The sequence below is a fragment of the Cupressus sempervirens genome, chromosome 7 (assembly GCF_028749045.1).
Source record: "Cupressus sempervirens isolate cs-2001-9-10 chromosome 7, ASM2874904v1, whole genome shotgun sequence".
NCBI lineage: Eukaryota > Viridiplantae > Streptophyta > Pinopsida > Cupressales > Cupressaceae > Cupressus > Cupressus sempervirens.
The window spans coordinates 769,161,137-769,233,225 of NC_143124.1; the positions used below are offsets into that span (position 1 = coordinate 769,161,137).

Consider the following 72,089-nt stretch of genomic DNA (forward strand, 5'->3'; position numbering starts at 1 on the left):
ATTTTTTGTCATTTGATCTCGATTTCTCCTCCTTTTCAAAGAACCTCTAAGGTTTCAAACCTTACACGTGCATGGTAAAAATTTATTGACAATTAGTCATAGAAAGATAAAATGTCTCACACTAGGCATAGTGTAAAGAAAAGTGAATCTCAGTAATTTGGCCAAGCATGGGTATTTGTTGGTTTACAACTTTTTTGTACTAGGTTTCTTTGAAAGGCATGATAGAGCTCCATGTCTGAGTGTTTGTAGAAGAGACAACCTTGAATATTTGTAACATGATAATGCGCAAAATAAACATTGCAGGGGCCATGGAAGGGAGAAGCACAAGCTCAACATCTGATGAAGCACAAAAACGATAGACAAATAGCAATCAATATGATCTTGGGAAAAAGGTTTCACACTCCACAACTTATATACTATTGGGCATAGAGGCAATCGTGGGAAAAACCCTTATCACTAGGCTATGGAACATAATAATCAACACAATTATATTTATTAATGGGACCTCCCCTATTTTTCAAAATTCATCTCGACCGTTGCAAGTCCTAAGGCAAAATCAACAAAGTATGGTCCATGCTTTCATTCCATTCACTTGAAGACAAACAATGTACAAATGTTCTCAATCATGACACCACATTGATAAAATATGCCAAGCTGCCACTTTGCACTTATGGATGTTTGGTAAACTGCAATGTGTTGCCAACTTGTAGTGGTTGTGGAATTGATCACTTGCCATCGGTGGTCTCACTATAGTCATAATAGGGGAACAACCCTTGATTGTTCTTAGGTGTGTTGACTCCTTCCCGTGTCCTATTTGTTTCCCATGACATCAATTGCCCCCAATACTGCATCAGGGAACACATATAAATTGTTAAGAGTAGGGGTCTACATAGGGCAATCAAGAATATATTTACAACCTTATCAGTTCATTAAACTGCTATGGTTTTATAGCTAGCCCTCTTAAACTTTCTATGCAAATAAAAGGAGCATAGTACAACCTATTTTGAAGATACGATGATGCACGATTGGGATGAATTACATGCTCGTACATGTCCATGTTAGTGTTTCAACCATTGATCTTTTATCTGAGGTTCTCCTTCTCATATAAGGAAATGCCTACGATGTAAATATTTTTTTTTTGATCACTTGATGTTCAATGATCTCTCAACACCAAAAAACCAAATCAACTTTAAGCTATTATAAGCAAGAGCTCCGATGGAGCTTGAGTCCTTGACCTATGTCAAAAAAGAAAGAAAAGTAAATTTGTACAATAGTTCAATCATAATTATTACTAAATAGGATAAAGTACAACAAAGATTAAATAAAAATAAAATTAAGCTTAGAATATATTAAATGGAAAAATAAAATAGAATCAAATTTATTTAAAAGTATATATTTTAATATATAAATAAATTATTTTATATATAATTAAAAAATATAAAATTAATTACATATTTTGTAGGAATACGAACATTTTGATAAAATAAATAATTTTCTAATATATATTATTTAACTATATAAATATTTCCATGTATATTCAAATACGATATTAAGACATTAAAATTTAATATATTTCTATTATATATTTTCCTTTAGGAATACAATTACATGTCACTCATTATGTTTTATTGAAAGCCATAAATGGCAAAGATGTTGGCTAAATTGCTCTTTAATTTGTGTGAGAGAAAATAGTTTTCTCAAATATATTATTGGTCGTGGAGGTTATACTGTGCAAGAGTAATCATTTTTGGGCAGACAATTGACCCCAATATAAGTATTGTTTGAAATCTACCATCAAATATTAGCCACAAATTAATGCATAACAAAGAGCCCCTAAATAGTTATCTAGCATTAAGACGCCCAAGGTAAAACATTTTTTGTTCAACTTCCATTTTTGTAAGAATTAAGGAAATTATAAGGTGTGTGGAATTTGTTAAATAATTTTCATCTAGTTATACGTGGAGCGGCGATGGAGATTCATTCATGATGTGGTATTTCAAAGAGGAACATGACAACAATAGTGCATGTTTTAGAACAATTTGAACAAGGCAATCAATCAGTGATCTTGTCCACAACATGCCCGAAACAAGATATAATGCAACATTGTATGACAACACTCCTAATGCGTGCAAACACCAAAATAATTAATATAAGTGTGACGTTAAATGGGCCAGTGGAAGTTACACTGAAATGATTAAAACTCTACATCGATAAACTAACAACCAAACAAAGTGCAACTACATTTAAAACAATAAAAAGAAAACCTAGAGAGAGGTCATTTGAAGAATTTAAATAAGCCTTGCTAAAGAAGCTTCATGTTTCCCACTATAAAAAGATGCCACAATAGAAGCCATGGTGGCTTTCAAATAGTGTATTGACTGAAACTCCATGGATGATCTCATCGGCCACAAATAGTGGTGATTGCCAATGGAAGTCACCTCCTTCATTCACATCTTTGCTTGTTTGCTTGTTAGGGTGTTTAGTTCATTAGAGAGGAGTTTAGGGAAAAGGGGTAGTGAGATCAATATGTGCAACATAATTAATATGAAGATAATGCTCCCAATTATTTGAGGAGAACAATGAAAATTGATTCCACCACAATCCCAATGTTGCCAAGTAGCTCTAGTTTTTTTTGCCATTCCCTCCATTTAAGATTATTCTTGTCCTCCTCCAATGCAGAGGAAAGGCTTCGCCTAATCAATGCGACAAATGCACCAAACACAACACAAAATATGTTATCACAGATCCAAATAACCAAGTCTACGGTTATTCTGTACATGCTCTAATATCCTTGTTTTGGCTGCCTCGCTTTATGCCAGCCTTGCTCGAGCTTCCATGGCGTTGCCGCTCTCTTCCTCTGCCACTCAGACTTTTTTAGATTCTATAAATTTGACCAAAGTTTCTAGAACATAATTTTGGATAATTTTTTGTTTCAATAAATCTGTTTTACCCATAAAGAAAATTCAAATCAGCCATCTGAAATAAAGAATTAATGAATACAAATTAATTTAAAAATAATTGTTTTTTCAACTATTCACCACTCCTTATGGACTAAAAACCTTACCAACTTATGGACTGAAAATTTTAACAACTAAAGAATTCTAATACCCCAAGGTAGCTGATCCGCTAACGGACACTTCCGTAAGTAGACCCCAAATAATAAATAGTCCGTATTCTTTTCCGTTGTTGGAATTCAAAGTAATTATGGAGAGGATAGTGGAGTCCCTGGAGAAAGCATACCAGTCCCTAGTTGCATCCGCCTCCTACGTCTTCGAATCCAACAAGCTCTCCGAGGGTGGGAAAACTGCTGCCACAGACGCCGCCCTGGAGACTTTCAAGCAGCAGTGGGAACTGTTTAAGGTCGCTTGCGACCAAGCAGAAGAATTCATAGAATCGGTGAGGCAGAGGATCGGCTCAGAGTGCCTTGTCGATGAGGCCACAGGAACCCTCGCTCATACTAACGTCGGCATTCCGCCTATCAGCGCCGTGCGCCTGGAAGCCATGAGCAAGGCCGTTCGTTTGCTCGTTATCGAGCTCCAGCAGCATGGCTCCGCTTCCCCAAATTCTGGCTCTTTCTCCTCTCACAATCTCCCGCCCCAGGGCTCCGCTTTCGATGCTCGATTTGGGGACGACGCCTCTCACTAAATCACTTTAACATTTTTCTCTGCTGTAAATAAGGTACGGGATGAAGATTATTTTGATGGGTAATTGATTTCTGGAAAAAATGGATTTTTCCTTTATTATGAACTGTCGGAATACTTAAAATTCTCTAGATTAGTTTTAGTTAACTAATGCTAAGTGCATACGCTGCGTAGGAATGAAAGCTTTCGGATCTATTATTTTTATTTGAAACGGAATTCAATAAATCTTGTATGAGTTTGGGGTTAGGGGCTCGAGGGTTTAGAAATTAGGGCATCGCCCTATAATTTAACTCGGACAAGGGCTTTACCATATGTCATGTCTTGAGTTATCGCCTGTTTTACTGCAGTAGGAATTTTGAATACGCGTTGTTCTTTTAGGATATTCTTCTTTAACAGTTGCATTGCAACCCCATCAATATGCTCCGAATACAAGAACATTTTTGCCCTTTTGACGACTAATAACTTGAACACCAGGACTTAGTTTCTTCATATCAAACGCACCTGACATTTACACTCTGCCTTGCCCTTTTGAGATATTATATAGTCATGGAGCAATAATCTGCTCTGCTTATAAGATTTGTTAAAGTTTGGTTCTTTTTGTTTTGTTTGCCAAACGCCCTTTTTTAACTCTCTCGCAATGCAATACTTACAACATTTGGGGAGATTTTTTTTCCAGATATCGTAGTTGGAAATGCTCTTCTAGAGATGCATCTCAACTGTAGAATCATTGACAACGCACTCGAGTTGTTTGATATAATTTCTCACATGTTGAAGCAATGAAATGAAATGATTGCAGAATGCTCACAAAATGGAATTTTCAACGAAGTATATGTATTTTTATCATTAGGTAAATTTGCTAGCATCCAGGCTTGTCCCCACACCCAGATAATATGGATCCAGTGTTTTACCTGCTTTCAACTCTGGGTCATGTTTCCTGGGGATTGGAAAGCTTGTTGTATTGTGAAATCTTAAACCCCATCCTCATACCATTTGGCTCAAGTAAATGCTTTTTAAAATATTGTTGCGTTTGGAATTTTTGCCCTCTACAAATAAGGAATCTCATCTCCTGCAGTATACAAATGGTCCAAACCCTCGAGCTAAGCACCCTGGCAGAAACCCAGACTCTGTATGTTCAATGGTCCTGTGGTTTGCAGCTTGGCGGCAAGAAAAATGACCCCAAAGTTTAACCAGCAGTCAATACCCTTAACAGCAAGCCGATTGGAAATTTTAATGAAATGTAATTTCAGCTTTTGTTTCTGATAGCTTGTTCCTTGCTTTTGGCTTAGTGGATTCAATGCTATACAATTGACTTGCAAATAGATTCTTGGCATTGTATTCTATGACATTTCTTTTGCAAAATTCAGGAAAAAGAAATTGAAAGTTTTATTAGTATTCACAAATGCTAAAAATCATTAGATGTTGGTATAATAATCTTTTGCATTGTACATATTGTTCATAATGATAATTCTAAATGCGTAGTAGGAATGAAAGAGTTCATGAGTTTATCTCAGAAGTTGTAAATGTTTTTCCACAAATTTTGGAACCTTCTGTTGATATCAACAATAAATTTGGCGTCCTGGTAGACTGTAATGCTCATCTTACATAGAATTCTTTTGTGGATAATAACAACCCGCGGTTAGTTTATTATCTTGGATTTTTAGTTTTTATTAGATTTTTGACAATAGAAGTCTGCTTTGTGAGCGAAATGATAATGATTATCTTCAACAATGGCGATAAGGCATTAAAATTTTGTGATTAGGAGTCATTGTTAGAATGGGATAACTTTGGTTTTGATTGATTAATTAGAATGTGTCTGCTTATGAGCAAGATAGTTTTTCTTTGTGCAATTGTAAATGTTTTCTTCTGTTTGTAGGAAATTTTGATGGACTTAATTTGAAATGCAGCTACAATCTTCAACGCTGATCTTTAGCATAGTAGTCACACATAGCTGCAATCTCTCAATATGTTAAAGATAAATTCTAATCACATAGATTCTCATAAAAAATGTTATCTCAGCATAACATATGGAATCACTCAACATGAAAAACCTGGAAAAATCACTACCAGCTTTTATCACAGATTCTCTCAATGTGATGCTGTCATGAAATCTCTTAACATGACAAGCCTGCAAGGCTCTTACACCACAGACTCTCTCAGTGTGATGCTGTCATGGAATCTCTCAACATGACAAGCCTGTAAGGCTGACAACTAGCTTACATCACAGACTGTCTCAACATGATGCTGTCATGGAAGATCTCAACATGACCTCCAATTCCCATCTCAGAATCTCTCAACATGATGACATCATGGACTCTCTCTACACGATGTTCACTATGATTAAGTGAAAGAGTTACCATAGCTGTACTTACAACTTTATGAATAAGAGCTCGTAATGAATAAGCGAGAAAATCATGGCCAAGACTCGTTACCTCAAGATTTGTACAACACAATCAACTTGTGACAACATTTGTAAAAATGACAGGGATTCCATAAAGACTCCCTCTCAATAGGAATAACTTTGATCATTACAAGAAAATAGCTGATTTAACTTCCCTCTAAAGCTGAATTTGTCTTTCTCATTTAACAACATCAATTCAGTCCCATGATTACAAGTCCCTATGTTATAGTCAGCATATAATCTCTCATCATCTTGATGCATACTACAACCAAGAGAGATTAATAAAATCAATCTATCATAAAAGATATATAGAGATAAATACTGAAAGAGATTACCATTCAGCCATTTCAAACTTATCTGATAGTTACTTTAGTGCAGTACTCATTACCTGTCACAAAGACTTGCCCACCAAGAGATAATACAATCACAATAAATTAACTCCTGTCAGAAAGTCCATATATGGCCATAAACTCTTGTGCTATACTCATCACCTTGCCTGCAGTGAAATTTGTTTCTAAATAACTAGAGAAACACCGTGGTCTTGCGAACTCCATCACAAGAATAATGAAAGTACAATGAACTTTGCTGAGAATTGGTGTCTTTTCTTATTGTTTTTATAAATGCTAATTTCTTTTTCTTCCATTGGCTCTTCATAATAATCACTTTGAACAAGTCAACTTCATATTTAGTTGCGGAACTTAAATGATGGCAGAGACCTTCTGCTCTCCTTCCTAGGCACAAATGAAGGCCAATTATTTGACTGCTCAAATTCAAACCACTGATTCTCCTTGCCCTTTACAATAGAGGGAGGACTTGTGAAGCTCCTAGAAGATGTCTCGGTGTAATTAGTCAAGGAACTGAAGATGTTGTTTGATCACTTCATATCTAATGTAGCATGGAGGATTTCCATACGCATGGCACACTATGCATCTTTCCTGCTGCGTGGATAGTAATTGTCCTTGCTTAGAGACCTATCCTTAGCCTTCACATATACTCAACACCAGTTACGTCATACTTGTGTAAAGCAAAAATTATAGTGAGCTCAAAAAAATAGTTCCCTTATACAAATACAGAGGATAACAAAAACCTTCGTGAATTGATGTTGATGAAGTAACACACTGAAATTGATACTTGCAATACTAATTGCAAGGTTAATGCAACGGTGAAAACAAAAGAGAATCACCACATATAATAAATGTTGAATGCCAAAAACTCGTTAAAATAAAATTGACGCTGTAGAAAAGGAGGAAGGTAAACACAAACAAGCAGATGCTTGATAAAAAAATAGTGCCATTTCACAACCTAAGATGGAGTTCCAATGACAATACAACTATGTACTAAAGTCACAGGAAAGAATGCAAAGAAAACACGAACCAATAAGGGAGCATAACTAATTTAATCTAGAGCAATATACTTTGAATGCATGAGTACAACTATGTGCATATACAAAGATGTCATGGTATGATAAAAAAAGTGTTGGAGTTTATATCTGCGATAGAAATATTTATCTCTAGGCGTTAATTTTGTTATGATCACCTTCAACTGAAAATGACATTTGTGATAAATTATAATATTAAATAAAGACATGTGTCATTCAACATGCATTAAGGCATGGAAATACAAAGAGGTGTAATTGTAATAAAGAGTCACCTTAAGATGGAATTTGAAGAGTCTCTCTTTAAGTTATATATCTCATCAAGTGATACGCATTTTACACTTGAATTTTATTATCAATAAAGTGATATTTTCTTGTGTGGTTAGGTTTTTCCCTTCATTTTAGAAAGGGTTTTCCTAGGATATTTTGTGCATCTCTTGCATCTTTTCTGGTTATTTGTTATTGCTATTTATCTTAATTTTTTGGGATCTAAATCCAACATGGTATTAGAGCCTAGTTGATAACTTCGACAAACACTAAATTCTTTTATAATTCAGTTGTTTGAGATTTCGTCAAAAACTTTGCAATCAAGCTCTGATACCACTGTAATTACCCCAATTGGTTATAACTTCGACAAATATCAAATGTTTTTATAATTCATTTGTTTGACATTTCGTCAAAAACTTTGCAATCAAGCTCTAATACCACTGTAATAATCCCAATTGGTTATAACTTCGACAAATACCAAATGCTTTTATAATTTAGTTGTTTGACATTTTGTCAAATACCTTGCAATCAAGCTCTATCCCTTGCCAAGTCGGACCTCAACTTGCTGATTTATAGCTCACGGAATAGTGTTAAACACTTCCAATACAATCTCTATGCTTGCTATTTGTGAGTTTCAGACTGATTATGCTTGCTTCAAATGATATGAAAGAGAATCTAAAAGGCTGTAATTGATTACTACCATATCTAAGCAAAAAACTAAATGCTTATGGAATTCTCTTTTGGCTTTTCAAAAACATATTTATAGATGAATTCTAATTGGAAAATGCGTGCTTACAGCCAATTGGTATTTTGTCAAACACTTGGCATGCATACTATTATGTTAATCATGAAAGATATAAATATGCTTATTACATCCAATATATACGGACCTACAACTTATCACTTCTTTAGTGAGATATTTTTTTAATTCAATGCCTAACTTAATATTCCAAGGCTCTTGACTTTGCAACCCCAAAATTTTGAGTACAAATGACATTCTAAATCTGATATAAAATGTGCATCTACAACTACCTTATGACAGCCACCTTTACAATGCCAAATGACCAATTTAAATGATGCAAATTGAAGGTAGAACTTGATATACGAATCGCCCAACGAAGGACATGAAATTGCAATCATAATCAAGCCAAGTTTGTAGCGCGGGTACTATAGCGTGGGTACTGTTCATGAGATTGTTCATGGCACTATTCACGACACTGTAGCATCCAACAATAAATGTATTCTCCAATTTAAGCACAAATGAAACGATTGAAGAATTTCTTCCAATTTGCAACCCTTCAGAGGATATTTCACCACCTCAGTTATGCTAATCTATGAGAGTTTTCGTTCCCAAAGACCAAGTAGATAATATGCAGAAACTTTTGGCTTTACAAAACTCATCAAATGCAAATGACAATAATCAAAGGATAAGAAAAAATCGTCTCATGTTAATTTGTTCTTTCCTTGTGGGAGCTTACTTACCGTTCTCCCCAATGTGGGATAAAAGATATTCTTATATTTGCACTTTATTATAATATGATAATATGAAATTATGCCCCCATCATAAAGTGCCAATCCTTAATAAAACCCTCTAGCCACCATATTAGCTTATGAAGGTCACAATAATAGGCTAATCTTTGAAACTTTGATGCTTCTAAAAAAATGGGGATATTGTAGTCCTCCCTCTCTAAGATTGCTTGTCCCCAAGCAATTCCTGAAACAAAATGAACATCACAGTCCACCTGGATCCCAAGGGTAGAATTGTGTACTATCCCTGCAGTGTACAAGAAACTCCTGTAGCACCAACTCCCAAACAATTAACATCACCATCAGAATCGTCTGAAAACTGACCCTGGGCGTTGATGAAGGCAATAACTCACCGAAACTCAACCCAATTGAAATACCAACTTTGTCCACATCCGAGTCCCATACTTACACCCAACTGCACTATGGAGACAATAACAACTATAGGTACCTGATACACTACCACCAACTCCAAACTCTGCCAAACTGTCTTGGGTGTGTAGATACTGCAAGGGGTGTAACTTGCAGTTATCAATCCCATATGCGAAAGATGGTGCTAACCCATCCCATAATGGATGGTATGAAATTGTAGCCAACCCACACCGACGTGAAACCAAGTCCTCTACCTGTGGGTCAAAAGAAAAGTGATGAGCACTCCTTAGAGTGTTATGTCGATAAAAACTCCCAATCTCTGTCAAGGGCTCATCATCAAGCTAGGAATCAGCAGACGGTTCCAATATCTGACTCCAAACCATTGAATGGGCGGAACCCTGGTCAATCCTCACAACAAATCCAACCACGATATCCCTATGGGGAAGCATAGTAGACAAAGTCTCTACAATCTTTCCCATCAACATCTGTATAACACGAGAGCCTTAAACGAAAGTACCCTCATATACTCTGTATGAATCCTCCAACACATTTGAACTCTCCAATAGATACTCCATGAAGGATTCTATATAGCATAAATTATATGTGGAAGCATCAACCTGCTCCCCTACAACCTATAATTGATCCCTCTGAAAATGTGGCACTGGTAATTGTTTCATGCTTTTAGCTGTATGAAATGAAGAAATAGATTTAATTCCAGTAGAAGGAAGCAAATCAACATGAGAGCTTGACTGTAATGATACTCTTACCTCATCGATACCAACTACACCCATATCTTGGACAAATGTATTTGCCACATCATCATGTGCCTCATTTCCAACCATGGAAGCAAACCTACCACCAACCTCAATATGTAACTGAATAGGGTTTAGGCCTGGTGTTGATTGTACTCACAACTCCACGGTAACCTCATCCAACTATGATTGTGACTCCTAAAGAGCCTATGCAGTATATTGAAGAGAGTCCAAAATCATCTCAAGCTCTTGAATGAGCTCAACTACCTCCTCTTTCCCCACCAACGTCTCATAACAAGTGCTATCCCACTCCAAAAGGTAATTCTTGTTAGTAATGAATTGAGAGTAACTATGCTTTGAGAGGCTGTCAACTATGCTTCAAGTTCCTGATAGCTTCTCGAAGCGCATCAACGAGCTCATCTGACACAGAAGCACCTCAACTAGATGTAGCTAGCATCTGACAAATAGCATCATAATGATGAAGAGATGAAGAAATGTCACTATTACTCACCTTCAGCTGATAAGTCATACGATGCCTTTGTAACCCCAGAATCCTATGCAAGCACTATGTATCACTAACTGCATTGTGATAGGAAATTGAATCAGAACTGCCCACCACAAGATTGCTCATACGTGTGCGATCATCTTCACACAACTTTGCATCCGAGATACAATTACTATGTACCTCAATCAACTCCTCATCCGAAGAAATGGAAGGCCTTGCAATATCAATCTCCCAGCATGTCTTAGCTTCCACTTCAATAGTAAGATCCACTAAACAACAATCCTGGGACTCATCCAAAACCTCCTCGGAGTCATCCCCCAATATTTGACAAGAGGTATCATACCTGGTGCAACTTACAACAATTTTCAACAAATCATAAAAGTTGTCCATACTATCTACATCCCCACCATCTGAGTCCTGGGACTCATCCAAAACCTCCTTGGAGTCATTCCCCAATATCTGACAAGAGGTATCATACCTGGTGCAACTTACAACAATTTTCAACAAATCATAAGAGTTGTCCATACTATCTGCATCCCCACCATCTGACACAACCTCAACTGCTATCACTTGACTCTGCACACATGACTTTATGCCAGACTGTGAATCAATAGTACTAGAGCATGAACAAACATCTACCGACTCTGCTCACCAACATCATTGCTGGGTGACTCCATACATGCATTGGTCCCACTTGAGGAAGCAATTGCCTCCTGTACTAAAGTAATACTATGACAACTCACATACAAATCTCCAATAATAATCCCCTCCTCGAGAGAGCCTGAGGTATCATTTGTAACAACTGCATTGATTGTCTGTGCACTAACTACAACATCTCTGGGAGCCTCAACTTGCTGAAGCTTAGTGCCACTATCCTCAGCTGCCACTAACACAACCACATGTCCTTGTGAAATAAGTCCATCGTCAACACTGCAAATAGGACTGATAGATGTGGTACTAAATACAGGTACATCTGCATCATAGACACTCGTTGGGGAAAACTAAAGCTTCCTTCCCTATAATCTCGATATTGGCCTTCTAAGGGTAGAAACCATATAACTTGCTACCCTCTCCACTGTCTCTGGATCCAACAAGCTCTTTGCCAACCTTTGTTGATGAAGCTTAAGTTTCTCCATACTTTCGCACAAACCATTCATTTTTTTTGGTAACTTCCTGATTACTCCATTGGCTTCTAGAACTACTAGTCCTTCTATGTCTGTTCATGGCAAAAATGCTAGAGTGCTGGTCACTCCAAAGGCAACAACAAATCTGAAAATAAAATAACTTTCCTCCCCCACAAGATGGTTTGTTCATGGGAAAAAAATGCTAGAGTGCTGGTCACTTGAAAGGCAACAACAAATCTGAAAATAAAATAACTTTCCTCCCCCACAGGATGGCAAGAAACCACTTTGTTACCACTTTGTTACCACTGTAATAACCCCAACTAGTTATAACTTCGACAAACACCAAATTCTTTTATAATTCAGTTGTTTGACATTTTGTCAAAAACTTTGCAATCAAGCTTTGATACCACTGTAATAACCCCCCCCCCCCCCAACTGGTTATAACTTCAACAAACACTAAATCCTTTTATAATTTAGTTGTTTGACATTTCATCAAACACTTTGCAATCAAACTCTGATACCGCTGAAATATCCTTTGACAATTCGGACCTCAACTTGCTGATTTACATGTCAAGGAATATTGTCAAACATTTTCAATACAATCTCTATGCTTGCTGTTTTTGAGTTTCAGACTGATTATGCTTGCTTTAAATGATATCAAAGGGAATCTAAAACCCTGTAATTGATTACTACTATATCTAAGCAAAGAACTAAATGCATATGCAATTCTCTTTTGGCTTTTCAAAAGCATATATGTGAATTCTAAATGAAAATTGTGTGCTTACAGCCAAATGATATTTTGTCAAGCACTTGGCATGCATACTATTATGTCAATCATGAAAGATATAAATATGCACATTACATCCAATATATATGGACCTGCAACTTATCATTCCTCTAGTGAGATATTTTCTAATTCAATACTTAACATAATATTCCAAGGCTATTGGCTTTGCAACCCCAAAAAACCTGAATACAAATGACATAATAAATTTGATATAAAATGTGCATCTACAGCTACCTTATGACAGCCACCTTTACAATGCCAAATGACCAATTTAAATGATGCAAATTGAATGTAAACCTGAAATACAAATTGCCCAATGAAGGAGATGAAATTGCAATCATAATTAAGCCAAGTACTGTAGCAAGGGTACTATCCACGACACTGTTCATGACACTGTTGCAACCAACAATAAATGTAGTCTCCAATTTAAGCATAAATGAAAGGATTGAAAAATCCCTTCCAATTTGCAACCCTTTAGAGGATATTTCACTACCTCAGTTATGCTAATTTATGAGAGTTTTCCTTCCCAAAGACCAAGTAGATAATATGCTTAAATCCTTGGCTCCACAAAACTCATCAATTGCAAATGACAATAGTTGGATGATAAGAAAAGAACCTCTCATGTTAATTTGTTCTTTCCTTATGGGAGCTAACTTACTTTTCTCCTCAATGTGGGATAAAAGATATTTTTATATTTGCACTTTATTATAATATGATAATATGAAATTATGCCCCATCATAAATCCCAATCCTTAATAAAACCCTCTAATCAACATATAAGCCTACAAGGGTCACAATAATAAGCTAATCTCTAAAACTTTGATGCTAAAACCATCTTTTCCAACGCAAACCTCCACATGGCTAAAATGACAACAGTAATGCTTCATATTTTTAATGACATCGTGTCTCCATAAATTTTAGCTCCGCCTGTCTCCCTTCGGTATTGTCAAGATCGATGGATTAGTTCTTGTGTCCTCTTTTAATCGAATGACATTGTCGTTATTCCTTTAGCGCTTCCTTTCCAACTCATACTCAATATATTGTTTGGGTTTTCATCATTGTGAGGACCATTTTTTTTTTTGGCGCGTTCTTTGTGTGATGATCAGGTGATCGTGTTGTGCTGTGATTTATTACATGAAACTCTAAATCTTCGTGCAGAATAGGAGTTTTATTCCATACTATTCGAGATTCAGGTTGTGAAAGTTCCATGAGTTTATAATCGACTCTAACTATTTGGCATAGGTTAGTAAGGACTATAATATGGAGGTGTAGGTGCAGTTTCATAGATCTAATCAGAGATGTGGATGCATTGTTTGTTATTGAATCTAATCTGTGTCTGTAGCAACAAAATGAGAAGTTGTAAACAATGGTATTACCGAAAACAAGAAATTTATGGCTTAGCCCTTTTAGGAGGGCTAATTGTAGTCATAAAGGATAATTCTAAGATAGTCCAACTACATGCCGCGTCAACAAGATGTAAGTTGCAGATATTTAATTCTGCAAGAGTTCTTTTGGCCTCTAATTTGTAGGATCGATTTGAGGAGATTGATTGACTTGGGATGGAATGATGAGGAAACTTTGATTTGCGCCGTGCAAGATGGGTCCTTCTATCAACATAACATTCACAGGGAGCTTCAACAACCCCAAATAAGCATGGACAAGGAGTGTTGGGAGTAGAATGTTATGTGCTATTTGGGGAAATGGAGTGGTTTGTCTTATAGATGCAAATCGATTTTTTTGTATTCTTGATTTGAAGAGTCCAAAGGCAATCAAGCGTGCAAATTTTAATCTTGAGGTGCCTCCACTGTCTATGACAGTAATTGAGCCTTAGTATGTGATGTATGGATTCTTCTTGCTATGAATGATTAGGTGCAAGATGCAGAGATAAGTATTGTATAAAATTGTAGAAATAAGTATTGCATGGTTATTTTTTTTAGTGTGCAATTTGGTTTGGTCTCTCTGATAGGATGATCTTATGAGGTACTTTCTCTTTTGCTTACTGGGGATGCAACAAGAAGAAATGAGGATATTGCCTTAATGATTCACATTTGTGCTCAAATTGAGTTTTTTGATTGAGAGGGAGAAGTTCAAACTTAGAGGGAGGTTACTGTTGTATATGAGAAATATGTTAGCAAGTAATACTAATCTATTCAAAAACAAAAGCATTAACTAAGCATAAAAACCATAACATATATGAGAGACAAAGTGAAACCCTCAAATGAGAATATGAGCCATAGAATGGCTCTCCCAATGAGGATGGTCACTTGATTTAGGGATGAGTCTAAGTAAAGGATTGGTATGTATGCTCAAACTTGCTCTATGCTTCAATGATGGGGATGAGTAAATGGCAAATTGGTAGCTTTGTGAGCTCTCAATTTGGCATTATAAGGGTATGGTTGATGGCTTTTGGTTTTCAAACTAGCATTATAACTTTGGCTTAAAGGATTGTGATGAAATGGCTTGGGAGGGGATTCAATTTATAGGCCAAGGGGTAGAGGGATGGATGGTTTAGATGCAAGGAGAGATGAAAGCTTAAGGAGGGCTAGGATGCACTCAAAGGAGAGCACATGGATTGTGCTTGTTTAGCACCAATGGGAAGGTGACACTTGTCACAAGGAGGATGAGTGTGAGAGGATAGGATAAGGGGTTGGTTAAAGGCATGATGAGGGAGATTGAGTATGGAAAAGGGATGTAAGAGTCATGAGTGGGCTTGTAAGAGTCTTTTATGGTTTGTAAGAGCACTCATGGCTTGGTGGTTGGGATATTTTGGAGAGGGGACCTTGATTTGGTTTAGGAAAGTCTTAAACTTGTTTAGGGAATGTGACAACATTAGGGGGTGGATTAGGCTTGGGTTTAGGATTAGATTAAGGATGTTAGAGATGTGCAAGTGGATGGCATTAATGAGGTTGGGTGAGTTAGTGGCTAAGCTAGGTTAGTATGGGTGGATGGGGTGGATTAGGCTAAATGGAGGATTAGGGATAGGTTAGGGGTTTTTAGATTTGAGGATTTTATTTATCAAATAGATTTATTTAATAAATGGGGATTTTGGAATTAGATAGGAGAATAGGATTTAATTGATAAATGATAGGTTATTTGATTTATCAATTAGGACTATAGATGATTAATTAAATTAATCAGCTAGGGAATTGCAAAGGATTAATTAAATAAGAATTTAATTAATGATGCCTTTAGAGATGGCTAAATTAGATTACCAAAGAGGTGTAATCAAATTTAGGTGTCTACAACTATTAGAAACAATAGTCTACCAAGATAATGGGGGGGGGGGGGGGGGTGAATCAGTTCTCCAATAATTAAAACATTTATCAACCTTAAACAATCATATCCATTCAACCAAAGTAAATAGTAATCATAATAAGATGCACATAGACAATTGCAACATATATGTTAACTAGGGAAACCCTTGATCAGAGGGAAAACCTCGGTGGGAATGATGCCCACAAGATGATGTACTAATATAAATATTCCTTATTAGAGGATGGGCCCTTTTAGGAGTCTATTACAACATTTAGTACATATGAGTCCCTGTTAGGAGACTTTGAATCCTTGTTAGAAGATTCCAACCTTGTTAGGAGTTGTAGAAGACAGAAGGACCCACTGTTCAAACAACTTCTAGGACAAGATCGCCGAACTCATTGTCCAACTGATCTCTCAACTATTCCTTGCAAAATAATTGTGTGTACTGTACTTTGACTTCTTTCCTTTGTCTTGTCAATCGGACCAATCACTGTCAAATCTTGTAGACCATGTCACAAACCTCGGATCTAAATATCAAACTTTAGATCACATAATAAGACCTCGGCAATGAAGTTTCTTTTACTTCCACTTAGCTCTGCTTAACTTTGCATTCCTCTCTTCAATCATTCACACTCTACCATACATACTCTATACATACTAATTACATGATAAAGGATAATGTCCTTCCTTTATATCGAATCTATTAAACAATTCCTTGAGTCGGCTGTTACACCTTCTCAATTAATTATTATAGGACCGCATCAAGAACACGTTACACTTAGTGATAACATTAATCTTTCACCTTGCAACTTGAATAACTTTCCGTACATGTAACATATGACGAGTGAGCTTGTCCATGTCATCACCAACATGTCTTCTTCACATCTTTAACTTTGGCTTATCGGAATAATAACTCTGCTAAGAGATATAACAAGTTTACCAGAACATGCCTCTATAAACTCTATTTAGAACAATCTTCACCTAAACTTGCATAACTTCTTTCAAACTTAATATCTCATGCTTCTGAGGTTAGCTACGTATACTAGACACATAGTTTAATCTCCCTTTAACCTCGCTACTGAAAGTACTCAACGATCTGTCCGTACCATCTTGATCTTTAACGATGTTCTTTTGTTAGATACCATAGAAAATTGCTATGTTGACATCAATGACAAACACGGTCATGAATGTAATAACATAACATCATGATAATGATCTAATCATGTTTTTACAATACTTCTCCATAGGAATATCATCAACATTCATGCTTCTAATAGTTACATCATTATCATTTGAGTCAATTGAATTCATCCTTATTGAGAGGGAATCCTTGTTTAGAGGTTTTTAAAATTAATCTTATGCATGCTATTAATGAGTTTTGATTAAGTAAAAACATGTTTTAAAGGACCCGAAACCTTTTACGAAGTATCAAAAAGTCTTAAGAGTAAAACAAAAGAACTAGCAGCATAGAAGTCTAAAACGAAACACAAAAGGTCTAACAACAAAGTTCACAAACTAATAGGCCTCATAGAGATCAGAGACAAACATATAAGCAGGAGGCCAACCAAAAACGAAGCTGAAAAAAAATTGCAATAGGACAGCAAAAAACCAACACTCGAACAACTAGATAGTCTTCAGCAGGTTAGTAGCTTGATTTGCTAGGATGTGCATGTTCTTCGCAGTAGCCTTCATTTCCTCCATCTTGTTTGCATCCCCGCCCTTCTTGGAATGAGCCCTTGTGCGCTTACTCAATCCCTGACTCTCGATCACAATAGCGGAATCATGCCCTTTATCCTCCTCGAACTTTTTTAGAGCATTGCTGAAATTATCTGCCACTATCTTTAAGATGTTGCTATTATGATCAGCCATCTTCTTAATCATCTTTTCAATATTACCCATTTTGGCCTCCAGGCTGTCCATCCTCTTCTGAGTATCACTAATAGCCTTCTCCAAAACAATGTTTTTATCTTCAAACATTGGGACCTTTTTCATTAGATTTTTTACCTCTTCAGCATTACCTATTACTTCAGATAGCAGATCAATATGTTGACCCAAAGTGTGTTCCCCTTTGGCTATCTTGCTGATCTGCTCAATTTCCTTAAAAATAATCTGCATTTGTTTTCTTAGGTTACCAACTTCCTTTAGAATGGTCCCAGGATTACCCATAAGCCCTTTTTAAAAACCCATCTCCCCCTCATCCTTGTTATGACCAGGGGGTTGTTCCTTCCCACCATAATCCTCTTTGTCCAGAGCCATATTCTTGGAAAAATTCTCAACCCCCTCCTCTTGAGCCATCATCGTTTTTCTTTTCCTTTCCATTCTGTGAATAAGAAATTCATCATTTGAGGGAACCAAAACCCTATCCTTGTTCTGGCTCCTATTACTTGAACCCTTTCCTCCACTTCCTTTCTTCTGAGAGCCTCTCTTTAGTCCCTCATCTATGTTACTATCTCGGTCAGAATCACTCCCCTTAGCTTTCTTATTCTTCTTCTGAGAGCTCCATCCAATACCCCCTTTAAAGCTCATATTCCCCCCCCCCCCCCCTTCCACTTCATCCTTAGTGTACATATCATAGCTTTTCTCCAAGACACTGCCCTCTATATCATACTCAACTACCTTGAAACTATGCTTGGGTTTGTACACCTTTTTGGACTCTAATAAATTCTTAATGAGTTCCTTTACATGTGAATAGTTATTAATATTGGGACTCTTGATAGAAACGAGTGTTAGTTGTGATTGTATTTCTTGCTTATTACGAGTTCTTATTCATTTGATTAGAGTTATAAGGTCAACTTGATAACTCTTTTAATGTGGGAGTGAACATGTTGAGAGAGTCCATGATGACATTACGTTGAGATATTCCTTGATGCAAGTTGGAAGTGATGTTGTGAGAGTCCATGATTGTGTCATGTTGAGAGAATCCGTGATAAAATGCTGGTTGTAAACCTTACTAACTTGTCATGTTGAGCGATTCTATGATAGCATCACTTTGAGCAAGTCCGTGATGAAAGCTGATTGTGATTTTTGCAGGTGTGTCATGTTGAAAGATTTCATGAGAACATCATGTTGAGCGAGTCTGTGATGAAAGATTGAATGTGTTTTTTACAACTTTTTTTATGTTGAGTGATTCCATGATTATAAACAATTAGCATATTTTTTTCTTAGTGTCATGAGAGAATTTGGTTGTATTTCTTGCAGGATTTTCATGTTGAATGATTCCATGAAATTTTAGAGGATCTGTTTGATTAGATTTTATCATTGACATTTTGGTTGCAGCTTTGTGTAACTATTCAGCTTAAGATTTCTCTCTCGCTAAGAGGGAGTGTTGGAGTTTATAGCTGCGATAGAAATCTTTATCTTTAGGCATTAATTCCATTATGGTCATCTTCAGCTGAAAAGGACATTTATAATAGTAGATAAAGACGTGTCATTCAACATGCATTAAGGCATGAAAATACAAAGAGGTGTAATTGTAATAAAGAGTCACTTATTGCGAAATTGGAGAGACCTTCAGTCGCAATGTGAAAAGTCTCTCTGTAAGTTATATATCTTGCATCAAGGGATAGGCATTGTACGCTTGAATTTTATTATGAATAAAGTGATCTTTCTTGTGTGGTTGGGTTTTTCCCTTCATTCTGACAGGGTTTTCCCAAGATATTTTTGTGTCTCTTGTATCTTTTCTAGTTATTTGTTATTGCTGTTTGTATTACCTTTACCCATACTTAACACCGGTTACTTCATATCTGTTTAAAGCAAAACTAACAGTGAGCTCAAAAAAATAGTTCCCTTATACAAATACGGATGATAACGAAAACCTTTGTGAACTGATGTTGATGAAGTAACACACCGAAATTGACACTCACAATCCTAATTGCAAGGGTAATGGAATGGTGAAAACAAAAGAGAACCACCACATATGATAAATGTCAAATGCCAAAAACTCGATAATATGAAACTGACATTGTAGAAAAGGAGGAAGGTAAATGCAAACATGCAGATGCTGGATCAAAAAATAGTGCGATGTCACAACCTGGGATGGAGTTTGAATGACAATACAACCATGTACTAAAGTCACGAGAAAGAATGCGAAGAAACCATGAACCAATAAAGGAGCATAACTAATATAATCTAGAGCAATATACTCTGAATGCATGAGTACAACTGAATGCATATACAAAGATGTCAGGGCATGATTAAAAACTATCATAACAGACAAAAGAAAATCAAGTTGGAACATTAATGCCAGATAGATATGCAATCCACGATGAAAATAGAAAAGAAGTGGAGAAAATGAAAGATAAATAAATTCTGATGTTACGACCAAAGAAAACACATCTTGCAACTTTTATAGATGGCATAAAAAAAAATGTTTTTGTTTGTGAGAAATCTGAATCTTGACTTGACCAGCTCAGATTATATTGTGAACCTTGTATCAGTGGCCGAAGCAACGGTTAATACTCAATCGCCTGTGCATACCTACTCGCACATCGCACACATTGAAGGGCATATCCACTCTTGGCTCAGCAATCACATTTGTTATCACTATTATTTTTTCTTAATTTTAGACTTCCTATCTCTTCCACAACCCACAATTGAAGTTTTGGACCCCTATCTCCCTAATTGTCATAAGGTAGATCTGCACACTCCTAACTCGGGTTTCTACAAGTATCATGATAGATATGACATTCTTCTATGTTTCTCAGCTTGAATTTGCAGTCTTTGTTACACTTACTACAAAGTGTAAATTCATCGTGGTGACAATTGTTTATTGTGACCCTTTTGGATGCCTTTGCCATTCCTCGATACCTTAGTGTAAAATTTGAGGAACATTGTTTTTGACAGAGGAACTTTCTCATCATTAATTATAATCAAGGTTGCACGGGTACGTGGGTACGGGAACGGGTACGGGTACGCATACGCATATTTTTCAAAATAGGGGACGAGGGTACGTGTGTATGCCTATTTTTTCTATATAATTAATATTTTATAGAAAATATAAAAATCAAAATATATGTCATGAGTCATGACATTGAGCATTCAAAACAAGAAATTTGAAATATATATATATATGCTATTGCTGAATGTTTAATGTTTAAAGTATTTTTCATAATAGGGGACGGAGGTACTTGGATATGTCAAACTTATTTAAAAATTATACCTTTATATTTATAAAACATCTGAAATTATGAGTCATGACAATGGTTTTTCAAAACAAGAACAGTGATAAAGTTTGCAAATGTAATGTATTGTTTTCAGTTTCAGATTTGCTATATGTTTGAAATAATAATACATGATAAATGCGTAGATGCATAACAAAGAAGGCAGACTTTAAACATGAACAAGAGGATCCTAAATCATATAACAATGACACATTGCAAATGATAAACTTATGACTTGAACAGTGATAAAGTTTATTGTTAATGAGTATCAAAGTTTCAAACTGATTTGGTATTGAATTACATTTGATAAACAACAAGCTAATACAAAAAAAAAAAAAAAATCAGAATCTTAATCAAGGTCCTTAGCTATGATGCTCTCCACCGAGTACCCGGTACGTGGGATATGGGTACCCAGTACTTAGGTACGTGGGTACTCGGTGGGTACGAGTACCAGGGGTGTGGGTACGAGTACCCATGCAACCTTGATTATAATCCATAAATTGTCTTTCCACTTACTTGCATTTTCATGCCCAGCATGCCTTTCAAATACAAATGGATTCAATTCACCTATGTCACAACCAGGTGCACATTCACAGAGCACCTTAAAATCTCCTTTCTGATAAATTTTTAACCTGCCAACTGTATTTCTGTACTTAATGCATGTGCACCCACATCTCATCTCAATAAACCCATTTCCTTTCTGGAATTCTAAACCTTGTCCAGATCTTTATCCTTGAGAAACTCAAACTCTATACCAATCCCATTTCCATAGTCCTCCATTACAATAGATTCTTCATGCTTCCTATCTTCAACTTCACACCATTGCCATTTTCCTTGCCTTTCTTTAATATCATGTTAAGATTCACCCATAAATAAAGATAAACAACAATAAGGGAGAGCTAAATAGGTACAAGAGACACACAAGATTATCTTAGAAAAAACCCTTCAAGTGGAAAACCCAGCCACACGACCAAAAACATCACTCTTATTAATCAAGAAAAGGTTCAAGTACAACGCTTTTTGCTTTGTGTGTAATACACACACAAGGCAATCATACAAATATATAGAGTTTGAGAGACTCTTTACATCACGACCAAGTCTTGTCTCTATGCTTGACGCATGACACATGTCACTATATTTATTATTCCCTTAATTATTATCACAAATGTCTTCTTCAGCTGAAGATGACCATAACTGTTATAACGATCATATTTCTAAAAATCAGAGATAAATATCTATATCGCAGCTACAATCTTCTACAACTGAGACCCTCTCTAGATTTGCTGAGTGTTAATGACCAAGAGTACTGGAATGTTTTAGGGGTAGTGCTCTTTTGATAGAGAGATTGATATAAAGCTAAAACCGTGATTTTGAAGAAAATCACCAAACCCTTCACAGATGAGCACTACCCCTCAGAATGAAAGTATATAAAGCATCTTTTTGGGAAAAAAAAACAATAAAAACCCTAAAACAGAAAACCTTACATAAATTTTTGTGGAAAATATTATAAAATTTAGAAAACAAAACCCCACAGAAGCAAACAATTAAAAAACCCAGCAAAAAATGAAACAATCGGACACGATTTTTGAGGTAAAAAATCGATTAAAATACATCACTAGTTTTTATGGCGAAAAATTAGAAAATTTGACAAATAATTTCTATATAAAATTATGCACTAGGCACAGATTTTGTGGTGATCAATCTTGAGACAAACATCTGCAGGTTGTTCAAAGACTTAGAAACTCTAGGATGTAGATAATTAGAGCTCATGAAAAAAACAGAGATCACAACCTGTAATGCAGAAACAAGACAGGAACCCTAGCAGAAAAAATGCCAAGGAATTATTTCATAACCCTTGAACTAAGGCACCAACAAGAACACAAATCATGCGTAACAAAAGAACTAGATCATGTGGATGAAAGAGGCCCTTGTTGCAGAAGAAGGGAAATATGCCCAACATTAAAAACACGCAGAGAACAATACTTGCGGGTTTGAAAAACACACTCGTGGACATTAGCAAAGGTGCAAAACCCAATCAAAATAATGTAAGCTCACCAAAATAATGAAGTTGCTGCAAAACCCTTTTCTATTGATGACATGCTGAACACAGTCACGGGGTGCATGTGAACACGGAGACAAAAACCCTTTTCAGTTTGCAAAAAAAACAAGCGCTGAATCTGAAAATGTTGGCAGAAGAACAGATTTTTTTCATGTTCAGGTATAGTCTTGTTCATACTTGGGCCAAGAAAACCATGCAAAAATGAAGACAAAAATTTAACCATGCAATTAGCCCGTCTTAAACCAGCTGCTGTATGTAGTGACAGTTAACATCCACATGCTTGGTTCGTTCATGGAAGATTGGATTTCGAGCTAACTTGATAACACCTTGGTTATCAACAAACAGACTTGTCTGGCCTGCTTGTAACATTGCATATTCCCAAACATCTAACGAAGCCAAACAACTTCACAATCGGCGTTGACTGTCCCTTTGTATTCAGCCTATGTAGAGGAGAGAGAAACTGCTTGCTGCTTCTTATTGGTCCATGTGATGACACCGAAAACCAAACCGAACACATATCTAGAAGTTGACTTTTTTTATTATTAACAAAACTTGCCCAGTCTGAATTTGTGAACCCACTGAGTTTAGGATTAGAACCCTGAGGGTAAAGAAGTCCATAATTAGTAGTTACCCTTAACATAACGAAGCACATGTTTTGTTGCCATCCAATGATCAACCTTAGTAGCTGTCATAAAATGTGAGATGTAGCTGACTTCGAAGCTGATATCAGGTCTAATAGCAGAAGGGTAAATGAGGTTGCCTGCTAGTTGCCTGCATGTAATATCATCAATTGGAGGAGAATCAAACTTGGCTGATAATTTCATACCTATCTCTGTGGGTGTAGATGTAGGCTTGCAATCCTACACACAAAATTTGTCTAACAAAGCGTTGGCATATTTGGATTGATAAATGAATATACCAATAGATTGCTGCGAAACCTCAACACATGCAATAATGCATGAGCCCAAGGTCAATCATATCAAAAGACTGGCATAAGCTTTGTTTGATTCCCGGAATCGAAGACATTGATCAAATCATCCACATGAATGACCAGAAGGATGATGTCACTATCAATAGTCTTGATGTACAATTTCAATATGAAGAAACTCCTCTTGAAGCTTTCATCATTGAGGTACTTATTAATTTCATGTACCATGCCCTAAGGGCTTGCTTCAAACCACAAAGAGCTTTCACCAGTCTAAGAACTTGGTGTTCTTTTCTAGCAACCTTGAAACTAGGAGGTTGCATCATGTAGACCTCTTCTTGTAGGTCACCATTCAAGAAAGCACTCTTGACGTCCATTTGATGGACCTTCTAGCCAAATTGTGCTGCTATGGATTGTTCTCATCTTTGTAGTAGGAGCACAGGTCTCCTCATAATCAGTGCCTTCATTGAGAAAAGTCCTTTGCAACTAAATGAGCTTTTGTATCCATTTGCAACCAATGGGTTTCTTCCCTTTTGGAAGATCAGAAAGGACCTAGGTGTTATTCTTTAGTAGGCTTTGGTGTTCATGGCTTTGGAATTCCTTTAGCTTTGGAATATGTTTGAGGTTGAAACACACTATGAATGTTGGCCATAAGAGAAAAGTTAATTGACTCTGCAGATTTGCTCTTTTTCCACACAATTCGCCCATCAATAAGCCATCATCTCGAAGATCAACAAGTGTCTTAGCCCACCATGTAGGCCAGAGAGGAGAATGACGAACATTATTTCAGGAGATGCCCTATGATTAGGTTCCTCATTAGAAGAATCGAGATGAACTCAAGTGAAGCATCTGCATATCTAGGTGATCCTGTAGGAGAAACCAAAGCTGTCTGTACATGAATCACTAGTATAATTGGAGCCCTCTCATTAGGTGGGCCTAATGGAAGTCGAACTCCCAAATCATGAGCCTTATAGGTTGGTCTATTGTACCAGCAACATGAGAAACAAGCAAGAATGGTCCTTGTTGCTTATCAAAGGCTACATCACGATTGTACAAGAGACAAGATGTATTAGTATCGATCAAGTGGTAGGCTTTGTGAAGACTATTGTATCTAACAAGCATGAGTTTTTGACTCTTGGCATCCAACTTGGTGCATGACGCATTAGGGATCCAAACAAAAGCAAGAGAGCCAAAAGCCTTCAAGTAACTGATTCCAAGCTTGTGACTTGATTAGGCCTCTTCTAGAGTCTTATCTTTGATTGCCACTGTGGGTGATCAGGTCAAAAGATAAACTGCTGTGTTAATTGCTTTTGCCCAATACTTCTTCAGAACATGCTTGTGTTTGAGCATGGATTGAGCCATCTTGGTGATTGTTTTGTTCTGATATTAAACTATACTATTTTGTTGTGGTGTATGGGGTGTGGTTAACTAGTACTTGAGGCCATGAGTATCCAAGAAGCTAGAGAATTCATAAGAATAAAATTCCCCCTCATCGTTTGATCTAAGAGCAATAATAAATTTCCTAGACTCTTTTTCAACTAAAGGTTTACTTCTGAAATGCAGTAAATGCTTCTGATTTCTTTTTCAGAAAATATACCCCCATTTTTTTATTGAAATCACCAACAAACAACAGAAAATACCTGGACCCAAAAACAGGAGTGGCCATAGGGCCACAGATATTGACACGAACAAGTGAAGTACGTGAGAAACTTGCCATGAATTGCCACTGGTGAAAGGTGTGCGATGTTGCTTCCCAGCTTGGCATGCATCACAAACTCAGAGCTATTGAGTCTGAATGTTTGTCAATCCAAGTACAAGCTCTTCCTGAGCAAGATCAGAGAGAGTGCACATTTAAGTGCCCATATCGCTGATGCCATAGTGTGTTGACGGAAGACCACCGAGCAGCCATAGCTAAGTCTTGAGAATCACTAGAATCAATAAGTTTGGAAAGACCATGATCCTCAAGACCCACTACAACAATAGACTGAGTCGCCTTATCATTGTTGTTGCACTGATGTGAACTGAAGGTGACATACAACTGTGGAGAGTGTCGCAACAACTGATTGATTGACAGTAGATTTATTTCCATCCTTGGAATGTAGTACACATTGAGGAAAATGAGATTCCTTCCAACATACTGAATCTGAATGTTGCCTTTGCTAACAATGGTGTACTCTTCTCTGCCACCAAAAGTAACAAAATTCTAATAAGGTTGGTACTTAGTGAACTAGTCTCTGCGGCGGGTGAAATGACGAGAGGCACCAGAATCAATATACCAGGCAGACGGCTTTACATGATCTTTAGGTCTTTTAGCCATGAAGGTGTAAAAGGCAAATTTTGTCTTCTCAGTGTGCTTTGCATTGTTCACTTTGGGTCGCAAACCAAATTGCTTAGATTGGACGACTAAGCATTTTCGACATTCAACCTTCATGCAACAAAACTTGTGGCAATAGTTTCGTTGAATGTTCTTTTTCCTAGAACCTTTTGAACCTAGAGCAGAGGACTTCTACTGAGAAGATTGCTGTGAATGAGAATTGCCTTTATCCTTTTTGAAAGGAGTTAGCAACAAAGGCTTGCTTTGTGGAGGTGGATTCAAAACTTCTATTGAATTGTCGTTTCCACCGATCTTGCTAAAGCATAAGTGTATAAAGATCGGTGAACTTCAGATCAACACCGTTAGAAGTGATGTTGAGAGTTTTGATAAAATGCTTAGAGAACTTGGGTAAACTCTTGAGGGTTATGTCCTTCCTCTATCTTGCGTCTAATGGCAAGCAACTAATCACGGATTTTCCTGAATCCTATTGAAGTGTTCTTGGAGCGATTTCCACTCGTCCATGATAATAGAAAAACAAAGCCTTCTTAAGAAAGAAGGCTTTTCTTTTGTCTAAAGTCTCATGAGTGTCTTGAGATGCTCCCATATCTCAGCAGCTGTCTTGCCGAATGGAATTTGAGGAAGCTGATCGTCAACTACTGATAATTTGAGATGTATCACTGCTTCTCAATTATTTTGATCAGTACCAATTGTAGTTGGACGTTGTGCGACTCCTAGAACAATTTGATTAGTATTTGGATATTCAAAGATTGTTAACATCTGTTGTTTCCATGTGCCATAATTCTGACCATTGAATTTTGAATTTGCCTAGAGTAGAACATTTGTAAAATATGACAGTGCGTTTTTTAGTGGAAAATGTGAAAATCTGTGAAAACACGTACTTCGAGGCAAACTTTTAGAACACACAAAAATGAAGAGGTGTCCAGAAGAGAGCTCAAAAAACCCAGAAAGAATATGTTGTCAGGTTCTAGATTTGCTAGCTCAAAAATCGAGGCACCCAAAAAAATTAAACAACCCAAGGTTTTGAACAGAAACGTCCTGGGCTGAAAAAATGCTTGAAATCAATGGCGGATTTGCAGAAAAATCACAGTTGTAGGGTGTGGATCTAATACTATGGGTTTGAGAAATCCTAGACACCTTCTATAGAACATGAAAAAGTGAAAAACAACCATTTTTTTGCGAAAAATGGGGAAAAAAAAGTTTGCATGAGCAGATCCTAGCTGCAAAAAATGGCCACCCAGAAGTCACATTTTTTTTCAAAAGAAATAGGTGCAAGTTATAGATAAATTTTAGGCAAGAAATGACTTCTACAATACCCACAATGAGATTGGGAAAAAACGCAGTACCCACGTGTTGGAAATGTAGGGAAGGCTAGTGTCTAAGAGGGGGGGTGAATCAAGAACCAATAAAACTTTTACTTCAATTCACCAATCAATCCTTCATAAACTACTTTGAACTAATTGCATGCATGAAAGATTGGAAGTAATAAAACATTCATAACACTCGACACAATATTTGGTAACCTAGAAACTTTCCAAATAGAAGGTAAAATTGGGGTGGGGATGATACCCACAAGCTTTAGTACTATAGTATAAAGTTGACCTATTAAGGCTTACAAATGATCACTTCTGGTGATCTGCCCTATTAGGAGCAATAAGGACGGTTAGGTCCACATTGTAAAAGGATTTGTACAACATAGTGAAGTATGTACTCGGTTAGGAGATTTTGCGTAAGACTGTTAAGTCCACCTTGTTAGAGGATTTGACTGATGCACCTGTAGCTGATCTCTGCTCTGCAACTTGGTTTGTTGAATGAGATTCCTTTGATTTAGAATCACTTAATTTGATGGATGAGACTTTGCTTTTCGTTATATTGCTTGTAGCCTTCAAACTCACATGTTCTTCATATTTCATACATGTCATTCATACTTGGATATGACAAGATATCTCATGTTTATACCAATCCAAATAATTACCTTTTGAAGTCAAGCACAATATTATATTAAACAATCTTCACCTAGTCGGCTCAATGCTGAGAATTGGGCTCAAAAGTCTACTTGGGTGATATATTGATACTCAACAACACAGTGAACCTGGCAGTCTTTGGCTTGACATTGGTGTTTGGTCCACATTGATCACTCAGTAGGTGTGAACTCAGTTAACACTGATGACTCGACAAACATTGAAGAGCTTGGTTACTATTGCAGCTCGGTCAACACTACTATCTGCTCTGCTTGGTTAACATTGCTAGTTGCTGTGCTTATTTAACACTTCATGCTCGGTTGACACTGTCTGCAAGGTTTACTTGGTGGTGCTTGGTGACAATGTAACCAACCAAATGACGTAAGTGTTTTGGCATCGATTAACAATTGGTCTGGCCATAAGGTCAACACCATGACTAGAGTAAAACCGATACCCAACCAAAAACCATCTTCAGGTTTTTCAAATCACAGCACCAAAAAGGATGTACAGGAAAAAAAATTGTTATTCACAAATCCTAGAAAAACTCCATTCGAAATATATAGAAAAGAATGAATGACGTTTCCTTAGGAAACATTCGTAAAGAATAGAAACATTCTATTCTAGACCCAAGAGACTAAATATTAGAAACATTCTAATATTTATAGGAGATTACAATAGATAACCATTTAATAAATAATAATAATAATAGAAACTATCTATTTTTCATAATAAAAGCCATGCAAAAATAAAGATGAAAATCTAGACAGTTGTGGCTTTGAGGAATTCACAAACTCTTTTCACCACGATTTTCAAATGCCAAACTCTAGGCAAGTCTTTAAAAACACAATTTCTGCAAGCAAACAACACCCACAAACCCTCAGTAGACCCTAGTTTGGGTCAGGAACAGATTACGAAACTAGAAAAGAAAAAATCTTGAATCTCAGAAATGGTGCTTCAAAAATAAATGGCAACTAGGAGCCCTTCAAATGTTTACTAACTATTTCTAACAAAAACCTTAAATTTTTTTTCCATAATCCTGGGCCCTCCCATTCCGCTCTGATACCATGTTCTAATTTCGATGTAATCTAAATTATTAAACTTAGAAGACCAAGGCTGCTTAGATAAAGATCACAAGATTGAAGCGCTTAAAATAGCGACAACTTAAACTAAGATGACCATTAATAAAGTAACTAAGAAGTAATGAGGGTAACAAACTAAAAATTGGGCTAAAAATAGGTAAATATTCTAATAGCCCTTAAACCAAAAATAAAAGGTAGCATACAAGTTAAAAGGGAAGATGAGAGTTTTCAAAAGATTAAGCAAATTGTCTTCATATTTTAAAAGGTTATCAAGTTTATTACTTGTAATTCTCTGGGAAGGGTTTAAGTACTATTTCTAGACCTTGAACAGTTGGAATAAACATAAAAAATTACTAGTGTGGAGATGAAATTAAAATGCGAAGCATCAAATTGTAGAAGCTGATTCCAAAAGCTGGGATGGTCAAATACCACATGGAGTTTTGTTTCCTTTCTGTTTTTTGAAGATGGCCTTGAAATCTGAAGGGCTGAACAATCGCAATGTGAAACTTCTGTACCATTTGCTTGGTAATGCTCGATTTTCATCCGTGCTAATTTTATATCTCTTAAGCTTGGCTTATCCCTGATTAGGGTTAACTGGAGCTTCATCCCGTCATACATGTTTTTGTTCATTCTTTGAATGTGAAGTTGACCCATTTCTCTGAAGAATAACTTTGCACTTGTCACAAGGAAATTAACATTGAAACTGCTTCTGGGATTGAGCAGGCATTGGGTGTATCTGCATTTGCTGCAGTGTAAGGAACCATTTCACGTGCCTTTGTAGAGCTTTGCTTCTTGGGTTTAGCTCTTTCACAGCCTGTCCTGATGTGAGAGGAGAGGGTAAGGGGTTCTGAAATTGAATTAGTTCTTTCTTAATTGCAGTTTAACTGATCTTATCTATTCCTTATAATTGGAACTTAAAAGTTTACTAGCTTTTGCCATGGTCATAGAGAAATTCAAAAGAGAAAGGGGAGGGCTGGCCATCTTTTTTCAAAAAAATACCACTCTTTTAAGCCAGAGTACCGAGTAAAGAAGCAAATTTGATGCATAGGAAACCTCTTAAAGTCCTTTAGTTTTCTTATCTGTTTTTTGTACACGTTATATATGTTAGAATTATTAAAAAATACAACCTAAAAACTTGATATCATCAATTTATTATCTCCAAGAAATATTGTGCTTTTTGTTTAGAAATTTAATCTCTATTTGTGATGGGTCATGTGACTAGTTATTTACTAAATTATTAACAATAGGAACTGCAGCAAAGTTTCATAGGGTTTTTATGAAGGCAAGGTAAATTTATATAAGGTGATTGTAATTACTAATTACCACAATGTAATAACCATTTGACTTTTAATATCTGGAAGGGAACATTTCTTATATCGAATCATGCTTGATTTTAATTTCTTTACAACTGTATATATATTGGAAACTATAATATCTCCTTTAAAGATAACAATTATATTTGTTGATAAATTGACTTGAAACAAGGTCTGCTGAAGATCAATCAATCAAGCACAACAGTGATTCCTGTGCCAGAACAATAAATTGTTGGTTTCCATCATTAAGTTCCTGCAATGAGGGATTTCATCCTCAGCTTAAACGAATTGCATGTCAATGTTGACATTAAGTCAAGTTTGTTATTAGTGACAACACTTGTTCGAATTTTGTATGGTTACCGAGCAATCTACAGTGTTTGCCATGTAATTTAGTAGTCATCGATCTTTATAGTTTCTACCGAGCATTCCAGTGGTTATTGAGTAAATTCAAGCATTGTGAAGTTTTACAGTTCTTATCGAGCAGTTCAGTGGTTACCAAGCTTCGTAGTTTCTATCAAGCTATCAGTTCATGTGAAGCGAAGTTAGTGTTAACCGAGTGCAGTGATGGTAAACAAGTAACTCAGTTTCTACCAAGTTGCACAGTATCTACCGAGTCACCAGTGTAGATCGAGTTCGAGACTACTTTGAGATGATTAGTATGGACCGAGCCTTCACTTCGACCGAATGCATGACGATGTCGAGTAATGATAGTGGATGCCATGTATCAAAACTTCACCAAGTCAGTCTTCAGAACCCGAGTGTCTTCATTTGAGCCGACTTTGTAATATTGGTGTGAACTTGTATATTGGCCGATTTTGTAATTTTGTAAATTGGATTGATATATATATATATGTAAGGTATTGTATCATATCCATATATGTAGATGTGTGTACGTATATGTGAATTGAGACAATATGAATGTAATGTAAGCATGCAAATGTGAATCAACAGTAGACAAAGTATATTGTGAGGCCATATCAAGGAGCAATAGAGTCATATCTATCACATGAAGGTGATCAATACTTCAAAGAATCTCTATCAGCAAATCAGCTGTAAGTCAAAGATCCACTGTTTCATCCTAACAGGGGAATCAACTTCAAAATCCTCTAACAAGGTAGACTTAATAATCTTTTGTCAAATCTCTTTACCGAGTGCATACTTAGTTGTATGTTTGTAAAACCTCTAACAAGGTGGACCTAGCAGTCCTAATTGATCTTAACAGGCCAACTTTATGCTGCAGTATTGAAGTTTTGTGGGTATCATCCCTACCCCAGTCTTACTTTCTATTTGGAAGGTTTTTGGGTCACCAAATTATTGTGTCATGTGCCATGAATGTTTTTATTTTCAGTTTCTGATGCATGCAGTTAGATTTGATTTCATGAAGTAAATGATTACTGGATTATCGCAATTAAGATCTTAATAGGATGAAGTTTTATGGTTACTGATTCACCCTCTCCCTTCTAGTAACCTGGCATAGTCTTGAATATTTCCAACAGTCAATGCTCAAAAGGAGTGATAATCACACAGTAAATGATGTATTATTTGTATGGTGGTCACCTCTCCTTGTTCGGGGTCTCTTATATTTCCTTTTCCTTTAGTAGTCACAATTCTTCACCTGTCCTTGGTTTTAGAGTAAACTTTATTATCTCATATTATATTGAATGTTCTATTTTTTGATATTTGAATTATCTATCATTGACCCATTCCATAAAAGGGATATTGCATGTAATTATGTACATATCAAGCAAGGATTGTTTTGCGTTATTGCAGTAATTCTAGTGCGTGATAGCCTTTACCAAATTTTTAAATAACTGGCATGCATGCTACAAAAAATTTATCAAGAACATATCACATAAAAGGGATATTGCATGTAACTATGTACATATCAAGCAAGGATTGTTTTGCGTTATTGCAGTAATTCTAGTGCGTGATAGCCTTTACCAAATTTTTAAATAACTGGCATGCATGCAACAAAAAATTTATCAAGAACATATCACATTGACAAAATAAACAACACTACATTTTTAGATGATGGCCTGCTACCTCACCGAGAACTCACAACAACATGCGATAATGTTAAAACAATTTGTCATGCCTCTGCGATGAGTAAGATGTCAATGCCCAATGAAATTGTCTTATTCTCAATTTACAATTTTCTATACTAAGCAGAAGATTAGAAAAGACTGAGCAATCAAACAGCAATTAAATAAGGGTGCCAATGAGTGGAAACAATCACTTCAAGGACAGCATTGATAGACACAACAATATATGAGACAGCGATTATATTTTAGGAGCAATTATTCTTTTTCTTCTTCTATAAAGCAAGTCTAACAGTCAAAGTATTAAGCACCACAGTAACAAGTATCAGATGATGTCGCAAGTTACAGGTTTATATTGGATCTGGGTCTGATCAGATCATCTATTTTAAACATCAGGCCACCAAAAATAAAAAAATATCAGAATTATGCTGACTACTAAATCTACTCAGCCATCCAGGCTGTCCATGCCAAGTGCTCTTCAGCCTAGCTGAAGTGTAGATCATCTTCTCTTATGATATTATGTGGTTTATTAAGGAACACCACCAAAGGTACTGCAGGGGGTCTGGGCATAACAATGATGGAAATAACTGGCCTCCTACCGGCTCTTATTTCTGCACTATTCTGGATGACCATGGTTACATTTACTAAATTGTTGTTAGATATCATTCTATTGATGAGGTCGCTTGCTGACATTCTGTCCATAATTCTTTTGCCAATTCTTCTGGGAATAGAAGCAATCGGGACTATCTGATTAATAGGGGCTGGTAGAGGTGCATGGTTGGTTTCTCTTACAGCAGTGCCAAGAGGGGCTGAAGGATCTTCAATCCTCTTTTTCCTTCTAATCTGTTTGAGCATCTCCTTCAACTTCAAGTTGCATTCTGCATCAGTATTCCAGTTTTCCTTGGACTGAATTTCAAAGGGGATACCTTCCTTGTTGAAAATCTCAGAACATTCTTTGATGACTTTATGGAACTGATGAGCTTTGATCCTGAAACACAGAGACCTGCATGCAAATATAATTCATCATGAGTCTCTTAAGAGACTCAGTAAGCACCCTTTGTCTACCTTTGAATATATCCTCATTTCTAACAATCCACAATGCCAAACCAAAAAGGAGGAGAAGGTGGCCCAAAGGATGTTAAACTGTTTAGATAGGTAAGGGGCGACACCAGAGATAATATGGAAAAGGGACAAGTGATCATCTAAGGTGATACCAAACCGGTTCCAAACCCCCTTGGCAAAGTGACACTTAGCAAAGATATGGGAAACAGATTCTGTTAATTGGCAAACAGAGCACAAGAAGGGGCTACCATCTACTTTAACAATAGGGAGCCTGTGCAACAAGGCTTGCCACACAAAGCATTGGATCTTAGGTTCAATCGGCCTTTGCCACAATGCGTGGAGGCATTTATCCCAGAAGGCTCGATCCAAGTTAACCTTCCACTTTGAGTTAAAGTGGGAAAAAATGGAGGAGTCTGAGAGGTGGTGTAAATATATTTGGCTTTAGTATGGGCTAAGGGGGAACCATCTTGCCAGTGCAGCAGAGGCAACCTATCAACATTGTCTCCACAGGAAAAAGGTAAATTATACTGCAGCCAAGCTTCCTTAAGAATAAGGGAGGTCCTCTTTTGTGTAAGGGGAATACTGAACTTGATTGCCAGATCCTCCCAGGGAATCAAACATCCATTGATAACAAGGTCACTAAACTTGGAAATGCCCAGTCTATTCCAGAACTTAGCTGATCATCCTTGCAAGAGGGCTAGAGGTTTACCCAAAGTAATGAGAATCGTAATTGGGAAGGCCGAATCTGATCGTGAATTGGCCATGAATCAGAATCGAATCAGCCACGAATTGGCAAATTTAGAAGACCCTTGAAATTTAGTAACTAATTTCATAAACCCTTTATCGCTGATTCGATTCACCGATTCACAAAAAATCGTTTGGCTTGAATCGAATTGCCCAATTGCCATGATTCTCGGAACTATGGTCTATAATAGTTGATTGGGTCATTCTGTATCACAGTATCCTTTTCAGTATTTGTTGAATGCTTATAGCCGTTGAGTTGAGTAAATTTGATCCACCCAGATTTGATTAATGAGGGCACTCTTGAGGATATCATACACCTTGCTGTAAAGAGGAACAACTCTACCAATTGTCCCCACATACTATTTCAAGTCAATGCATATGTAGACGTGTATAGGGGTGTTAATTGTCTCCCATGTTGATAAATGATGGGTTTAATATCTTCATGGCAGAGTGGTGGGATGGGGTTTCCTCCCACAATTTGGAGCCATTTTGTGGGCCAAGCTTATTATCTATAAACACATATCTTCCCAATAAAAGGATTCCCAGGATCTTGTAATCTTGTGATTAAAACAAGGCATATCGATGATGTCATATACCTCACATTTGACTAAATCCATTGGTGACCTCAACCTATTTCATTTGTTCCCTGGGTCCCTCTTGTGTAATGAATTTTCTTCTACCTGGTCCAGTCACTTTGATATGAGTTGCAAGGGTTCTTGCAACTCAAGTGACCTCAACCTATTTCATTTGTTCCCTGGGTCCCTCTTATGTAATGGATTTTCTCCTACCTGGTCCAATCACTGTGATCTGAGTTGCAAGGGTTCTTGCAACTTAAGTATATTCACCAATACATTAAATTAGGATGTGAATTTAATCTGTATGGATTGCAGGAATTACTTCCTTTTGAAAGGGGACTGAAAATAATGCTGATGTCTTGGGGATTGTGATTGAACTAGCTCAATCAAAGTGTTAGTTAACCTATTATTTAATTTATCTGACAAATTTGCTGCTTAATTAATTGTACATTGTATGGTACAAATATAAGAGAGTGGATTGAGATGTTGAATGATGGACTAATCTCATTCTTTCTTTGTCTTTTCAGTTTTGCTCTTCTTGCCTGCAAATGTACATTGTAACTTGGCAAATATAAAGTTCGAAATCAAAAGAAGTAATAAATTCAGGGTTTTATGTTGTTTTAGGCGGCCTTTTTGGGCTGGAAGCCATGTGGATCCCATGTTGCTGTTAAGTTGTTCTTATCTATAAAGGGACTTTATTTTTCATGTTTGAATGACAACTTGTTAGGGATGGAGTGGCATTCAGGACAGTCGGGCACCTGGGACAGCAGTCAGTCCCCACGGCATTCTCATGGAGGATGCCCCTTTTATTTGGCAGATTTTTGTGACTGGACAAGGTGCAGCAGGATAGGAATGGACATATTGTCCTCTTATTGGAGCTATCCCTTTTGGGATGAGCCTAAATTCCTGGGAGTGCATTTCAAGGAACACTTCAAAGATGCGATTGCATATTGATATTGCCCTGTTTGTCATATGGACAATTGCAATCAATGAAGTTGTTCCTTAAAATGGAATTCTTCAATTAAGTCTACAATTGTCATGCCATGCAACTTTAGACTAAATTATTAATCATAAATTTCATCTAGAAATTATCTAAAGACATAAAAAATGGCACTGGGTAATCTCCAGACAAAATGCACCAAAGACAAAAAAAAGTCAAACATGATTCTTTTTCAGATTCACGAAAACACAGCTAAATTTTGTCGTTTTCGATCACAAAATATACAGATCATGAAGATCAAATGCTGAAAATTTCAAAAAAATTCACTGTGATTTTTATTTTTTGAAATTTAGTCAATGGTGCAATTTATAGGGAGTATAGCCGCGTCCAAAAAAGCCCATCTAAATGTTGAAAAAAACTTATAAATACTTTAATGATAGTATAATTTAATTAAGTTGAAACTTCTTTAAATAATGTAGAAAATTAGCATAAATTTAAAACTATTTTTATGAACGTGTCAAATAATATGTTGATCAAAATGATTTATTGTGTCTTCGGCTCTGGCAGATGTATGTAATGATTTGCAAATGCTTTTTATTGAGCAACTGTAAGTACAATTACAATGAAATCATCAATTATGGAGTAGGTTACTGAGTTGTGCACCCTTTGTTTGCCGGCACGTGCAATTTGTCCAGCACTTCATGTTGTAAATTATGGTGAAACCCTTGGGAAATATTTTGTTTCCATTTTATAGCTTATGTTGGACAAGTTCTTGCTGCAATTTTTAGTGATTTTGTGACTTAAAATTGTCTGAAGTCAATAAGAATGTGGCAGAGTTTTTGCGCAATTTATTTACCCAACATTCTGCTTAGTGAGTACTCACAGAGATCTTCAACCAGGCTCTTTATATTCGTATCTTGATAAGAAAAATGTGTCCATTCATTTTGCCGAAAACCAGTTTATACACATTAGACAGGAGCCGGGTAAATTTAATGCTCTCAGCGGGGCTGTGCAAACAAATGTGACGTAATCTTGGTGGCAACAAAAAAGACTTCAAAGTTTAGCCAGTAGTCCATGCCCTTAACAGCGAGGTAATTGGAAATTGTAATGAAATTAAACCTTTTGTTTCTGGTAGATTATTCTGTGTTCATATGTATTCTATATGGTATACAAATGGGTGCCAGAGCATTCATACTCGTCTCTATGTCAGGGGTTAAAAAAATTGAGGTTTTATTAATATTTGTGAATACTAAGTCATTAGAGCTTTGGTGTAATAATCTAAAGTGCATTATATGTTAAAGTGTTTATCTCAAAACTTCTGAACTTTTTTTCCACAAATAATGGAATCTTTTGTTGATTTTAATAATAAATTTTAGATCCCGGTGATCTGTAATGCAGATCTGACCTACAGTATGATTGTGGTCCATAAATAACTATCCTAATAATGGCAACCAACAGTTCATTTGTTTATTTGTTCTGGATTGTAATTTGTTAATTTTTGACAAAGTCTATTTTCTTGAGCCAAGTGATGTATGATTATATGCGATAATCACATTCAGGCTTAAGTGTGGTGTGTTAAGTAGTTTTGATTTATTAACAGGAATTTCAGATTCTTTTTAAAGCGAGACGGTCTTACATAGTGCAGTTGTAAATGTTTTCTTTGGTTTGTAGAAAATTTTGGTGGACTAAAATTTGAAACGTGGATTTACTGGTGGATTATATTTTTCCTGTTCTAGAATAGTTTATCTACAGAGTTTTGAATCCATGGATAATTTGTTTTTTATGCAGAATGTATCAAAACAGGAATTAATATTTCTTGATGCTTGCAAATGATGAAATAAAAGTAGCTACTGTAGAGTTGTGCTTCAGTGCAAAGATTATCATTGATCAAGTTGACATCCCCTGTTCAAAACCTGACAGCCATGGCCATGTAATGTTGGCTTGGCAGATAGAGGACATTCGCTGGCCTTCACCAAATCATCAATCTGATGACATTATCGTGAAGCGACCAGCTTCTTAGATTTGAAGGAATACTCTAACCATGGGAAATATCAAATAATGTAAATATAGCTAATATTACTGTTTGATGGCATTTGAGGTGGCATCCATCTTTTCATTATCTTTTTTTATTTTCAAAAAAATCTGTATAGTGATGTTTCTGACAGTTCCTAGTCATTAATTTATTTTAAGCTAGAAACATCATGAGAAACAAGGAAGAAATGGTGTGGTTCTTGAGAAATAATGGCTGCCATTCTTAAGAAATGGCTTTGAATCACCCCTAAAAATTGTGGCCAGTATAAAATGCTATGTTTTTTCCAATGTTCCATTTCTGATGTGGTTTTTCATTAGACAGTTTTTCCAATGAAGGAATACTCTAACCATGGGAAATATCAAATAATGTAATATAGCTAATATTACTGTTTGATGGCATTTGAGGTGGCATCCATCTTTTCATTATCTTTTTTTATTTTCAAAAAAATCTGTATAGCTATGTTTCCGACAGTTCCTTGTCATTAATTTATTTTAAGCTAGAAACAGCATGAGAAACAAGAAGAAATGGTGTGGTTCTTGAGAAATAATGGCTGCCATTCTTAAGAAATGGCTTTGAATCACCCCTAAAAATTGTGGCCAGTATAAAATGCTATGTTTTTTCCAATGTTCCATTTCTGATGTGGTTTTTCATTAGACAGTTTTTACTCATCCTGTTTCCGGTTATGATGCTTACTGTGTTTGGTATGATGTATGACGAGTGGCTTGGATCCCATTGTAATCTTATGGTGTCATTATAGTGTGACGGGGATGGATTACCCTGAGGGATTGGTCCGAGTTATAATCTAGTAATGGTCTTTGTAATATCTACTTGTTTATGAAAAGATATTTACTTTGCTGAATGTTTCATTTCTCCAACCTGAAATATTCCCACTCACATTGTTTAGAAAGGGTTTTGTATTCCTTTTAGATAGGTTTAATAATTAGATGGTCCCTAACACAATGTATCGTACAAGGATAAAAAATTTCTGTTAAAAGGAAGAGTATGCAAAAAGATAAAGCAATTAAAATATTGAACTACAGCTGTTAAATTGTCCTCAATCTTTTGCAAGGTCATTTAAAAATTTTTCTACATCAAAAAAAGTTCAAGCGACTCCAAAAGCTGTGATGATCAAATATTCACTTGGAAAATTTCTTCTTCTTTTTGTAAGATAAACCCTGAAATCTGAACGGCTGAGCAGATCTCAATGTCAAACTTCTTTGCCATTAGCTGGGTAATATCATCCATATAATATTCTACATGTGAACCTGGCTTGGCTTATCACTCATTTGGGCTTCATCCTGTTATTCATACTTTTGGTCGTTCTTTGAATGCCAAAGTTGATCCATTTCTCCGAAGCATAACCACGCACATTAATCCCTTTTTACCACTATATACTTGAATTATGTTATATACACAATAATGGTCTTCTTAATAGCATCAATATTAATGTCTCAATGACTATTAGATAGTTTATACGGTTAAATTTATGGTTCCAGCAAGCTGCATCAACTAATGTAATAAGCGGTGAGTAGTGACTGATGTATCTACCTGAGTTCCCAACAGCATTAGTTTCACTGCTCAATATTGTTGGTTTTAGCAAAGCCCAATGAAATGAATAATCAATTGATGGTCAAGACACCCTCGGCTCCCTTAAATCAAGAAATTATGAGAAGCCTTTGCTATAAGAAAATCCAAACAATGCACTTGTCATCAAATACCAAAAATAAACTAAAATTGAATAAAAAAACTAAAATTGAAGTTTACCTGATGTAGGAGCATCTTGCATGGGAAAATTATTGGAAAAAAAAAAAAAAATTGTGGAGGAGAGAGAAAGTGACGAAAATTAGAGGAGAAATAATAAAAAAATAAAAAGGGGAAAAAGGAGAAAAGAAAGGAAAGAGGATTTTTATTTTCGAGGTGCATAGGTGGCATAATAGAAAAAATATAAATGGTTGTCATTTCATTTATCAAGATGTGTGGGTAGAATTCTAGAAAGTTATGAATATTGTAGAAAGTTGTGGAAGTTGTAGAAGGTTGTGGAAGAATTTTAGAAGCTTGTGGATAAGTCATGCATGGGGTGGTAAGTGCCTATTTAAGCAAGGCATATGAGCATTTCTAATCAAGCTCAAGGAGTAGCTTGAGAAGTGGAAGCTCAAGGAGTAGAAGCTTGAGAAGGAGAAGCGTTGGAAGGAAAGTTGGAAGGTGTGAAGGCTTTAAGGTGTGAAAGAGGAGGAAGTGAAGAGTGAGTGTTCCTAAGTCTGTGGACAGAGTGCCGAATGTGAGGCAGTTTACAGCAGGATTGTGATGGACTTGAGTGTGTAGACGGAGCACCGAATGTGAGGCAGTTTACACTTGGATCTTGGATTAGGTTGGAAAAGAGCTAGTGACTATGGTTTAGAAACAAGGAGGTTGCTTGGTGGCTTGCGAGCACAAGTTGACACCTTGGAGGTTTCTACCAGAGTGTGGATCTGGACTAGCTTAGGCTTGGATTGGATCTTGAGAGATCTTGGAGAAATGTTATTGTAATTGCTATTGGATTTTCAAGTTTAATAAAATTGCTTGGGAAGTATTTTGTTATCTCTTTGTCTTCATATTGTTGCATTTTTGGTTGTGAGTTGGTAGGGTGGTGTGGCCCTTCGTCAGTGGTATCAGAGCGTACCGTCATTAGTGGTATCAGAGTGGACCTCTATCATTACGTTAAAATAATCTACATATTTATTTGAACATTTTTTTCCTCTACCTTCTTGGTGGGTTCTGAAGACCCTATTTTGAACTCATGAAACTCCATTTATCATCTACATCATGTAAATATTCAAAATCCTTGACATCTATGTATATAATAGCCATAGAAGCATAGAAGATATTGAACCACAATGCATCCTTATTACGAGTTTTGGGAGATATCTTTTTCCCAAATATTTGAGATAGTAATCCCTTTGTTGTTTGAATGATTCACTCTCCTCGTGTTGTGTTCATACTCTGGAATTTCTTCTAGATGTCTGGTGGACTTCCATTTATGACAGCAGTTAGCATTTCATATACTTGGCCAGCTCAAGTCATGGACAACTATTTGTTTCTTATGTAGCAGCAGTTGCTTGAAATCTATGAAGAGTCGTCTGACTTGGTGTCACTTGAACGGTAACAACAGACTCTTCATTGTCTACCTCTTCATGAGCTCTAGGTGATTCTGCCTCCTATTTTGATATTTCGGCATCATTTCTGGATGTTACGTTTTTTTAAGAGAGATGATTGTACCTAGTGGATAGTTATTATTGAGTTGCAGAGTTTTTTTTATATGCTATGCTTTTATAATATCAAAGATCAGTCGTGAACTATATGTAATGAGTTATTTTTGCATCTTGCATGTAGAGTCAGCTTTGTGAGCATTGTTAAAATCAGACTTACATTATTCTTCTATAAATAGTGATATTTTTTGTGCCTAGGTTTTTCCCCACGACAATCCATTCTATTAGGTTCTGTATCTTTCTTTGTGCTTTATACTACTATTTTTGATAAAAAGTTAACATGGGATCAGAGCCAAGTTAGAGATCCAGGATAAGTTGAACACTAGTTCTTTGTACATTTTTTAAAGGTGATTATTAGTTTTATTGTTTCAGGATAAGTTGAACACTAGTTCTTTGTACATTTTTTAAAGGCGATTATTAGTTTTATTGTTTTTGCATTCCATACGTAGGGTAAGCTTTGTGAGCTTGTATTCTTCTTCTATAAATAGTGATACATTTTATGTTTGGGTTTTTCTCTTAAGTTGAAGGGTTTTCCAATGGTAATCTTGCTTCTTGTGTTCTTGCTATCCATGTTTGTGATGTATACTTTCATTTTTGAAATAAAAACAAGATTGTATCAAAGCAAAGTTAGAGATCGAGGATAGATCCAAATAAGACATGTAAGTTCTGCCTTCACATTTTTAGGAGGTGTTTATTATTTTTCATATGCCATGTCATTTCATAGCTCTCTCAGCTGTAACGCTGTGCCCTCGGCTGTGAGCCTTTGTGCTCGTGGCTAAGCTTTCCCTCTGTGCCCATGACCTCTTGTGGCTGTGAGCTCGTGAGCCAAATGTGTTCAAAATGGTTGATGTGTTTTAATAGCCATCAAGGGGATAATGTTGTGTATTTTGCTCGACTTGATCCAACGAAGTAGTAGAGTGAGTGGACCCTGTCGCCCGAGATTGTGATCTACGCTCTAAAGGGTTCGTGGTTCTATGCTAACAACATGGACATAGCCTTGAGAATGAGAAACAAAAGCTAACAGCAACAGTGGCTAGGACATCATGACTAATAATGGAGTGACTACGGATCTGCAGGAACCAAAGCCAAACACGTGCAGGAACCAGAGGATTGCGGCTAGGGCATCACCTAGGACTATTTCTAGGAAACGAGGTACTCAAATGTAAGGTTACTTGTAAACTATTTGACAAAATGTCAGACCTTTGCTCGTCCACTATGAACCCCCAACCCGACCCAATCCCATTCCAGCAAATACTTGACCACATGATAAAAGTTGAGACCGATAATGCAAGCCTAAAGGACATTGTTGTTGTGGCATCCTCGCTCTCCCTTAAGCTCTGTAATCAATTGAAAGAGGCTGAATCTGAGAATCAAACTCTTCGTGATATTGTGCAGTCCCTACGCGAGACAGTTAATGATTTGAAACAATATGTTGACAACTCTCTCATAGGTGTACAGATGGATTTGAAGGAGTAACTTGACTGTTGCCTACAACAGGAATTGGTCAACGACCTCGAAAAAGTTCAAGACACAATGCAACGCACAACACAACTGATGGATATCCATGACTTGAAGATGAAGCAAGAGGAACTCGATAAAAAAACAATGCTCCCTAGAGACCAAAACAGAACATCAACTGAAATCATGGCCATCTATTTGCAACAATTCGTCCTCCCCTCCTCTTTTTGCTACTCTCTTTAGCGTAGAGAAGTTGGTCCAGACTAAGTTAGCAGATGAAAGGGTTAGGCGTGCCCATGAGCTAAACTTGAGGGTCCGTGGTCTCCCTCTTCCTTGCCCTGAGCCTTTTGCAATAGACTACTCCTTCCTTAAAGACCAATTGGATATAACTGACATCTCACTTGATTTTGCTTGGGTTGGGCATGACCATACCCTCTTTATTCGGTTCCTTTCACTTGCAATCGCCTTTGGGCTCTTGGGGCAAAGAGGAAACTGTTCTCTCCCTATCAAGATACCAGATTGTAGGTGGTAGAAACTAAGGAGGCTCGGGCTCTTGTTGTAGCTGCCAGAGAAGAGGGTAAATGGCAATGATAAAAAACCTCAATGTTGTGATTCAAGACACTTTCCCTCTTGGTTGGGTGTCAAGATTGAAGTAGGTCCTAAAGGCTACATACATTTCCTAGCGATGCTTAGTGCTCAACCTTAGAAAGGCCTCCTAGCTCAGTGACCATACTTTACAGATCTTGTTTCCTTGGAGCCAAACCTCAGATTAGCTCATCAGCTCATCATTGACTTCTTTCCTTCCATGTCCACTTATAGGGGCATGAAATGATAGCATGCACTCTATTCTAGACACACCAGATCAGTTAGACCTCGACATGGGCCTCTCAGATGGTGACACTCTACCACCATTGCTACATACAGACAATGACGATGTCAAGCCCTGACCCTTGTTTGCCCTAGGCCTTATCCTTTTGCGTGAGGTTTCTTTGTACCTAGAAAGGACTAATCTCTCCATCTCTCTCTCCCCCCCCCCCCCCCCTATTTTTTTGCCCAGATGCCTTTTGGCATTCCTGCTAGTGTTTTATTCTCTGTACTGTTGTATCTTTTAGTCCTGTAGGCCCTAGTTGCTCTCTTATTGGACATCATCATTATCTTATCTATGAGTTTTATGGATTGGTTGCTTTAGGATCATCAGAGAGGTTGTGGTGATTCATGCATACTTAGGGGTCAAAGGACATGGTTTTTGTGCATACTAATATCAGAAATATATTTTAGGTGGAGGCAGTAATCATGAAAGGTGAGGCAATTGTAGTACAAAAGTAGTAGGCAACAAATAGTTGTAAGTGGTATGTGTTAATGGTGGAAACCAACCATTGGGTTAATTGAATCCCTTATTGATCACATAGTGATTGGGGCCTTTCTCTTAGGTAGGTCGATTTCTTCCTATTGTTTGGGCCGACCACAAAGGTAGGGAATCAAGTCACTGTGAACAATTAGGAAAGGTTGGGATAAACAACCATGGCTAGGGAATCAATCAATCTAGAGTGAAAAGTAGTTGTGAGGACTCTCGCTGTTTTGAGTGTATTGTTGTGTGTCGTGGGATAGCTCTTAATGCTGGAGATCAAACTTCTTTTGTAAGCGATTTGCGTGGCTCTCTTGTTTGCAAGCGCTATTCTTATAATATGTGGGATCAAGTATTCCTGGTCAACAATAGCATTTGAGGCATGACCTATTTGTGCATGATAACAAAGGATCTATTATTTTAGATAGGTCGCTTTTCATTGGATTTTTTGAGGATAATTTTGAGAAATCCGTGTAAAGTTACCACTGAGGGCGTTTAAAGGACTACATTAGCATTCTCAAATAATTATTGAGAAAAAAAGATGTACCCTTCAATCCTGTATAGTTAAGTGGTTTTATTAGTTAATGATATATATACATATATTCTTATATGAATGATGTAGTATCTCTTCTACGATTTTATCCAAGTGTAGATTTAGTTATAATTTTATTATTTAATTTAGATTGTATAGTCATAAATGTAGTTAACTATAACTACGAGATTGATCTCTCTTGTATAATGAGAACTATAAAACTATTTTATTAAATTGTTAGATTATAAACGTTAGAGTAGTTTTTATTTTGTTGGTATTGTAAGTGAAATTTTGTGTTTTGTTTTATTGTATATGATTTGGATATTTGTATGATTTCCAAGTCAGTCTGGTTGGAGTCTCCTATAATCATTGTTTAATGTACTTTGAACTATGTATTGATGTGAAGATTGTAGTATCAAATTGGGAGCTACTGAACTCTTTCTACACACACACACACGTACGCACACACACACGTACACGCACATGCGCACGTACACGCACATGCGCACGTGCACGCGCTCGTGCGCACGCACACACACACACATACCACACACGCGCACGCACACTCACACGTACACACACGCACACATGCGCACACACGTGCACGCGCACACGCACACACACACACACACACGCACAGACACATGCACACACACATGCGCGCACGCACACGCACACGCACACACACACATAGGACGCGCGTGCACGCGCGCGCGTGCACGCACGCACACGCGCACACGCACACGCACACGCACACGCACGCACGCACGCACACACACACACACACGCACGCACGTGCGCACACACACACACGCACACGCTCACACGCACGTGCACAGGCGCACGTGCACGCGCACGCACACGCACACACATACATGCACACGCGCACGCGCGCACTCGCACATGCACACGCACATGCACACACGCACGCACGCGCACACACAAACGCGCACGCACACACACACACACAGGCACACACAGGCACGCACATGCACACACACACGCACACGGGCTTGCATCTAGATGGGATTGCAATCTGTGTTTTTTCTTTGCTTTGGGAAACCTGTTTTGGGTGGGCAAATACTTTGCGATAGCTCTTCATATCATGTTAGAGATTTATTGGCATTTGAATCTATTCATAACCATTTGATATGCGTGGAGTCAGAAGAAGGGATTTGAAACAAAGGCCATAAAGGTGACCACTCAAATGGGTAGCATGTTGGAGATTGTCGTGAATCTTAGGCTTGAGAATAGTATTAAGGGGGAACTTAATGTGCTGAAGGAGAAATTCTTTAGGCTCAAGAAGATTTAGAGGGAGGTTGAGTAGAGGGAGAGTTTCAAGTCTTTGTAGAGGATCAACAAGCTTCTGAAGTAATGTGACTTCCAAAGCTCCTTGTTTGGTCAAACATTAGTGTCAAGTATAATGTATTCTGATAAGTAAAGCTGTGAGGATGTTGCATGTGTTGAGGAAGTCTCAACATTAGTTGCTCTTTGGTGCATAGTTCTATGAGATGGAGAAATATGAGGTGAAACCCTTAAGAGATGTTTCTCTTTGATGCATACTTTTCCTAGATAGAGAAAAACGAGGCACAAGCCTTGACAAATGCTTCTCTTTAATGCATATTTCTATTTTTAAGAGATTGGAGAAATTTATCGACTTGATTGATGTATTTCAAGGTTACCCCTGGGGCATGGAGGACAACAAAGAGTAAATATGCTATTTGTAGCTACCCGATTTCATTGGTCAAATTGGGAGAGAGAATATTGTGACAACAATCTCTGTTGTTCTCACTTGATCAATCTTGGTTTTGAAGTGACCTAAATGATTTGTATGAGGTGAAAGCCCTTGAGATATTTTTCTCTTTAATGCATATTTCAATAAGATGGAGAAATACGAGGTGAAATCCCTTGAGAGTTGTTACCTCTTTGCACACATGGGAGTAAACATGTTGGATGCCATGTTGTCATACTCCATGACATCAAAATGAGTGATCCTGTGATGCACTTGTGTATATGCTTCTCTTCACAAATGGGAGTAGCCATGTGGTATATCGCGTTGAGAGATTCCATGATGATATCATGTTGAGTGATTCTGTGTTGAGAGCTTGTATAAATATTTCTTTGCACATGTGGGAGTAGCTATGGTGGACACCATGTTGAGGGACTCCACGAGTTATCATGTTGGGATATTTCGTGATAAAAATCTTTTCCACAAAAGGGTGATCATCGTGAGTGTCGTGTTGAGAGATTCCATGACATGGACTTCTTGAAAGTTATCTCCATAATTAAGAGGAAGCATTGGGGATTTAGTTTACAAAAAAATGAGATAGTCATCTTTGTGTTTTACTGATTTATTCACTTTCTTGGAGTTGTGTTTCTATTTTGTTGAAGTCGTTTCTTTTAGATAGCCAAGGAATTCTCATAAATAATAATAGTTATTGTTTCATATATTGGGCCAATTCAAGTCATGAACAACTATTTGTTTCTTGTGTAATGACAATCACTTGAAGTCTATGAAGAATCATGTGCCTTTGCATCACTTGAAAGTTAACAACAAACTCTTCATTGTTAATGAAGAACTCTTCATCGTCTAGACAATGATGACTTTGCCTCTTCATGAGTTCTATCTTGTTTCTTCTTTTATTTGGATAGTTCAACATCATTGTTGGACATTAAGTTTTCCCTTTGTCATCGTCCATAAAATGATGACTTTGCCTCTTCATGAGTTCTATGTTGTTTCTTCTTTTATTTGGATAGTTGTACGCCCCAAGAGGGAAGCCAAAAGAAATTAACTTAAAGTTTCACTAAGTTTGGCAAACATTTTTTTAGAGATAACATCAACAGATAACATAGCGGAAGCAATAACTCACATAAATACAACCATAATAAACAGATTACATCTTTTGAGGGTCCCATGACGTTGAATCACATATATAAGTTTTATTAATACTAAATTTGATACACAACAAATCCACATCAAAGAATTATTACAAAGACAATTACAATCCAATAATATATAATGGCATAAGATGCCACTTGGCAAAATCAGAATGCATGATCATCCACTGTACAAGTCACAAGGTATGAAAAACTAAAAGAATATACATCATAAATAAATACACAATCTCATTAGATCTCTGATAGTCAAGTACAATATAATAGAATATAACCATCCAACAAAAATACAAGATCAAAAAGAAAGGTACAACTGCACAAGCACATCCAACAATGACATCCAGCTATTGAGTCACAATGGTACAAGTAAAAAACACTACCACCCGACCTTGTAGAACCTAAATGTCACACTCCCACCGTGTTGAGGAGATAGTCTCAAGTCCCATACAAATATCAATCCACAAGTCATAACCAAAGAAAACCTGATAGCAATCTATTTCAAAGGTACCAAGACACAAGTATCATCTAATCGCAAAGGCAACAAAGACACTTAGGAAATCTACTATGAAAGTGGGCGTCATTGCATGAGCCAGCTCTAAGGTTGCCCTGGTAGCCTCTTTGGACTCCGTCCCCTGGTGTCTCTATGCGGCACCAATATCCTTTTGTACAGACAAGAAATACTAATGAAACAAGGTCGCAACCAAACATCCTCTACACTCCCATCCTAGCTTGTACTAGTGCTCGAGGCATGGGTGATGAAAACATTGACTCTTATTAATTCATTTTAATGTCATTTCATTCATTTTAATCCCCATTTAATGAAATGTTATCACTTATTAAAACAACTTACAATGGGTTACCCCAGTAGCCACTTAGGGCTCCGATCTCCATTGCAAGTGACTTTCCAATGTACACATAGATTACCTACCCTAGGCTCATATAAAGTACAACTCATAAAATCACAATTTTCACCTCAATCCTTTACAAGCAACTGGAAAACACCTATAGATTAAAACATAACAATCACCTCAATCCTTTACAAGCAATTGGAAAGCACTGATAAACAATCACAATAATCACCTCAGTCCTATGCAAGCAACTAGAAAACACCAAAAGACAACCAATCGAAACTCAGAGGTTACAATAAGAAAGTCACAATAATCACCTCAGTTCTATACAAGCAACTGGAAAGCATCAAAATATAATTGATCGAAGACTCAAAGGTTACTATAGGAAAATCATACCATTCACATCAGTTCTATACAAGCAACTAGAAATCATTAACAAACAACTGATCAAACTCATCATATAGTGACACATCAACATGGTCGGGTATAAAAGTTCATATACATAACATCATCATAGAACAAAAGTCCTAAGCCTTTGGTAAACGTCCAACACTAATCAATAGTCTAAGTCAACCCCAAACCCAACACAAAATGAAACAACATTGTAGAGTGGTCTCATAAATTTTGTTCGATTTTGAAAACAACCGATTTTCATTTAAGCAACCAAGGTTCAACTTTTCATAATTAAAAAATGTATCCTTAAAAGTTTATAATGATCATTTAATTAAATCGATATTTAAAAACTAAAATCTATTTCCAAACCTTGAAATTTATTAACTAAACATGTTTTGAATAAATATTTTAAAAAATTAAATAAATATTATTAATTATTAAAATAATAACTATCAATAAATAATCTTTATTTATTAATAATCTTAATTATTATAATTAATAATACAATATTAACTATTTAATTTTATAATATCCTTTAATTTAATTAATTTAATTTTAATCGATTAATTTATTTTGATTAAAAATAAACTATATTTTATTTTTTTATTAAATTAAAATTTAATAAAATAAACTTAAAAAAAATCAAAACTACACATACTACAGTGGTTTAAGGCCTGCCTGTCGAAAGTCTACTGTGGCAGCTTGCTACTGTAGTAGCAAGACTGCCGTGCAACCCCATTAAAGGCTCCCAAAAAGAAAAGGGGAGGTGGTGGCTCCACCTCCCATTTTTATTATTTTAAAATTAAAAAAAAATCATTTTCAATGCCCCCATTAAAAAGTGATTTCTCATTCCATTTTTAAAATTTTAAATTTTTATAATTATCACAGTAATTTTAAATATTTGTGGTATATATATATATATATATATATCACAATAATTTAAAATTACTATGGTAATTAAATATATGATTATATATATATATATATATATATATATATATATCACAATAATTAAATTACTATGGTAACTGAATTTGATTATATATATATATATATATATATATAAAACTATGGTAATTAAATATATGATAATTTTTCAATATAGACCTTGTATAACAACTCAGATTAAACAATCAAAACGTATACAACAAATTTGGTTATCTTTTCCAAACTCACATCTCGATTTTAACAATCCAAATACGAAACCCCAAATTCATCAAATAAGAATTTCAATCTCTAATTTGTTTACATATGTTTTTGAAACGAAAAATAATAAATTCACAAATAAGGGTTACAACCCAAATAAATTCTGCAAACAATTTCATTCAGAGATGAAAAAGACAAAGAATTCAAAGAACGAAAACTACTGCGCAAAACCCACAAGATTTTACTTGGAAATGGTGCTAAACAACTGAATGCACAAAATTCGCAAGCAATTCCCTTTTTTCTTCGAACCCCTCTTCTTGGAACTTGGCTCCTCCAAACTTGTGTATGGAGAAATGAGCTCTAATTTCTTAATAAAGAGCTTTCTCGAATTAGGGCTTCGGTTTTGCAATTAGGCAAATTTTTTTCTTAATTTTTTATTATATTTTAATTTCATGTGAAACTTTTTTGCAATTTAATTAACATAGCTTTATTAAATCAATTCCTTTTTGTCTCTTATTAAATCACAAGACCTCTTTAATTATATATTTATTAATTAAACTAATAATATTTAAAGTTTATTATAAAAATGAAACTCCTAAATAAATTATTATTAAATTAAATAAATATAATTAGGCCTAAAATTAGAACTTTATTTAAATCTTTTAAATTTAATTCTTTTATTAATTTCTCTATTAATTAAATAATAATTTTTCTTTATAAAAATTTCATTAAATTAATATTTAAATAATCTTTTAATTTGATTTAATTATAACTGAAAATCACAACAGACCCACAAAACTAAATACGAAAATCCATTTTACGGATAGAGTACTAGACCAAATTCAAGGGTCAAAATTTTGAATTCTCTAATGAATTTGGAAGGGTAAGTAGCTTAGATACTTGTCCTCTGATAGTAGATGTAACACCCCACCATGGAACCCAAAAAGAATTAACCTAAAGTTTCACTAAGTTTGCCAAATATTTTTTTTATTAAAAAGATAGTAACATCAACAAATAACATAGCGGAAGCATTAACTCATACACATACTGCAACCATCCAAAATAGATCACATCTCTTAAGCGTTCCATGATGTTGAATCAAATGTAAAAGTTTATTAATATTAAATCTAACACAACCAAAATCCACATCATGAAATAATCACATGTACGAATCCAATAAATAAATACAATTACAAAGGATGCCACTTGGCATAACTAGAATGCATAACCATTCACTGTACAAGTCATAGATTATGAAAAGATCAAAGAATATACATCATCAATAAAATACATCATTTCATAAGATCTCTGATAAATCAAGTACAACACAACAAAATAATATTATCCACTATAAATACAAGATTAGAAAGAAATGAACAACTGCACAAGTACATCTAGCAATGACATTCAGTCGTCGAATCTCAATGGTATAAGTAAAAAATGCTACCACCTGACCTCATAGAACCTAAATGGCCCACTCCCACCGTGCTGAGGAGATAATCTCAAGTCCTACACAGGATATCAATCCACAAGTCATAACTAACATCTAAGTCAAGGAAATCTTGGTAGCAATCTATCTTAAAGGTACCAAGACAAAAGTGTCATCCAATCCCAAAAGCAACAAATATACATAGGAAATCTACTATGTAAGTGGGCAAGTGTCATCGCATGAGCCAACTCTAAGGTTACCCTGGCAACCAACCTCTCTTGACTTTGCCCCCCTAATGTCTCTATGTGGCACCAATATCCTTTCGTATAGACAAGACATACTAACGAAGCAAGGTCGCAACCAAGCATCCTCTTTACTCCCATCTTAGCTTTTACTAGCACTCGAGACATGGGCGAAGATAAACGCTGACTCTTATTTGTTCATTTTAAACCCATTTAATGAAACATCATCATTTATTAAAACAACTTACAATGGGTTACCTAGGCATCAACTTTGGGTTGTGGCCTCGATTGCAAGTCACTTCTGAACGTACACACAGATTACCTACCTTAGGCTCATAAAAATTACAACTCATAAAATCACAATTTTCACCGTAGTCCTTTACTAGTAATTGGAAAGTACCTATAGATTAAAACATAGTAATCACCTCAGTCCTTTACAAGCACCTAAAAAATGCCTAAAGACCAATCACAATAATCACCTTAGTCCTGTGCAAGCAATTGGAAAGCACCAAAAAGATAACCGATCGAAACTCAAAGGTTACAACAAGAAAGTCACAATAATCACCTCAATTCTATACAAGCAACTTGAAGTATCAAAATATAACTGATCAAAGACTTAAAGGTTACTCTAGCAAAATCATACTATTCACATTAGTTCTAGACAAGAACTGGAAAGCACTAACAAACATTGATAAGAATTCATCATAGAAAATATGTGACGCATCACCATGGTCGGGTATAAAGATCATGATCAAATATAACCATAACATCATCATCGAACAAAACCCCCCAAGCCTCTAGTAAATATCCTGACTAGTCAAAGTAAAAAATCAAAACCCGAATTCAACAACATTAAACCACTATAAGTATGAAACAATGTAACTTTCATAACTCATTAGGTTTTGAAAACACAAAAGTTTAATTTTCACTATAGGTTTTCAGGTTTTCATTTTTGTTTTCAAGTATTACAGTTTGATAAGGTTTTCGATTACAGTCTAGGGTTTTAGTTTTCATTACTAAAGTATCAAAATTACTAAAGTTTTCAAATTATCGAAAGATGCAATAAAGTTCCTCTAATAATAGAAATTGTTTTCATATAAAATTGAACTATCAAGTAAACCCCAATTTTATTAAAATAATCATATTCCTAATTACAAATTTCAAATTTACTTTCCTAATATATTTTATTAATTAGCAATTTTCCATTTAAATATTATTAAAATTTAACAGTAATCAATTAATTTATTAATGATCATAATTAATTACTTATTAATAATTTATATTAAACCATTAATAAAATAGTTATATATCTATTAAGAAAATACTAATTATTATTATTAATGATTATAATATATAATATTTAATAACAAAATATTTAATATTTAATAATTAATTTATATGAAACTATTTAAAAAAAAATCTATTAAAATTATTAATAAAAATAATAAAATAAAATAAAATAAAGTAACTTACCCTAAACCCAAAGTGGGGTAGCCGCTACATGGCCCTAGGCCTATGTGCAACTGACTGCTTGAGTGTTGGTTGCCACTACAGTGAAGGACTGTAGGGCAACCTTGGCTGCCATTGCAGGGAGGGGGAGGGGGGCTGGTGGCCACCACCCTCCCAATAAAATATATATTTTTAAAAACTTCCTTCAATGCCCTTTAAAACCATAAAATAATTTCATATAAAATTACCACATTAATTTATTTACTAGTGGTAATTTCATATATATATATATAGATATATATATATTCGTAGATTTGATAGAAAAATAAATAGGAACTATTAAATTTGTAAATTTTTAATATTCAGTATTCTTAAAAAAGAAAATTTTCAGCCCGAATTCAACCAAACTAAATACAAATTCTCAAAATTCATCGAATAAGGGTTTCAACTCAAATACATTTTTGAAAACAATCCACAAACGCAGAGAATACATATATTTCAATGAAAGAAATTACTGTGTAAAACCCACAAGATCCTACTTAGATTTGATGCTAAACAACAAATTTATGGAACTTGCAAGCAAATTCCCTTTCTTTCGAAACCCTCTTCTCAGAAATTGGCTCCTCCAAACCTCTGTCTGGAGAAATGAGCTCTAATTTCTTAATAAAGAGATTTCTCCAATTAGGGTTTAGGTTTTGCAAACACATGAAACCTTTTTATTTATTATTTTTTTATATTTTTATTTCATGCGCAACCTTTTGTAATTTAATTAAAATAATTTTATTAAATCATCAGACATTTTTAATAAAATATTTATTAATTTAAGTAATAATATTTGAGTTTATTATAAAAATGAAACTATTAAATATATTATTATTAAATTAAATAAATATGATTACGTCAAAATTAAAACTTTAACTATATCTTTAAATTTAATCCAAAGAAAGAAACTATTGCACAAAACCCACAAGATCCTACTTGGATCTGATGTTAAACAACGGATGCACGAAGCTCGCAAACAATTTCTCCTTCTTTCGAAAACTCTCTTTTAAGAAATTGGCTCCTCCAAATCTATGTGTGGAGAAATAAGCTCTACTTTCTTAATAAAGAGCTTTCTCCAAAATAGGGCTTTGGTTTTGCTATTATGTGAAACCTTTTTCTTAATTATTTTATTATATTTTAATTTTCATGTGTAACCTTTTTGCATTTTAATGAAAATAATTTTATTAAATCAAATTCCTTTCTCTTATTAAATCATAAGGCATCTTTAATTAAATATTTATTAATTTAACTGATAATAATATTTAGAGTTTATTATAAAAATGAAACTCTTAAATAAATACCTACTATAGCAGTAGCATGACTGAGCCCTATTAAAGGGCGCTAGGAAGAGGAGAAGGGGAGGAGGGGAGACGGTGGCCCCACCTCCAATTTTTTTTAAATTAAAAAAATAATAATAATTTCAACGCCCCCTATTAAAAAATGATTTATTGTTACAATTTTTTAAAATTTATATTTTTATAATTATCAAAGTAATTATAAATTACTATGGTAATAATATATATATATATATATATATATATATATACATATATATATATATACATATATATATATACATATATATATATATATACATATATATATATACATATATATATATACATATATATATATACATATACATATATATATATACATATATATATATACATATATATATATACATATATATATATACATATATATATACATATATATATATACATATATATATATATATATATATTTATATATGACAATTTTCCAATATAGCTCTGGTATAGCAACCCATATTAAATACTCAAAATGTATACAACAAATTTGGTTATCTTTTCCAAACCCACATTTTGATTTTAACAATCCAAATACAAGACCCCAAATTCATCAAACAAGGTTTCCAATCTCTAATTTCTTTACAGAAATTTATGAAATGAACTTTTTTTTTACAAACAAGGGTTACAACCCAAATAAATTCTTAGACACGGAGAAGACAAAGAATTCATAGAACAAAAACTACTGTGCAAAACCCACAAGATCCTACTTGGATTTAATGCTAAACAACTGAATGCACAAAACTCGCAAGCAATTCCCTTTTTCTTTTGAACCCCTCTTTTGAGAAATTGGCTCCTACAAACCTGTGCATGGAGAAATGAGTTGTAATTCTTTAATAAAGAGCTTTCTCAAATTAGGGCTTCGATTTTGCAATCAGGTGAAACCTTTTTCTTAATTATTTTATTATATTTTAATTTTATGTGCAACCATTTTGCAATTTAATTAAAAGAACTTTATTAAATCAATTCACTTCTCTCTCTTATTAAATCACAAGACGTCTTTAATTAAATATTTATTAATTTAACTAATAATCATATTTAGAGTTTATTATAAAAATGAAACTCCTAAATAAATTATTATTAAATTAAATAAATACAATTTTTTTAATCGATAAGAGGCCGAAGCCAAGGTAATTTTTTTGTGTGATTAATTATATCAATTATTAGTTAATCTTGAGTAGGTTCGAACCCAAGACCTCCCAATTAAGAGGCTTCCAAATACACCAAAAATTAGAACTTTAATTTATTTTTTATTTAATTAATTTCTCAATTAATTAAATATAATTAAATATTGATTTTTCTTTATAATTTTTTATTAAATTAAATCATTAAATATTTTTTAAATTTGATTTAATTATAACTGAAAATCAGAAAAGACCCCAAAACTAAATACAAAAACTCATTATATAGGACAGAGTACTAGACCAAACTCAAGGGTCAAAATCCTCAATTCTCGTCACTTGACGAATTTAGAAGAGTAAATAACTTAGATACTTGTCCTACTTTCAAGGACAATTGGCTTAAGGTTAGGATTTGGACTCAAGAATTATCTCCCCTCTTTTATGATTGAGATACTATGATACGACATGCTCATCCTAAAAATTCAGGGAAGTTGATGCCCGACACCTGCAATTTGCATAAAAATTCGAGCATTTACATACATATATAATCTATACTAAATAGGCAATGGCAGAAAGTGGTGCATCATATAGATCCCAACTAGTAGGTGACTACGACTCCCTCCCTCAACTATATCAGAAATGCCAAACATTTATTAAAACATACAAGTACACCATACACATGCAAGTATGAGTTAAGTATCTGAATAAATCATATATAAATCACACATCTAACTATCATCATGAAATAACTGAAATCACTGTATGAACATACATGCACCATCATCAAAATAATCCTGAACACATGAAATAAGTAAGTATCAAGTAGCTCATCAAATATATCAACTAAATATGAAATAACATCTAATCAAATTTGGTAACCAAGTACCACTAATCATAAAACTAGACTAAAAGAGTTTGATAGTATGACATGAAAAGCAAACAAGGGGTAGGCATTCCATCCACCCCCTAGACTTAGTCTTACTATTGGAAGCCTACAAGAAAGATAAAACTATAGTACTCACTATGCGGGTCCATTGAACCCTTTCCCCCTATAGGAGGATAAGACTCCACTGAAAACACCCTTGTGATCTACCCATATCTCTAACCATGAGTTCTGAAGCTGTAGGTCTCTGATTCGATCTAAGAACTACAATTTTGATTGAGGACAATGTAATGACTTGTGTCCATGTTGTTTGCATGAAAAACATTCTCCATCAAAACTCCTCTACACTCTAGGTGCATTGAAATACTAAAAAATACCCCTAGTAGCATAAGAATAAGTACTTTGCGATGATTGGTCATAGTGGTTGCGCTTATTGCGTTGAGAGTACTAAGAATCCCTAGAGTGTGAACCATTTCCACCACTCCATGGTGGAGGATAAGATCCTCCCTACTGCTACTAATTGCCTCCAGAAGAAGAAGGCTTCCTAATACTACCCATTCCCTGATTACCTTTGGACCCTGATGCTGCAGGTGCTCCCACAAAACCACCACGTCCCAAGGTGACATTTTTCTCTACAAGGATAGCATGATGCACCGCATCCTTGAGGGTTTTAAGTTGGAAAAACTTTACACTCCCAATGAGATGGTTGTTCAGACCTGGAATAAAGTATTGAATCATCATCGGTGAACTGTCACTATCACCTACATAAGACATGATCTCATAGAATTTCTACTCATACTCTTCCACGATCATAGTATACCATCTCAGATCATGGAACTCATTTGTCATCTTCTACTACCATTCCTCTAGTAGCAAGTGTTCACAAAAGTTCTTTAGGAATAACTCCCATGTAACAATATTCATGTTCACTCCCAAATTCTTCTCCTCAATGTTCTACCACATAGCCCCAAAGAGCTCTAGGTGGGTGATGGAAAACCTCACTTTGGTATTAGAGTCAAAGTCATGCATCACAAAACATCTATCTAAAGAAATTAACCACTGCTCCGTCACATATCCTATACCGATCCCATTAAAGGGTTTGATCTTGGACCTCTGTAGGTCCTTTATTTGAGTGATCTTAGTTGACCTCGGTCTGTCACCATGGAGGTCTCTCTGAGGACTCCTGGATCTTTGGCTCTTCTCATTCCCAACATCATGTGATCCCTCCTAATCAACACCATTGGGAGGAGGTAGGCGCTCTAAGATTGTCCTCATCATCTGTCTCAAATTATTCTCCTTTGAGTCAGGATGATCTTCTCTATGATTCTCCTCCATATTTTCCTCCTAAATAGGACTCTCCCTAGGAGTTGGAAGAGAACTATCTTGTCTACCTCTCCCATGACCTCTTCCTTTGCTTGCACTTCAATCCCTAACAACAGATCTAGTCTCAGACACCATCCTCCCACAACACCCAAGAAAGAATAACACAAATGCCCACAAAGTCAAAAAAGGCATACCACCTTAAAGAAAAATCATAAGAAAACATGATTAAAATCCAATCTCAAGAGTAATTCAAGCTTTTCCTTTTTCTATGTTTCAAGAAATCGAGTCTAAAGTTTCAAGTTTTCAAATTGCAATAAATACATAAACTGTTTAAGTTTCATTTCAGTTTTACTAGTTGACAACTAGCGACATTCCAATATACCTAGAGCTCTCAATGTAGAAACTCAGGCTCTGATACAAGATGTAACACCTCACCAGGGAACCCAAATGAAATTAACCTAAAGCTTCACTACGTTTTGTAAGCTTTTAAAAAAAAAAGATAGTAATTAAACAACAACAGATATAATATAGTGAAAACAATGACTCACATACATAAAAATAATCCATCATAAACATATTACATCTCTTAAGGGTCCCATGATGTTGAATTACATGTATATATTGTATTATTATTTAAATGGATTTGTACTTGTGATTATTCAATGATCTAGATTTTTGTTTGTGTTACATTTAATATTAATAAACTTATACATGTGATTCAACGTCATGGGACCCTTAAGAAATGTAATCTATTTATAATGGATTATTTTTATGTATGTGAGTTATTGCTTCCGCTATATTATAACTGTTGTAGTTTAATTACTATCTTTAATTTTTTATTTATTTTTGGCAAACTTAGTGAAACTTTAGGTTGATTTATTTTGGGTTCCTTGGTGGCGCATTGCAATAGTTCAACATCATTCTTGGCTATTAAGTTTTCTTAATAGAGATGATTGTATCTATTCAATGTTTATTATTGAGTTACAAAGTTTTTAATATGCTATGTGCTTTATTGTATCAGAGAGCAATAATGACTATATATGATGATTTGTAATTGCATCTCATATGTAGTCATCTTTGTGAGCATTGTTAGAACCAACATTATAAGAAGAATTGTTATCTTGTGAGCACTAATGAATTATTTATAATGAGTTGTTATTTAATTTCATTCATAGAGTCATCTTTGTGAGCATTGTAAGATATGTGTCATCATGAGAGACTTTGTTGGAATACTTTAGAATAACTGAGAGGGGGCTAGAGGGGTGGGGGTGTGAATCAATTATCTAAGGTTTAGATGATAAATAAAACTTTTCACATCTTAGTGAACCCATAAAAAAATTATCATCATGCATGCATCTATAAGATTATGCAATCACTTAAATCTTGTAGGTTACTCTTAAATCAACTTGCAGAAATGTAAACATCAAACATAATAGATTCAACAACACACTTGACACAATGATTTACGTGGAAATCCAATTTGGAAAAAACCACCAGTAGCATGCTACTCTCTTTTTCACTCTTTCGAAGTGATGCCCTGTGAAAGGCCAACCTTGTTAAAGGTTACAATAGATAATGTTAAATGTGACCCCATGAAAGGATTTCAATCACCCTATTAGGAGTGAGCCTTGTTAGAGGACTTTAGACCATTCACTTGGAATGTCACCTGATTAAAAGATTTATAAATGACTGTTAGGTCAACCTTAATCCAAAGGATTTACCCTAGACTGCTACAATTATTAGAGAGTAACAACAAGGCTTGATTTGATAACAACTTACAACTCTATTGGTAGATTACAGATCTTTGTTCCAGTCCTCCATTCTTCTTGGCCTTTACTCATTTAAGCTTTGATAGCTTGTTCACCCTTCAAGCATTCATATCTTTAAACCTTCTTTCTTAACATTCCAATGCAAACTCTTCTCTTAGGTCACTAGATGAAGTAAAGCCCTTGAATCCTTGTCTTCCTTGGGTTCTCACACATGACAACCCTTGCTTCTAACTAGCCATTCTAATAAATAGGTAATTAAGATCTTTTGTCGCTTATTCTCCATCATCCAATTTAGGACTAGGACAGATTAGGTAGGATACATTGAATCTACCCCATATTTCATATCTCTTCTAAAAACTTCTTCTTCAATCCTTTTTGAATTCGCCTCAAAATAGTTTACCTTGAATTCTATATCACCAGCTCATCAATCTTATCTTCCATCTGGTTCACATAATCTAAGAAAACAAACTTGTCATCTTAGATCCACCGAATTCACAATCTTTCAAATAATACAGCCACTCAACATTAGCTTGCTCCTGATGCTCGACACATATTGCGTTGCTCGCCATCATTTGTGGAACCACTCGGCATGAACTAAAGTTTGCTGGTGCTTAGCATCAACTAAACTTAACTCGACATCCACTATTTTTCTTGGCATATACTAGAATAGACTCTTACTCATCTTCAACTAATTTTTTGCTCGGCTTGCACTGAATTTTCTCAGCACCTACTATTCACTCGGTCAAGATTGACAAACTAACTTTGTTTAAATTATTCTTCTATACTTTCTTAGTGTCAACAACCTTTGTAACCTTAAGTAGATTATAAATACATCATGTTATCACTGTCTTAACTAATTTTTGTACTCTTTTTCATATCATAACTCAATCTTTTCTCTAGGTGATATTATTACATCTTTTCATCAAATCCTCTTCATCAATCAAATAAGTAGCAGTATTTAACTTATATAAGCAATTATCTTACTAGCAAATAACAGGTTTGACATCAATGACAAAACAATAATTGAATCATATTGATCATATTTGTATCAATCTATTCTCAACAATCTCCTTCAATAATCTTCTTCAATTTATTATCAACAATCTCCCTCTTTAGCATTGATGGCAAACCAAACTGATCAACCAAACTGACTAGGTTAAAAAAGTTAGACCAATCAAAATAACAAAAAGAAAATAATTCCTTGTATTGAATCTCTCCCTCTATCAGCAACTTCCATCTTCTGAATAGGGTACACAACTCTTCCTTATAACTCCCTCTGAATTTCTTCTTTTATCTCCTTCTTACTAGGTAGATGTATAGGATTTCTCCCTCTTTCTTAAATCTCCAATAACTTATATAACTCCTAATCAATAACTATCTCCCTCTTTCTTGTATTTCCCTTGATTAGTAACTATCTCCCTCTTTGACAACAATGCCAAAGACTTGTCATCTTATCATGCAGACATAAGCTTCTTCAGTTTTTCCTTTGTCACCTTGCTTGTGACTAATTTGTAGTGTCAGTTCTTTGATTACTTTAGGCAACTCATAAAGTAAGATCCTTTGCATTAATAATTAATATATGAAAATCAACTTGTTTGATGCAAGACACTCCTTTTGTTACATAGATAGCCTTTGATAGGGGTATCACCTCTAGTTTACCTCTTAGATACTCATGAGAATCCTTAGGTAATGCTTTTGTGAAGATATCAACAATTTATTCTTTTGTATTAACATATTCCATCCTCACCTCTTTATCTTGAACTAATTCTCTCAAGTAATGATACTTGATTGCAATGTACTTAATTTTTGTGTGCATAACATGATTCTTTGATATGTTTATAACACTTTTATTGTCACAATAAAGTGTCACTGGTTCTATGATCTCTTCCTTCATACCTTTGAATAACTATTTTATCCATACAATATTTGTACAATTTACAATAGTAGCAACATATTTAGCTTCAACAGTAAATTGTGAGGTGCAATTTAGTTTCTTACTAGTCTATTTGACCAACCTCTTGCCTAAGAAAAATACTCCTCCACTGGTGCTCTTTTTGTTATCAATGTTTCCAGCCCAATCAACATCAACATAGGCTCTTAATTCAAAATTATCATTTTTCTTATACTATAGACCATACTCCTTTGTTCCTTTCAGATATCTCATTATTCTCTTTATAGCCATCAAATTGTTACCCTTAGGATTAGTAGAGAATCTTGCAACTATCCCTACAAATAATGCAATGTCAGGTCTACTATGTAGTACAAATTGTAATTTGTCAATCATAGACTTGTATAATGTTTGATTCACCTCAGCTGAATCATCATTCTTTGACAATTTGCATCCTGTTACCATAGGTGTACTTATTGGTTTGGAATCCTCCAGTCCAAAAGTTTTTAATATTTATTTGACATATTTTGATTGAGTGATGTATATACCATATTTCATCTGACATACTTGAAAACTCACAAAGAACTTGATCTCTCCAAACATAGACATTTTAAATTCTCGCTTCATTTCATTTGCAAAAGTCTTACATCAAGCATCTTGACCTCCAAATATGATATCATCAACAAAAATTTTAGATAATAAAATACATTTGTCTTTTTTTGTCTTCATATATAGATTGTTGTTATCATTAGTCCTTTCAAATCCAATCTTCACAAGATACTTATGAAGTATCTCATACCAAGGTCTACGAACTTGTTTCAAACCATATAGAGTTTTTTGTAATATACAAACCATGTTCTTATTGTTAACATCAACATAACCTTCTAACTGTTCTATGTAGACTTCTTCCTCTAAAATTCCATTTAGAAATGCAGATTTAACATCCATTTGATAAACTTTGAAACTTTTTGTATGCAGAATAAAAAAGCAGAGTTCTTACTCCTTCCATTCTAGCAATAGGGAAAAATGTCTCTATATAGTCAATTCTTTCTTCATGTGCATATCCTTTGCAAACTAACCTTGCCTTGTTCCTTGTGACTTCACCATTTTCATCTAGCTTGTTTTTGAATACCCACTTGGTGCCAATCATATTTTTGTCTTCTGGTCTAGGAACTAGAGTCTATGTTTTATTTTTCTCAATTTGTTAAATCTCTTCTTCCATGGCTTTGTTTCAATCCACATCTTCGAATTCACCTCTTACTGATTTGGTTTCCTTCATGCTCAGTAAACATGTATAATTTTTCAATCTATTTCTTATCATTGGTCTATCATCTTTATCTCCAATAATTTGTGCAACATAATGATGTTTCTTGATATATTTAGACAATCTTGGTTCAACTCTAGTTTCTTCATTCAATCTTTCAACTTCAGAGTCATTGTGTACATCTCTGTCAGGTAGCTCAACATCTCCACTAATCTTAGAATCAGAATGTGCTTTGACATTCTGTAACTCAACATTTGAATGTGGTTCGATTCCTAAATGAAACTCGACATTCATAGTATACAACTCAACATTCATTGAAACTTGCTGTTGGTTTGTAGTTTGATTTGTAACATCTTCTTCATCAGAGATACCTTCATAAGAGTATACAAATGATTTTTATTCTTCCATATCTTTCATAGGTTCAGCCTCATATACTTCTGTATATTCATCAAAAGTTACATTTTCACTTTCCATAGCTTTGTTAGTATTAGTATTTAAACACTTATAAGATTTACTTCTTTTGGATTATCCTAGGAATATACCTTCTTCACTTTTTGCATCTAGTTTACCATTCTTGAAGTCTTTAAGAATGTAACATTTTCTTCCAAATACATTAAAGTATTTTACATTGGGTGAGTATCGATATCATAATTCAAAAGGTGTTGTATGAGTACCTTTCTTGACTTGTACACAGTTCAAGGTATAGATAGATGTGCTTACAACTTCCCTATAGTATTTCAAAGCAACATTTTCTCTCCATCTTGAGTGTTCTAGCACAATCCATTCTAGATCTATTCCTCCTTTCAACAATTCCATTTTGTGGAGGGGTACTAGGGGAAAATGTCTATCTTTTAATTCCTCTATCATTACAGAACATCTCAGACTCATTTGATGTAAATTCTCCTCCTCTGTCAGATCTCAAAAACTTTAGACTTTTACCTATTTTTTTCTCAAGTCTTGCTAAGTACCATTTAAACATTTGGAAAGCATCAAGTTTCTATTTCAGAAACATAACTGTATCATTCTAGAATAATCATCAAAAAAGAACATAATGTACTTATCTCCTTTGTAGATTTGTAGTTCAATTGGTCCACACAAGTTAGTATGAACAATCTCTAGTATTTCTTTAGAGGTATGAGCTTTATTCTTAAAAATTGACATTGTCATTTTTCCTAACTAACATTGTTTGCACATTATATTATCAGGCTTCTTCAACTTAGGAAAACCTCTAACTTTTCTCATGTTACTGATACTAACTAGGTTATCAAAATTAACATGACATAACCTTTTGTGCCATATCCATACATCATCAAATTTTACAGCAAGACAAGTAGCATCCTCTATACCAAGATATAATATATTACTCCTAGTTTGATCACCCTTTCCAATCAGTTTTCCATTTCCATCATATATCTTAGCAATCTTGTTTTCAAACTCAACCTTACATCCTAAATTGTTTAGTTGTGACACACTTAAGAGATTATAGTTAAGTCCTTCAACATAGTACGCATTGTCACATAAAATTTTATCTATGAGTTTGATAGAACCTTTTCCTTTTATCTAACATGGTGCATCATTACCAAATCTTACACTATTTCCATCATAACAATTTAGGGTAATGAACTTACTTTTGTCTCTAGTCATGTGATGTGAACACTCACTATCAATGATCCATCTATCATTCTTGTTCACGCAAGTTACAAGTGTGTTTGCCTCATCTTCATCAGATTTTTCCTTTATTGCAACATACACCACTTCATCATTATGTGCATCGGATTTATCTTTTGTTTCCTCTTCAGCAATATAGAAAGGCTTTTTTCCTTTGTCTTTGTAATCATTGTTGTCTTCATCTCTTCTACTTTTGTACTTGTCACCACCTCTATAGTTCTTTTTCTTTGGATATCTAGCAACAATATGACCAACCTCATTGTAATTGAAACAAATGATAGCTAATTTACTTTTGAACTTGCTTTTACCTTTGTGGAATCTTCTTTCCAGTAGTGCTTCAAGTTGTTCTAAATCCTCTATTTATATTATTGTCGCTGTACACATTATCTTTTTCTTCTTTTTCTTCTCATTAGGTTTCTTCAATGATAACTTAGCTTTGAAGGAAGATTCAATATTCCCAAGTTTGTAATTATCAAAGTTAGATAGCTCAAAAGCAATAAGCCTACCTACCAGACCTTCAAGTGAGAGATTATTCCTTGGTATGCATCTTAGTTAAACTCTAATAATATATATGGGCAATAATATTCTTAAAACTTTTCTTAGTACAATATCATCATCCATTTTTCCTATAGCTCCTCTTATTTCATTAAAAACTTCTTTTATCCTTGTAACATATTGATCAATATTTTCACCTTCTTCCATTCTCATATCATCAAACTTACCTCTAAGACTTTCAACTTTGGCTCTCAGAACATTAGTGTCTCCTCCATAGATGGTGGTTAGGGCATCCAAAATTTTCTTTGCATTGTCAAGACCTTTGATATCATCAAATTTGACATAACTTAGGGTAGAGACAATCTCAAGAATTGCCTAGTTATGTTCTTTCTTATTTTTCATATCCTTAGCTATTGGGGCTCCAACAGGATGAGCATGCTTAGTAGTAATGATAGAATGTGCATGATCTCCAAGTCCTCCAAGGTGTAGCTTCATCAAACTTTTCCATGTAGGAAAAATATCTCTATTAAGCTTGGGTACTTCTCTTTTTGACATCTTGATCTTTAGGCTTCTAGTACTTTTAAATTAGTTCTCTTAAGTAGATGACTTTGATACCAATTGTTGGAATATTTTAGAATAACTAAGAGGGGGGGGGGGGGGGAGGGGATGAATCAATTATCCAAGGTCCAAATGTATAAATAAAACTTTTCACAACTTAGTGAACCCATAAAACATATATCATCATGCATGCATCCATAAGATTATGCAATCACTTAAATTTTATAGGTTACTGTTAAATCAACTTGCAGAAATGTAAACATAAAACGTAACAGATTCAACAACACACTTGACACAATGATTTACATGGAAACACAATTTTGAAAAAACCACCAGTAACATGCTACTCTTTTTCACTCTTCTGAAGTCATGCCTTGTGAAAGGCCAACCTTGATAAAGGTTACAATACAAACTATTAAATGTGACCCTGTTAAAGGATTTCAATCACCCTATTAGGAGTGAGCCTTATTAAAGGAATTTAGGTCATTAATTTGGAATGCCACCCAGTTAAAGGATTTACAAATGACTATTAGGTCAACCTTAATCCAAAGGATTTACCCTAGACCAATACAATTATTAGAAACAGTAAGGTTTGATTTGATAAAAACTTACAACTCCATTTACAGATTACAGATATTTGTTCTAGTCCTCCATTCTGCTTGGCCTTTACACATTTTAGCTTTGATAGCTTGTTCAACCTTCAAACATTCATATCTTTATATCTTCTTTCTCAACATGCCAATGCATACTTTTCTCTTAGGTTACTATATGAAGCAAAAACCTTGACTCCTTGTCTTCCTTGGGTTCTCACACATGACAACCCTTGCTTCTGACCAACCATTCCTATAAATAGGAAATTAAGACCTTTTGTCACTTATTCTCCACGATCCAATTTAAGGTTAGGACATATTAGGTAGGATAGAATAAATCTACCCCATATTTCACATCTCTTCTAGAAACTTCTCTTTCAATCCTCTTTGAATTTTCCTTAAAATGGTTTACCTTAAATTTTGTGCAACCAACTCATCAATCTTATCTTCCACCTGGTTCACACAATCCAAGAAAACAAACTTGTTGGGTTAGATCCATCGAATTCACGATCTTTAAAATAATGTAGCCACTTGGCATTATCTTGCTTTTGATGCTTGACACATATTGCGTTGCTTGACATCCTGTATGTAGTTACTCGACATGAACTAAAGTTTATTGGTGCTTGACATTAACTAAACTTTACTCGACATCCACTTTTTTGCTCAACATACACTAGAATAGAATTTTACTTAGCTTTAACTAATTTTCTGCTTGAGTTGCATTGACTTTGCTCAACACCTAGTATCCACTCGATCAAGCTTGGTAGAAAAACTTTGTTTAACTTGTTCTTTTATACTTTCTTAGTGTAACCAACCTTTATAACCTTAAATAGATTATCAATACATCATGTTATCACTATCTTTACTGATTCTTGTACTCCTATTCATATCATAACTCAACCTTTCCTCTAGGTGCCATTGTTACATATTTTTATCAAATCCTCTTCATCAATCAAATAAGTGATAGTACTTAAATCATATAAGTAGTTGTCTTACCAAAAAATAGTAGGTTTGATATCAGTGACAAAATAATGATTGAAGCATATTTATCATTCTTGTATCAATTTGTTCTCAACAATCTCCTTCTTCAATAATCCTCTTCAATATATTCTCAACAAACTTCCATGCAAGATGTGAAAAAATTATGTATTTGATCACAAGGATCACCCTTTTGCTTATACCTATCAAATTTCAGTATGACAAAGTTGTATGAAAATGTGACATATAACTTCCTATCAAAGAGATAAGGATTGAGGTTTGCTATGGTGTAATAAATTTTAGGAGTGCTTATTTGTAGGTTTATGATTTGTTGTTGGAGGTGTATGCAATAAAAATCCTAACCTAGTTGATGCAAGTAGAAATACCAAAATATAAAGAAAAACCACATTTCATTCTAGCAATTCTAAAATGCATAAAACCAAGTAATTCTTACTATAACCTTTGATGAGTTAAAATGAGGGTACTCAGTAAACCTTGTTTGATTTGCTCTTAATATTTTTGTGCGTAGGCTCTTCTCAACATAATGATTTGAATGCAAAATTACAAGTGAGAGCTTTGAAAACAAGTATTAAGAACTGATTCCAAATCTAACAAGATGATTGTGTAATTGAAGGATCTGTGAGTAATAAATGCACAAGAAAGAGATTTGACCAACTTTATTGAAGTGAAAACTAAACTAGGAATGAAGGTGGAAGATTCAACTAAGATAATAAATCAAATCTAAGCTATCAGGCATGAATTGAAATCTAAGATAAGAATGAAAATGCATAACTATGCTACAAAATTGAAATGCTATTAATGCTAATGCTAGGAGGGTTAAGTTCTCAATAGGTGCTCAAGTTATCTAGAATGTTTGATGACTATTGTGATTATTAACCTACCAATTGGAAGATAGGCCTTCTTTTATAGAACTTGAATGGAATTTAGTGGAGAAGATGGAGAGGCAAAATAATGGATGACCAAGACAAAGAGCCAAAAGGAAACAAGTGGCTAGGATTGAGAGGCAAAGACATGCATAAGTCAAGCAATAGAGGAACCCAAATTTTTTTTGGAGAAAAGAGCTCGAGAGGTGGACACCTTGGAAATGGTGATTGTACACTTGATTAGAGGCAATCCACCTCTTAGTCTAAATTTAAGGAATAATTAGAAAGAAAATAAGATTAGGAAAGTGGAAACGAGGATTAAATTAAATTAAATTAAATTATAGAAGAACTTTAGCCTAGGCAAGGGATAAAATAAATAAAATTTAAGTTATAAAGGGAAATGGAGGGATAGTATATTAAATTAAATTAAATATTTTAAAGAAAGTATTTCAATAAAATATAATAAACATAATTTTTTTAAAAAAATATTTTATTAGTAAAAAAAAGGTTCCTGTATTATATATTAACTCAATTAAAGAAATTTATAGCTGCCCCATTCAAGGGCAGGCATTGGGGAAAAAAAGAACGGGGCCAAGAAAACCCCAAGTATTTCCCGAGACCAAAATCCTGTATACGTATAGATGTCCAATTAAGGGTCTTTAGAATTGCATACCATCCTTTGCAGTTATTTGAAAAAGTTTACATTAAATGTCCTAAAATTGCCAATTAGAAGGACATTCCCTTTTTTATAATAGTATATATATATTCTCACATTTCTTTAATCTTGTTCTTTTGATACCCTTCATTCTAGCTTTGTTGTCACATATTATAACTTGTTAGGAATGTTTCTCCTTCATAATGTTGTGTACTAAGACTTAAAAACATTTGTTAGATTCAAGAGATCAAATTATTCAAAAATAAATGCTATTCTTTGTTTATACTGTACCTTCTTGTTTTACTTGGGTCGTTTCCCATATATAAGATTAAATAATGTTGTTACAGAAATATGCAAATATGTTATATATAGGAACTCTTCAATGACTAACTTTAGTTCAAAAAGATAACTATTTAGAAGATTGGTTGATGATCACTTTTCATAAGCTTGATTGCAATTAATAAAGTTTGATGTGTTCTTCATTATGAGCCTTATTTATGTTTTCAGACAATGTTATTAAGGGTTTTATCTAATTTTGTTGTGCGTTTCAAGATTTAATAGAGTTGTTTGTTTACTACTTTAATTATTCTTGCTTTATTATTGTTGTTGAGATATAATTTCAAAAAATTATAAAATTTTATTAAATAATAATAATAATAAAAAATAAAAAATAATAAAATAATATAATTCCTATATGCTTAACTACCATCTTTCAGTTATTAATGTAGTATCTATTAGGTATTGTTAATCTACTACTTAAAAGGTCGGTTGATTTGAATAAAAGGGGGTTAATCGAGCCATAGTTATTTTGCTCTTTAATTGGACTAAATAGAATTAAAGCATGATATTTTATATTGAGTCAAGTCGTTAGGTGTCTTTATTGTAGTTTATGATTAATATGCCTTAATTTTGAATTTAATATGTATTAATCCCCACTTTATCTTTTGATCTAGGCATTAATTTGAAAATTTCCCCATTTGCTTCTCTTTTAGATAGTTCATTTGCAATAACATTCCCTTCTCTATAAATATGTTGAATGCATTTATCTACAAATTTATCTAATATTATTAAAAGTTCTTCTAATTTTGAATTTAATTTCCAATATGGTGTTGAACGATTCCTAATGGCATTTAAAATGATTTGGAATCTCCCTCAATTATGATTTTCTAATGTCCTAATAAATGAATTTACTCATTCAAAAAAAAATTAATAGTAGAGTGCAAAGAACAATTTAGTTGTCTAGACTTTGCTCCTTTTGCCATCAAAGAAAAGAAAATGAAATTCTTGAAGAGCCATGCTTAAGACACAATGGGAAGAGGATGTGCCCCCTCGAGAAAACTAAGAACTAAATAAATTCAGACAATTTGCTCAAAAAGGAAGGGAGAAGTGAGAGAGAGAGAGAGAGAGAAGAAAAATATAAAAAATCATAACATGTTTGATGCTAGTAGAAACACCAATATATTAAGCAAAATGCCATTTTATTCTAGCTATTCTAAAATGCAACAAAACAAGCAATTCCTACTACAACCTCCAATGAGCTAAAAGAAGGGAACCTAATAAACTTTTTATTGTTCTCTTAAAATTATTGAGGGTATGCTCTTCCAAACATAATGATATGAAAATGAAATGCAATCTAATATGCAAACTAAAAATATGCACAAATGAGGGTTTTGAGAACAAATATTAAAAACTTACCCCAAACCCTAGGAGATGATTGTACAAGTGCGAGATCTATGAATAAGAAATCACAAGAAATAAATTCAACTAACTTGACTGAAGTGAAAACTAAACTAGGAATTGAAATCAAAGTTACCATGCAAGAATTGAAATTGAAGGTAAGATTAAAAATGCAAAACTATGCTAAGAAATTGAAATGTTAACAATGTTAATGCTAATATGCTAGGATGCTATGTGCTTAAGTGCTCTAGAATACTTAATGACTATTATGATTATTGTGTCTACAAGATTGTGATGATTATTAGCTACAAATGAAAAAGATGCCTTCTTTTAGAGAAATTGAATAGATTTGGATGAAGCATATTAATAGGTAAAAAGAAAACAATGCCGATATTAAAGGTAAAATGGGAGTGGTTAAGATGAAGAAGCTAAGAAGAATGAGTAGCTAGGATTAAGAGGCAAAAACATGCAAAAGTCAAACAAGAGAGGAAATCAAAATCATTGGAGGAGGAAAATGATGGAGAGGTGGTCACCTTGGAAAAGGTGATTGTGCACATGATTAGAGATAATCTACCTTTTAATCATATTTATAGAAATAATTAACAAGAAAATAAATAAAATTTCTTTTATTAAGCGAAATAAAGGGATAATATATTAAAGATAATATTTAAATTAAATTTAAATACAAATGGAAAATAAAATAAAATCAATAAATAAAATAATATAGTTAATCAATTATCAATACGTTTATGACACATTTTGTTTTGCCTAGAGCTATAATGTCTAGGATTTTAGTGAAGTGTATGGATGTTTCTCAACCCTGTGATGGAGGGGATGCTTTTGTCTATTCTATTGATGCTGAGCGAAGATCTTCCTTCCCATATGATGCTTTTCTCAATTAATGCTTCTATTGGGAATGACACTTCTTCTTTGGTTTAGAGGCTTTTAGGGGTGGGAGTTATGGTTCCTAGGTCTTCTATCTTTGGGGAGTTATGGTTCCTAGGTCTTCTATCTTTGGGGAGTTATGGTTCCTAGGTCTTCTCGTTGGGTGTTGCCACAGTTTCTAGTTCATCTAGTGAAGTAGATAAAGTTGTTTTTTTGTCAGACGTGATGGTTGACAACATATTTTTCTAGGCCTGCTAAGGTGGACTAGGAAGGTCTTGTTGATCCCAAAGGAGGTTATGTTGAGAAGGCAGTGGCTAGAAGTGGTAGGGAAGAGGTTGTTCCTTTTCCTATTAGCTAGTCCATTTCTATTTCATTGTTAAAGGATATTGTGACCGAGATCAATCAGGTAGCATCTGATCTGTGCTCTCAAGCATTTATATGCAGTTTTAGAAGTTCTTATCCCATTCTCCCTAATCTTCATCAGTGGATTACCAAATCCTGGGAGTCACTGATTATAGATGTGATTAATATTTTTCCCTTGGTTAGGAGATTTTTTATTGCCAAGTTTCAAGGTATGTTGGATAGAAAAACTATTATATGTAGATACTTTCTCACTTGGGATAATCATCTTCCTTTGATGATGAAGCCTCGACATGAGAATTTTAACCTTGCTTTAGAATCCTCCTACAAAATGACTATTTGGGTCAGGTTTCTGTTAACCAAAAATACCTTCCCACCAAAAAATTGACTTCAAGGCCTAAGCATACCCTAACATTCATAGATTTGAAATTTCAAATATTATGGCATGTGAGAATACCTTGATTATGCACTTTATATCCTAAGTCCCAAGGTTGAGTCATGTTTTAATATCTCTAT

At 34.8% G+C, this 72,089-nt stretch overlaps 1 protein-coding gene across 4 annotated transcripts; it reads left to right on the plus strand.

Annotated features, from left to right (window-relative positions):
* Positions 1 to 3,126: 3,126 nt before the first annotated feature.
* MED32 (mediator of RNA polymerase II transcription subunit-like protein) lies at positions 3,127 to 38,507 on the plus strand. Of its 4 annotated transcripts, none has more exons than XM_089792905.1 (2): positions 3,127 to 3,678; positions 37,977 to 38,507. In XM_089792905.1, exon 1 carries the CDS (start codon positions 3,205 to 3,207, stop codon positions 3,643 to 3,645), a length of 441 nt encoding a protein of 146 aa, XP_089649031.1. In that variant the 5' UTR covers positions 3,127 to 3,204; the 3' UTR covers positions 3,646 to 3,678; positions 37,977 to 38,507. The 4 variants fall into 4 exon arrangements, with proteins under 4 accessions (XP_089649031.1, XP_089649032.1, XP_089649035.1 ...); XM_089792906.1 differs by having other exon boundaries at positions 3,173 to 3,678; positions 38,137 to 38,507; XM_089792909.1 differs by having other exon boundaries at positions 3,173 to 3,678; positions 35,976 to 38,063.
* The last annotated feature ends 33,582 nt before the right edge of the window (positions 38,508 to 72,089 follow it).

What these genes read in the sequence shown, in the direction of transcription:
- MED32 (XM_089792905.1), top strand. Translation starts at nt 3,205, where the DNA reads ATGGAGAGGATAGTGGAGTCCCTGGAGAAAGCATACCAGTCCCTAGTT.